At 55.1% G+C, this 69,993-nt stretch overlaps 1 protein-coding gene across 1 annotated transcript; it reads left to right on the top strand.

Annotated features, from left to right (window-relative positions):
• The first annotated feature begins 14,750 nt into the window (after positions 1 to 14,750).
• Positions 14,751 to 69,004, top strand: LOC105470521 (neurotensin receptor 1). Its single transcript, XM_011722604.3, has 4 exons — positions 14,751 to 15,921; positions 62,528 to 62,729; positions 64,760 to 64,850; positions 66,157 to 69,004. Exons 1-4 carry the CDS (start codon positions 15,208 to 15,210, stop codon positions 66,404 to 66,406), a joined length of 1,257 nt encoding a protein of 418 aa, XP_011720906.2. The 5' UTR covers positions 14,751 to 15,207; the 3' UTR covers positions 66,407 to 69,004.
• The last annotated feature ends 989 nt before the right edge of the window (positions 69,005 to 69,993 follow it).

Genomic DNA, 69,993 nt, shown 5'->3' with positions numbered 1-69,993 from the left:
TTCGAAGTCAACTGCAAACTCCAGGGGCTTCTGTCCACATAGCTATAAACCGGGTCCCGTGAGCCCCTCCCCAGGCTGGAGTGATTTGCTGCAGCAGCTCCCAGGACTCAAGAACACAGACTCACGGGTTTATTATGAAGGACGTTGCAGGGGACACAGATGACCAGCAGGCGTATACCTGGGGGAGGTCCGGGGGGTCCCTGGGTGCAGCAGCTTCTGTCCCTGTGCAGTTGGGGCCACCCTCTTGGCAGGCAGATGCATCCTCCAACCCCAAAGCTCATTTGCACTGAGTCCTTCTGGGGTCTCATGAGGCTTCATCACACAGGCATGATTGGCTACATCACTGACCATCGGTGATCAACTCAACCTCCAGCCCCTTTTCCTTTTTCCTGAAGATCAGAGGTTGGGGCAGAAAATTCTAATCTTGTGGTTGGTTCCCGTGGCCACCAGCCCCCATCCTGAAGCCCCAGAGCCACCCTATCAGCTCGAAAGACGCTCCTATCACCCCAGAAATTCCAAGGGCTTGAGAAGCTCTGGGTGGACGCAACTACCCCTCAGGAAATTGCAAAGGCTGTAGGAGTTCATTGTTAGGATCTGGGGCCGAAGACCGAGTATCAGAACAAAAGATTCTCCTAGCACCCTGATGGTCAAGACACTACAAGGGCTATCGTCGCTCTATGTCAGAGACCATTGAAATGCGTATTTATGGCCCGGCGCGGTGGCTCAAGCCTGTAATCCCAGCACTTTGGGAGGCCGAGACGGGCGGATCACGAGGTCAGGAGATCGAGACCGTCCTGGCTAACACGGTGAAACCCCGTCTCTACTAAAAAATACAAAAAACTAGCCGGGCGAAGTGGCGAGCGCCTGTAGTCCCAGCTACTTGGGAGGCTGAGGCAGGAGAATGGCGTGAACCCGGGAGGCGGAGCTTGCAGTGAGCTGAGATCCGGCCACTGCACTCCAGCCTGGGCGACAGAGCATGACTCCGTCTCAAAAAAAAAAAAAGAAATGCGTATTTATTCTCATATCACAACATGGCAGGAGCTGATCCTGGATGATCCGGGTGGGCCAATTCGATCACAAGTCCTCCACAGCAGAGACCCTCCTCCGCCTGGCGTCAGATGCAGCCGGAGCGCCAGGGCTGGGAGGGGCGGGGCGGCTGGGAGGGGCGGGGCATTCCCTCGGAAATCAACAGTAGGGTCCAGTCTTGAGCTTCTCACGTGGGGCGTTACTCCCACGACGGCCCTGATGCGTCCTTCTGCCGTCTGCACCTGCACCCGCTCTACGGCGCGGACGAGCTCCAGGCTGAGGCACCTTGGGTGGGCTTTCTGGCTGTTCTGCAGGCTCACTCTGGATTTGAGCGGGAACCTGCGGGCAATGTGGACAGTGCTCTCTTCCTGCTGTGAAGCTAAGGGCATTCCAGGGCCTCCTTGAGCAACAGCAAAATCAGAGAAATAAGGATGTGGCCTCTCAAGGCGTTTCCTTTGATAGAAAATATCCATTTTCTATGTTGAAGTTCTGGAAGCTTGTTTAAGCTGCAGATTCACTTTCCCAGAGCCACACATATACCTATCACCTTGTAAGTCCATCCCACACACGTTTACCGACCACCCTTGTTGCCTGGTTAATCTTCCCTCGTCCACCTGGCAAGGCAGCTGGCAGTTTTCACCATATCATATTCCGGGCACTGAGACTTGGCGGGGCCACATTCCCTGCCCAAGGGTCTGGTCAGAAAGGCCTTGACTCCCTGGGTCAAACCCCCAACCCTCTGCACCAGCTGTGGTGCAGGGACAGCGTCCTCCAGGGCCCCCAGAAGGCTCCGGACAGGCAGCATTTGCTCCCGTCAAGGCTTATCCAGAGCGGGAAGGCCACCGTCTGTCCTGTGGCTGTACAAGGAAAGGGTGGCTTGGGAGGACCACGTTTGGAAAGCGATTCTGAGGGAGGTGGCCCCTCTCAGTTCTCATTTTATTCTCTAGACACACACACACAGCAACGCACAGACACACAAACGGGCCACTTGCAGAAGCAGCAACGTGTACATGGGGCAACACAAACAGGACAACAGGAATACTCAGGAACACACAAGTACACAAATGAGGCAATGTGCAAACACAGTAACATGCACACTTATAAATACGGTAACCCCAACATTTGGCAACATGTCGTTGCGGCAATGCACACTTCCCTGTGCTTACGGCAGGCATCCACCCGCCCATCCATCCGCCCATCCATCTGCCCATCCATCCCCCTGTCTGTCAAAAGACCAATAGTGGAACATATCATCTAACAACGCCACAACATCTCACCCAGCAATCGTTTGAGGGGAAAGCTCTGGGTTCCAGTGCCTCTTACACAGGTAGTGCAGGTGAGGCTGTGCAGTGGGGCTGTGGAGTGCGCCTGCGCAGCGGGGTGGGCAGTGGGGCTGTGGAGTGCGCCTGCGCGGCAGGGCGTGCAGTGGGGCTGTGGAGTGCGCCTGCGCAGCGGGGGTGGGCGGTGGGGCTGTGGAGTGCGCCTGCGCGGCGGGGCGTGCATTGGGACTGTGGAGTGCGCCTGCGCGGCGGAGCGTGCAGTGGGGCTGTGCAGTGATATGGTTAGGTTTTGTGTCCCCACCCAAATCTCATCTTGAATTACAATCCCCATAATCCGCATGCGCCAAGCGAGAGACCAGGTGGAGGTGACTGGATCCTGGGGGCGGTCACTCCCATGCTGTTCTCATGATTTTCTCATGAGAGCTGCTGGTTTGATAAGGAACTCTTCCCCCTTCACTCAGTACGTCTCCTTCCTGCCGCCTTGTGAGGCGCGTTCTCGCTTCCCGTTCGCCTTCCGCCATGATTGTAAATTACCTGAGGCCCCCCAGCCATGTGGAACCGTGAGTCTGTTAAACCACTTTCCCTTACACATTATCCAACCGCAGGCAGGTTTTTATAGCAGTGCGAAAATAGACTAATACACGCAGTGAGGCTGTGCAGCACAGCCGTGCAGTGAGGACGTGGAGTGAGTGTGGGGTGTGGTGTGGAGTGGGGTGAGGGGTGGAGTGGGGTGTGGGGTGGGGGGTGGAGTGGGGTGGGGGTGGGGTGGGGTGTGGAGTGGGGTGTGGGGTGTGGGTGGGGTTTGGAGTGGGTGTGGGGTGGGGTGTGGAGTGGGGTGGGGTATGGAGTGGGGTGTCAGGTGGGTGTGGAGTGGGGTGTGGGGTGAGGGGTGGGGTGAGGGTGGGGTGGGTGTGGGGTGGGGTGTGGGGTGTGGGTGGGGTTTGGAGTGGGTGTGGGGTGGGGTGTGGAGTGGGGTGGGGTATGGAATGGGGTGTCGGGTGGGTGTGGAGTGGGGTGAGGGGTGGGGTGGGGTGTGGGGTGGAGTGGGGTGGGGGGTGGGGTGGGTGTGGGGTGGGGTGTGGGTGGGGTTTGGAGTGGGTGTGGGGTGGGGTGGGGTATGGAGTGGGGTGTCGGATGGGTGTGGAGTGGGGTGTGGGATGGGGTGTGGAGTGCGTGTGGGGGATGTGGAGTGGGGTGTGGGGTTGTGTGTGGGGTGGGGGTGGGGTTTGGAGTGGGTGTGGGGTAGGGTGTGGAGTGGGGTGGGGGTAGGGTGGGGGTGGGTTGTGGGTGGAGTGGGTGTGGGGTGGGGTGGCAGTGGGGTGGGGGGTGGAGCAAGTGTGGGATGTGGGTGGGGTTTGGACTGGGGCTGTGGACTGCAGCTGTGCATTAAGGCTCTGCAGTGAGGCTTTTGGAATCGGTTGTCATACTCAAGTTTTTAATTGGCCTGGGGGGACTTTAATGTCCAAACATGACCTACCCTTTCTGGAGTTTGCCTTGAGCATCACTGAGGGGAAGAGAAAGTGACTGATTGTGCAGTGAACGGTTCTCCTTTCCCTGAGAAAGTCCTGGCCACTTCTCTCCTCACAGGGAGCTGGCCTCTGAGCCCTGGCCTGTCCTGCCTGCTAAGAGAGTCCTGGTTATCTGTGGACCTTGGGCCAGGCTGGATGGTCTGTGCTATTAATCGGATCTGTGGTGGGCGTTTTGGGCCACATGGTGTCAGCTGTGCCTCTGGAGGGATCGGAGACCGAGCCACCGCACATGGTCGCCTGGCAGAGCCTGTGGGACTGAGCCCCAGCAGAGCCCTGAACCCCAAGGCAGGCCATCAGCTTGGGGAGAAGCAAGTGCTGTCAGGCTGCCCAGTGGGGAAACCAGCAGCCTGTGCCTGGGCCCTCCTGGACTCTGCCAGTTCCCTTCGCCGATTCTAGCCGGCACCCTTTGCTCTAATGAACAGCAAATGTGAGCACAGCAGGTTTGCAATGCTGTGTGAGCCTTCTAGAGAATCGCAGAGCCTTCTGGAGAATCGCGGAGCCTAAGGGTGGTTTGGGGACACCAGAGCTGCAGGGGGTGAGGCAGTGATTGAAGAAAAATAGACCTCGTCTGATTTGTTCCCCTAGGGATTCAGGCTATTTAATGAGCCAAATAGTCATAAACCGTGTTTGGGGACTGTACGGATAATAGTCTTCCAGTGACTGGCAAACCTGCTGCCTGCAGTGCCGGGTGTAAAGCCTTGGTCCCTGGTCCCACCATAGTGGACTCCAAGAGCTTCCTCCCCTGCCCGGCAAAGGGGCTGGGCTGCTGGGGGCTGAATGCCTGGCCAGTGGTAGGGACGGGTCTTACAGGCAGCACAGAACACACCTGAGAGGATCAAACCACGTGCGGTCTCAGCACCTGCCGATGGAGTCGGGGGTGAGAGAGAATAAGAACAACCGAAAAAATCAGGGAGCTGGGGACAGGGACCGGTGCCTACACCAAGGACAAGCAGCCTCTCATTCCCCATCTAGAAAGCACAGAGGAGGCGGGGCTCGGGGCCCAGTATCTGTGTATGTTACTTTTAGAAAAGTTGTACACTCAATTATCCATGTCAAGCTCAACATCATTCATTCTCTGAAAAGAAAACGAGCAACAGTTAGGCACCCCAGCCCATGGTCTGGACTTCCTCTCCCAGAGCAGTCCTCTGAGACCAGCCTAAGCTGGTGGGGGTTGAAAAAGCAGGCCCTGAAGACTTAGAAATGTGGGGGTTGAGGGTGATTGAGTGGGGAGGGAGAGCTGGGCCCCGTCTTCAGGGAGCACGTGGTCCAACCGGCAAGGCACTGGGTACAACACTGGGTACAGCAAAGGGCTCCTTCCTCGTCCCACAGCCTGAGGAGAGGCACCTGGTGACTTTAAATGGGGAAGGGGTGCAGCTGGGGAGGGGCCCCGAGGGGAGACCCCACACTCTGTCCTTCAGGAGCCTGTCCGAGAGGCTGACCTCTCTCCTGGGCTTAGCTGCTCTGCTCTGTCGGGCCCTGGACCGGATGCCCATGCCCTGGTCTTCTGCCCACGACGCAGTTTCCCCTGACAGGAAAGCAGGGTATCAGGGCCTGCCCTCCAGGTATCCTCATCCCCTAGGAGGTGAATAAATGATGGAGGTGTCTCCTAAATTCACAGATGACTGTCCCAAGACATCGGGGCATATGGCAAAAACCCAAGTCAAACAGTTCGAGAGAATAAAGGTTCCATGGGACTGAAAGTCCAGGGGGCAGCTGGGGCTGGCCAGGGCCTCAAATGGTGTCCTCAGGAAGCTTCAGGCTCCATTTGACTCCAGGAATGGTCCCAGGAGGGCAGGAGTCCTGGGAAGGCATGGGGTTCAGACCCAGAGAGGGGCTTTGTAATCAGATGCATGCCTGTGGCTCCTCCAAGTTCCTGGGTTGGAATCCCAGCCCCCGCTCCTCCAAGCTCTTGTCTTGGGATCCCAACCCCCCGGGCAAAGGTGTGAGAAGTGGGGCCTTTGGGAGGGGATTTGGTGGTGAAGGTGGGGCTTCTTGCAAGAAGGCACCCTCCGTGAACCGGGAAACAGGCCCTCGGCAGACCTTGAATCTTCCCTTGATCTTGGCCTTGCGGCTCCCAGACCGTGAGAAGGGATTTCTGTTGTTTAGGAACTCCAGCCAGCCTCTGGTGTTGTGTGTCAGCACCTCGAGTGGATGGAGACAGGCTCCCTCTCTCTTGCTGCTGGGATGTCTCCCCAGGAGCTTCCGTCTCTCACCACCCTCACCTCCCAGCCAGAGGGAGGCCAGGAAGCCAGGGAGATGCTGCCTGAGCGGCAAGGGTGCCCTCTCTCCACACCCCCTGCCAGAACTTACTCTGTGGCGTGTCTAGCTTCAGGGCAAGTGGGAGATGGAGCCCTTGGCTGAGACTTGGGGTGAAAGGGAGGGGAATTCAGAGGCGGCCGATGGACCAGCCCTGGCTGTGTCCGTGGCTCGTGGGAGCCCAGACTTGCTGTGTGGACTGGGCTTGGTATCCTCATGCTGTCCCCCTTGGTGTCCCACATAGGCCCATGCTGGCACCCTGTGAACCCTCTGCTCTCTCTGAGGGTCATAGAGGGAGTGTGCCACCCTCAGTGAGCTGGGCAGCTGCCCTCAGACCCTCTTGCCCCTGGGGTTCCTTTCCCCATGGCATGGCCTCACGTTGTTAACGAAAGCGTCTCGAATGGGCCTTTGCAGCTCCAAGGCGAGAACGACAAAGGAGGAACCATTTCAAGGTTTTGCTTTTGGAAACTCCTAGGAAGCGACTACAAAATGGAAGACATTTCTCCTATTTCAATATTTCTAAGCATGGAGGACTTCTGACTGCGGGTAAAGTCAGACACTTTGGATCTCTGGAGACGCAGAAGTCATGTTTGTGCAAACTCCGTCCTTAGACCGAGGAGGAAGCAAGCCTGAAAGTCAGAGGGAAGAGATGCCCGCGCCACGGCACCCAGTCCTGCCTTCCCCAGAGGGCAGCCTGGCACAGCCACGTGGCAGGAAGGACGGGCATGACAAGACCCTCAGCATCCTGCTCCAAATCCAACCCTGCCTCGCGCATCTCCTCACCTCCTCCTGGCGGGGGGCCGGACTGCTGAGCCTTCAAGAGAATGCAAGAGCTGCCCGTCCTTTCTCTCCTGACAATAAATGGAAGACTCACATTAGCCGAATGCAGCCCTTTTAGCTTTACATCGCCTAGTGTGCTCACAAGGACGCCTGGAAAGTTAACCACAAATCGGTGCATTTATAAGAGCCATAAGCCCGCAGCTTCTGGGTGAGAGCAGACAAAATGCTACTTCTGTTTTGCAGATGGAACAGACGGGCTGGCTTGGCCCTCTGCATCGCCTGTGTTGCCTGTGTGTTGTCTTTTTCCCAAAAGCAAATTGTAAAAAGAAAATGGCTTTCCGCTGGGGGCCCAGCAATTGGGAACCCTCCTTCTAGCAGGAGGCAGAGAGGAGAGTATAGGTAGGCCAGGGAGGGCATGAGGAGAAAAGGGAACGGGCTTAGGGGGCTGGGGCCTGCTATTCATCAGTTTTAAACCTGGTCCAGAGAAATTGGTGGGAACATCACAGGAAATTCTAAGGGACACTCTCTGTGTCCATCGGCCTGAGGTGCGTTCATAGCAAGCCCTTCCCAGGAATAATTTTTAGGAAACTGGGCTGCATTGAAATATGTCTTGGAAATGGATCTTCTTTCCTCAGAAGATAATCTACCTAATTCCCTGTTTCCTCCAAAACATCAGCTTTCTTTGTGTGTCTCTTGGCTGATTTCTTTAAACTTGCTGACAGGTTTCACAATCCAAGGTGACTCCAGGCCGTCTCTGCTTCACCCTTCCACGCGGTTCTGCTCAGCAGGCCTGGAAGGGCGCACGGTGAGATTGCTGGGTGGACAGGAGTCAAGGCTGTGCGTCTGCGAGGAGTCAAGTTAGAGCCGTGGCAACAAGTCCCCCCTCCTTCCTCTCCTCCCACCACCCCACTGCCTGCTGCCTCGGGCGGGATCCCAGAGCCACCAGCCCCAACCTGGGGCCCAGGCTGAATATGCAGTGTCTTCCACCAGCTCCAGGAATAAAACTCCATGTCACAGGCACAGAGGTCCAGGAGCCGCGTCCCTAACCCCTCTGTCTTCTGACCTCGGGCTGCACACTGGCCCAACCCCGTCCTGCCCGCCACCCTTCCTGCTCACACACCACATTCCAGGACTCGGTGAACGTGTTCTCCTTGGACAAGTCTTCCCAAACTGCCCCACCTCAGCCAGTGCCCCCAGACATCCGGTGCTCTCCCCGTGAACGTGCTTGCTGTAGCAGCCCCGCCGGTCAGCCAGCGCGGAGGCACTCAGTGGGCTGGGCAGGCAGGAGTCCCAAGAGCCCACAAGGCCCCAGCAGGGACATCAGGGTGCAGGACGCTACGGTGCAGGATGCTGGGGTGCAGGGCGCCGGGATGCAGGGCGCCAGTCCTTGCTCCTGTTCACAGTCCAGCAAGCTGGGGAGGGATGTGGAACTTCATGGGCAAGGTTCCTCCCTAACTGTGCCTTCCCCGCTCCACACAGAGCCGCTCTCCGGGCCCCATCTCCTGGACACCCACCTCCAGGTGCGGAGCAGCTGCAGCCACCTGGACTGTGGCCTCTGCCTGCTCTGTCCTCATACCGGGTTGGCCTGTCCTGAGAGGCCCCCTCTGTCCTCACTCTCCACAGCACAGCTTGAGACACCAGAGCTGGACAGGAGGGGAGTGGTCTCTGAGCCGTGTGGAGCTGGGCTCTCGTCCTGAGCATCTTCTGCTTGGAGGTGAAGGCCAGGACGGGTGCAGCCAGGGTGGGCAAAGAGAGCCTGGGGGACCCTGGGCCCCTCGTGCTGTCTTGGAGGGGAGAGGTCTGGTGTACAGCAGGGACTGGGCCCCAGCGGCCTCTTCCCACCTCCCCAGCCCACTTTAGCCATCCTTCATCCACTCATCATTCAGCCAGGCTCTCTGGACACGGCCAGTGTGGGATGCTCACGGCCGGCCCGCTGTGCTGTGAGGACAGCGCCGTGGCTCCCTGTGCATCCGACGTGCCAGACCCTCTCAGGCTGCTGTCACTCTGGTTCTCCTGTCTCTCTATTCCACATTTAAGGGCCTTGGTGACTCCTCTGGGCCCAGGACAGCCCAGCACAGCCTCCCCATTTCATGGTTGATGAGCTGCCTTAATCCGCCTGCCCCCTAATCCCCTTTGGCAGGTGCCCCAACATATTCACAGGTTCTAGAGAGTCTGGTATGAACATCCTTGGGATCCTTACTCTGCCCACCATGTGGGCAGCGCCATCTCATCCACACCCATGAACGTGAGGCACAGTTAACATCCCCATATTCCAGAGGAGGAAGCCGAAGCTCAGGGCCACCTAAGGTCGCTCACTCTGGAGGTGGCAGAGCCAAGACTTGAAGCCCCTGGGTCGGACTGCAGATCCCAAGCCCTCTGCCTGGTTGGGTGGAGCAGAGTCTCATTCACACTGAGAAACCACCCGCAAGCAGGAGGAGATGGTCCCTGGAGCTGCAGCCAGCAGAGAGGGTCCCTGGAACTCCAGCCAGGGGAGAGGGTCCCTGGAGCTGCAGTCAGGAGATGGGGCTCTGTGCATCTGAGCAGAGAGAACACAAAGCATGGCAGGGCAGGCAGAGGATGCCCTCCTCCCTCCCTGCTGGGCACAGCCTTCTTTGCCAGGTGGATGCCAGCCCTGGGGAGAGGAGACAGAGCCTCCTGCGGGGTCTCAGAGAAAGGACAGGAGATGAGTGTGGGAAGACCTGCTCCTGCCAGCAGGGACCCTCTGAGCCCCTGTGCCTGGTAGCCCAACACGCATGCAGGCATACACACATGCGCGCACACACAGACCATGTGGACAGCAGGCGATTCACAGGAAGACTTGCAGGTGCTGGCACCCAGGCAAGGGGAGAGGCTGAGCAGGTGAAGTGCTAGCTGTTCCCTCCAGGTGCTCACGATTCGCTCAACACACATCTCTCTGTCCTCTGGGTACCAGGCCTGCACCAGATTCCCGCAGAGCCAGGTGGAGGGCAGATGGCTCTTGGGGGCATGAAAATTAAGGGAACTTGACCGCTTTTGCCCACTAGGTGTGAGCCCTTGAACCAAGGGCTCACCAGGAGGCTCTGGCCTCCAGGCAGACGGCAGAGACACACTTGTTGATATATGTCTGACGACTGTGTGAGTCAGACCATCCGGCTGAATCAGAGCCCAGAGGAAATACATGATTGAAAACTGGGCCCGTTGCAGAGCAGCCAGCTCTCCATGGAGCCATGTCAGGTTTGAATTAGAAGATTCTTGGCTTCTTAGCTGTGGCAGGTGAAGGAACCCTGGGTGATTTGGGATTTGGAGGGAGTGGTGAGACCTGGTCCCAGCGGGGGAGACCTGGGGTGGGGGGTCAACGGAGCAGGAGAGAGCATGGGAAGGGAGGGAGGCTGTAAGAGCAAACTCCCACAGTACACAGCCAGGGTGACCCTCAGCCCCAACTGCTTGAGACTGAGAGGGCTCCAGCTCCCAGGTCTCTGGACTTGGCTGCTTTAAAACCTCGAAAGTCCCAGGAAAACCAGAGTGAATGGTTTGTCCTACCCCGAGCCTCCCAGCCTGCTGGTGCCATCTTCCTCAGGCGACCTGCGGGCACTGTGGAACGGCCATCCCAGCTCACCTGAGGCCCAAAACAGGAATGCTGAGTGTCTATGACGCTGATGGGGACCTCACATAACTCTGGTGGCCAATCACTCTCCATCCTCAGCCAAGCGCACAAGACAGCCACGGCAACGCCCCGAGCATGTCCCCACGCGGGCAAAGACGGAGTGTGTGACCCCACTCTGGGCCATCCTCCTCCCACCCAGCCTCTCCAGCTGCCCTGCAGCCACCGGGGTGGGCCCTGGCCTCTGTGTGGAATGAAGTGTGTGCACATCACAGGATGCTCACAGCAGCCTGGCGACCTAGAGGCCACGTCGTGCATTTCACACACAGGAAACTGGGGGTCCAGGCCCGGTGAAGCTGGGATTTGAAACCACCTCCTCTCCAGCCTGTCACCCCGACTTGCCCTCTGTATCCCTGGCCTTCCTGGGGCCCATCCCACGCAGCAGCCGCTGCACTTGTGGGCAGCCACGCCCGCTTCCTCTTCTGGTTCTTCCCTGAGAACACGGCTCACGTTTCCAGAGAGCTGGCCGAGGTCCAAGGGGCAGCCTGGGAATGTGAGGGACAAGGATGCCGATGACTGAGGATTGATCGGCCTGTAGCACAACCCCCAGAATCTGCCAACAGCCCCAGAGATGCCTGGAGCGCAGCCAGTGTGAGCCTGGAAGGAGGCTCCGCCCTCCTTGCGGGCCTGTGAACACTCGCTGTGCGTGCACATGTGCAGGTGCCGCTCCGTTTTTAAAGATCCTCCTTGGAACACTGTACGTCCTGGAACACGTGCAATTCCCGTGCTGTGGGTGGGAAAATCTATAGCCAAGCTCTACCAATTATGTTTATTACTTATCTTCCGTGCCTCTAACACATTCACGTTTCTCCCCCACCCACCTTCATCCTCATAGGAAACCAACTACTGCTGCCACTGAAACAATAAATGCCTGTTGTTTTAAGCCACTGAGTGTGGGGGCATTTTGTTATGCTGCAATAGATAACTGATGTAGATGTTATTGTAAACTTAATTTTTTCAATTTAGTAAGAGGGCTTCCTGCTAGCAAGAGTCGCCCAACAGTGGTTGGGGGCCTGAGGGAAGAGAAGGATGGAGGCTGGAGAGATGGTGACTCTCCTACATTCAGAAGCCTGAAGCCTGCTGTGAACCAGTGACGGGTTTTGCACATCCTGCTGGCATGGCCTCATCCTGTTCACCATCGCATCTGCTCCACTCGTGCAACACAGACCCACTGAGTGCCAACTACGTGCCGGGCAGCGTTGGAGGGACTCAGGGTAAGCTAGCCAATGAAACAAGTAGGGACCCCCACCCTTGGGAGCGTCTTCCAAAGACCTCTCATGTGGTGACTCTTTGGATGTGATTGTCACCCCAGGCACAGATGACTACCTTGCTTGGTAATAAGGACATGCCCTTGCTCACACCACTCAGGGAACCACAGAAAGCCAGACTGTCCCCAGCACTCGTGCTGCACCCTAGCATCACAGCCGTGCCCGTGGACCTCGGTCCTTGCTGCCCTTGGGACCCGCCGGCTCCTCAACAGGCAGCATTGGGAAAGTTGGGATCAGGGCAGCAGGTCTCCAAGGTTCTCCAGCTTGCAGGAGACACTCGCCCCCGGAGCCCTGCCCCCCACGAGGCTGTGCCCGGCTTCATGTGTCAGTGAAGGCATCTGGTGGCCAAGGGTGTGGCTGCATCACCAATGGGCATGACCGGACCCGGCCCGGCCCTTCCCAAGCTTCACCGGCACTTTCTTAGAGTTTCAGCTGTTTAGGAAGGGCTTCTGTCTGCAGAAATCAGAGAGAAAGGGGCAAACAACGTGGAGTTAAAAGCTTCCGGCTGCAGAGCCATCCGGTTGGTGAGTGCACAGGAGAACTCAGAACAGGCGAGCGCCTTGGAGCAGCTGAGCGGCGTAGCTGCCAGGAGTCCCCACCCGGGGCCCGCCATCCGCCGTGTAGAGCAAGGCCTTCCAAGTGACATTTTCCTACGTGGTTTTAAGCAAATGCTCCATCACAATGTTTGCACTAAGTTGCCTTTTATGATTTTTTAAGCTCCCAGGCTAACTCAAAGATAAACCTTTGAAAATAAGGGCAGCTTAGCCAAAAGGTCAGGGGTTTGAAAACCAAACAATGAGCTTTGGCAGAGAGAGAGCACAATCTGCTGCATCCTCCTACTTTGGCTGGCAGAGGGACAGACTCCAGTGGCCATTGCTGTGGCCTTCCTCTTTGTGGGGGTCTCGACAGAGGCGCCTGACGGCCCAGCCCGTGGTCAGACCCCAGTGTTACCAAGACAGTGGTGAATGCCTGGACCTGACACTGTCCAGCACATGTACTCCCTGCGTGGCGTGGACACTAAGGTCCCCGCCCAAGCCCCTGTACTTATCTGGTGAATCGTGCCTTCCAGAGGACAAATCCGGCCTATTCCAGCCTACTCTAGTGATGGAACACCTCACCTCACACCCGACACTTAGCTGAGGGTATCCAGCCCCTCTTCAGCCTGACATCGACCTCGTTCATTCCCCGTGGAGACCCATCAGTAACAGCCCTGCCCTTCATTCAGCCACTATTCCCGTTTTACAGACGACTCAATTGAGGCACAGAGACGCTAAGGACACTCGTCCAAATGTGAAGTAGAGCAGGGCCAACGTTCAAACCCTATCTGCTGGCTTCTGAGTCCACTATCCTGGCTTCCAGCAAAGGGACCGCTGGCATTTCCTTTGATGCCAGGATTTCTAAGCTGTGATGTTTGTGAGCTGCAGCTCCCTGACAACAGTATCAGGCTTCGGTTGAACAGAGAAGCCCAAAGCAGGGCGAGAACGGATGAATAAGCATGGAGTCCCACTGCCAGCCATCAGCTCAGGAGCCTTGAATTCTCCTAGCTGGGTGGGCCCAGGAGGGGGTTCCTCAGCCTCCCACTTCCCTCAACACCCTGCAACGCCTGCCCCAGCCTGCCCAGGTTTCCTGCTCCCAGCACAACAGCTGCAGCCAGCAACGTCCACAAAGGCCAGGCTGGTTCCCCAGCCCTGCACACACGCAGCAGCAGCTCTACCCAACCTCTCCCAGGGGTTCTGGGGAGGAGGGAGCAGGGGAGGGGACGGGGAGGGCCTAGAGAAGGGACAGTAGTGCCCTGGGGGCTCCTGGGCAACCCAGACATGCAGGGGACAAGCTTGTGCCTGGTCACCTATGCCAGTGCTACCAGGCGCTGCGGGGACAGGGAAAGGACAAGAATCTCGCTCTCACGTGGCTCCCGAGCCAGGGGCAGGGGCACCCTGTGAGGCGCTCCGAGGGAGGGAGTGTGCAAAGCCTGCAGGGCCTGTGAGGAGGCCCTGACGCGTGCTGTGGGGCTGCCCCTCCCAAATCCTGCTGGGGTGTGGGCTCTCAGGGTGACTTCTGATGACAAATCCAGGCAGTAATAAGGGACCCAGGGGATCACATCCCATAGCATCATGAGACCGGCCCAGGGTGCCAGGTGCGGGGCCCTGAGTGGGGAGGGTGCTGTTCTGGGCACCTGCTTTCCGCCCTCCCTCATTAACCCCTCCCTAGACTTTGATGAAACCATCTGTGGCTCCTGGCCTCTGCAGGACCCAGCCCCTCAGCTCCTCAGCCTCTGCAGGACCCAGCCCCTCAGCTCCTCAGCCTCTGCAGGTGTCCCTCGGTACTGCCTCACGCCCCTGCCCCAGGTGATAACTATGCCCTGAGCCCCCACCATTCCCACTGGGCATATCCCAGAAATAGGCATTCACAGACCAGGCACGCCCATGACTGCAGCTAGATTTTAAAAGGAATCACAAGAAATGTAATCTCTAGTGGTCCTGGAGCCCCCCTGGGCACCCAGCTTCTGGCACCCTGTGGACACCCAGGAGTAGGGGGGCGGCCCAACCAGCTGCGCAGCCGCCCAGCCCTGCCAGCGGGGAGCTTCCTCCCTCCCTGCCCTCCGGATACACCCTCACCCCCACTGAGCGAGCCCAGGGTTGGGGGAGGTGCATAGTTCCCTTACTAGCCGGAGCGAGAAATTGCGGAGAACAGGGAAAAGGGTGGCAGGAAGGGCCCGGTGCACGATACCCGCCGCACCCGCCCGGAATCCTGGTTCCCTGGAGCGCTCAACCCAGCCCGCCCTGCCCCGGGGAGCGCGAGGGGGCGACCCGCCAGGCTGCACCCGGGTGGGGCGGGGACGACAGCGGGGGCTGCCTCCCTCCTCCGCCGCCACCCCCAACTGCTGGGCGCGCCGCGCGGCCGCCGGCTTCGTGGAGACGCGCAGAGCCGGGAGGGCGCGGGCGCGGCGGGAAGTGTGCGGGGCTAGGGTGCGCGGAGAGCGCGAGGGAGGAGATTCGGAGCGAGGGAGGGGAGCGCGCCGGGGCAGCCGTGCGTGCATTCCTCCCGGCGCCACAAGCTCGCCCCGCGCAGCCCGAGCCAGGCTGGGCGCTGTCCTCGGGAGCCTGGGGAACCGCGCGATTTGGAGATCAGAGGCACCCGGAACCGGTGGCAAGCGCCGAGCCCGGAGACAGCCCGAGGAACCGCGGAGTCTGGAGCCAGGAGCCCGGAGCTGGGAGTCCGGAGCTGGGAGTCCGGAGGAGCGCGGAGCCCGGAGCTCGGGGCGGCGCGTCTGGGTCTGGCGCTTCCCGGCTGGACGGCGCGCCCGCTGGTCTTCGCCACGCGCCCTCCTCTGGGCTCCCGTTCATCGGTCCCCGACTGAGACGTGCCCAATCCGCCCGGACTTCCAGCCCCGGAGGCGCGGGACAGAGCCGCGGACCCCAGCGCCCACCATGCGCCTCAACAGCTCCACGCCGGGAACCCCGGGCACGCCGGCCGCCGACCCCTTCCAGCGGGCGCAGGCAGGACTGGAGGCGGGGCTGCTAGCCCCGGGCTTCAGCAACGCTTCGGGCAACGCGTCGGAGCGCGTCCTGGCGGCACCCAGCAGCGAGCTGGACGTGAACACCGACATCTACTCCAAGGTGCTGGTGACCGCCGTGTACCTGGCGCTCTTCGTGGTGGGCACCGTGGGCAACACGGTGACGGCGTTCACGCTGGCGCGGAAGAAGTCGCTGCAGAGTCTGCAGAGCACGGTGCATTACCACCTGGGCAGCCTGGCGCTGTCCGACCTGCTCACCCTGCTGCTGGCCATGCCGGTGGAGCTGTACAACTTCATCTGGGTGCACCACCCCTGGGCCTTCGGCGACGCGGGCTGCCGCGGCTACTACTTCCTGCGCGACGCCTGCACCTACGCCACGGCCCTCAACGTGGCCAGCCTGAGTGTGGAGCGCTACCTGGCCATCTGCCACCCCTTCAAGGCCAAGACCCTCATGTCCCGAAGCCGCACCAAGAAGTTCATCAGCGCCATCTGGCTCGCCTCGGCCCTGCTGGCGGTGCCCATGCTGTTCACCATGGGCGAGCAGAACCGCAGCGCCGACGGCCAGCACGCCGGTGGCCTGGTGTGCACCCCCACCATCCACACCGCCACTGTCAAAGTCGTCATACAGGTAAGCCTCAGTAACCAGCCCCGGGGCTCCCCTCTCCTTCACCCCAAAAGCAACGCCAGTGGTGTGCCTTCTGGGTAGGGAGTGGGAGAGATGTCACAGAGACAGTCTACTCCTGTGAGGCTTCGAAGGCGGTTGGGGCAGCTTGGGTGCAGCTCCGGAGTTGCCAGGCTCAGCTCCTATCTTCTCCCCTCCTGTTGAGGGGATGGAGCCCCTGCCTGTGACCTCCCTGGGGTTGGTGGCTGGGCCTCCGACGTCTGTGAATTCCTTAAGTTCTAATGGAAACATGTGCGCTGGCACCTGCGTCTCCAAAGGAAGAGGTCCCTTTCATCAGCTTCTCAAAAGGCTTTGTGCCCCCAACAGGTGACGTTCCTCCCCTCTGCAGAGAAGCCCCCAGACTGACCCTGCCAGTGCCTCCCAACTGCCTGCCCTGACCCAAACTGGGGAGTCAGAGCAGAACCTGATGCCATCTTGGGCTGGTTCCTAGTTTAGCCTCAGCTTTCCCATCTGTATGATGGGGTAGTCTTAGCATTGACCTCAGAAGGTAGAGCATTTGAGAGAGAATGTGTGGGAAGTGTTTGCATGGCCCCCGACACATAGAAGCGCTCACAGGTACTATTACTGCTGGATGGTGGGGACGATGTTTCTGCTGGGAAGGTTGTGAGGCTCTGCGGGTGGTGGTGGTGTTGTGGTGAGGTGTGTAAAACTGGAGCCGAGTGACCAAGGGCCCCCCAAGGGTCTGAGTAAAGCGCCGTAGGAATGCAGGTGGGAAGCCCCCTTGGGAATCAGTTTGGCTGAGGTTCGTGGCTGGAGGGGAGGACTGATCAAACCAAAGTCCCGAGCCGGAGGTTGGTGTCCAGGGAGGAAGTCAGGGCTGGTCGGGCACTTTGGATGGCACCTTGGACACGAGCAGCCTTCGAGGTGTGGGGTTTCTTCCATTTCTGGTGGGCTAAGGAAGCCAGAGGGTGAAGGATCCAGGCAGAGTCGCCCACCTCTGCCCAGCTAGAGGGGCTGGGGTGGCTGGCTGTCCCCCTGGCTCCCGACACACCAGCATCGGCAGCCTCCCAGCTAAGCTTCTGTAGTTGCCTGGGCAGCCCTCATATGCCAGTGTGCCCGGTGGGGGTGGGGGCAGCAGTGCCGGGCAGAGCGTCACCTGGGCCCTAACTGACCCTCCACTGGCCACCACCCAGGTGGACTGGGGGGTGGGGGGTAGAACTGAGCTCCCAGTCTCCCCGGCTGCACGTAGAACTGGTGGCAACAGGTGTCTCCTCTGGGGGAGGCCCCTCCCACAGACACTGGTAGCAGGCAGTGAGTCAGGGCTGCTTTGCCTCTGCCGCAAGAGTCCCTGCCCTCCCCAGAGGCAGAAGTAGGCACGGCCCGTGGGGTAAACGCAGTGATAAGTGACCTCTCGCTCCCTTTGAGGCTTCATCTGCTCTCCCCAAGCTCCTGCCTTTGATCGGCATTGGCCAGGGGCGTGGAGGGGCCCCAGGGGCGACAGCCACCCAATCCTTCGGAAGGTGAGCAGTGGAGGGGTCAGTGCTGTCACTGCCCACCCAGGAGGTGTCCCCGCTCAGACCCCTGATCCTCCCGCTCCCCTGGCAAAAGGCCAGGAGCTCACCAGCCTCCACAATCCTCGAAAACAAACAGCTGAAAAGCACAGGGGTGTGACGACAGCTCGGCTCCACCCCCAAGAAAGTGTCCTCCCTGGCGTGCGTGGGTTCTCTGCCGGGTACTTGGGATTGGGCACCTGTGGGACATCACTTTGCCTCCCAAAGCACCACCTGCCCAGCCTCGTTGCTTCGAGGCTGCGAGGCAGATTTGGCCAAGTCATGCTGCGGCCAGCCACAGGCACTCGTCCACTCACAGAGGCCTGTGACACTTCAACCCTGGGACAGCGGCCCCACGCCCTGCAGATGCCATGCTGGCCGAGCGTTGCTGAATGCCCCTGGCATCTCCACACCCTTGGAGAACATAGTTTCCACTTTTCTTTAAAGGGCTCAGCTGCGTGCCTGGGAGCGGCTGATTACAAGGGTGCTCCTCCATCCGATGCTGGCGGCCTGGGGCTTTCCAGGGCCCTAATGCCGGCTGCTCCCTGTGCTCGAAAAGAACATTCCTTGTAGGAGAGGCCTTGGCTTCCCCCGACCCCTGCTCTGCCATTTGCCATTTTACTAGAGGTTTCCCCAGAATTAGGGGGTTTATGGTCTCCCCGTGGGCTTCTGGGCCACTGGCAGATCTGGGTGAACATTCAGCTTTCAAACGATGATGTCTGACTGAGGAGGGGCTGGATACCCTCAGCTAAGTGTCTGCCTCTCAGTGACCACGTATGGAAGTGTTGGGGCAGTAGCCAATCAAATGGCCCCTCTTTCCAAAACAGGGGTCCTTTCCTGCCCCAGGGGCCCCTACAAAATTTGGGCTTGGGCACTTGCAAACAGAAATTGTGTTTAGAAATGAGGTGGTTTGGTGATAACACTTTGGAGCAACTTACGGGAATCCTCCCTGAAGCCAGCTGGGCATTTTCCTAGTGTGTAGCTGGGGCTGGGAATCGACGGTGGAGTGGGCAGGGCTCTCAGGCCAGCAGACAGGACCTGGTGCCCAGGACCCTCCCAAAGGCCCCAGACCTGGCCCCAGTGCAAGCAGTGTGACTGGGAGGAGGTGCTGGGGGCTCAGGGACCTACGGGTGCTCCTGGGTTCCCCTGGACTGTCCTACCCCTCCTCTAGCCCACCCACACACGTGGCCCCACACAGGCAGATGGCCCTTGCTTCTTGGATGGTCCCCCATGGCACAGGTCCAACCTCCAGGTTTGACCTCGGCTGTGACAAGGTCCCGGTGGCACAGGCTCTGTGTGGCAGGGCTCAGGGCTGATGGCCCAGATGGTGGGTCATCAGAGTCCCGTGCTTATCCATCCGCGGTGTGTATACTGAACGTATGCACACATGTGTGTGCAGGGACCCACGGTGGCAGGGGCCTGGGACCTCAGGTATCCGATTCAAATCAGATGAGGGATGAGGTGGCTGCAGCCTTTGAAAGTTTTAGAGACCCGCCCCGACCATGGCCCCACACAAAAGCAAACCCTCTCGGCCTCACAGGCACGAGTCCATTAGATCCTTCTGAGTGGCCGTGAGGACTCCTTTCATCACTGCCATTGTCTGCACCAAGCGAGTCCCGCTCCTGCAGGCTCAGCCTCCCTGCCTCCTCCTTTGTTTTCTCTGCAAGGCTTTTTCATATTGAGTACAAACAGCAGTGCTCTTTGCTGGGTTAGATCCCAACTCAGAGGGCACCTGCTCCCTCCCAGGGGCCGATGAGGCCTCGATTCATGCAGGAGGAGCTGGTCTCCTACAACCCCTGCTCCAGAGGCCTCCAGGAACAGACAGCGCAGGGCGACTTGGCGAACACCCTGGCCGTTCAGGGCTGGCAGAATTCCAGGAAAGGAGAGGCAGCTGAGACAGGGAAGGAGACAGGTTCCAGTGAAATCCGGCCGTGGATTATTTCAGGGCTCCTGTCCCGTGCCCCAGGCTGTGCCCAGCAACCTCCACAGGCAGCATCCTCATTCTTAGGAAGGATACAGAGGTGTTTAGAGTGTGGAGTCTGCAACTTATTCTCAAATCGTTCAGAAAAAAAGGTGTGGCCAAATGGAAGGAGAGCAAGCAGACAGTGAATCAAGGGAGGAGACCGCTCGCAGGCCACGCGGCACTGGGCTGCAGACCTGCCACGGGCAGCCGAGCGTCCTGGGTATTCTTCCTGCAACTGTTCAGCAGTGGGAACTTTTTCTAGTTAGAAAGTTGCAGAAGGCCGGGCATGGTGGCTCACACCTGTCATCCCAGCACTTTGGGAGGCTGAGGTGGGTGGATCACCTGAGGTTAGGAGTTCAAGACTAGCCTGGCCAACATGGGGGAACCCGATCTCTGCTAAAAATACAAAAATTAGCCGGGCGTGGTGAAGGATGCCTGTAATCCCAGCTCCTTGGGAGGCTGAGTCGTGAGAATCGCTTGAGCTTCAGAGGCAGAGGTTGCAGTGAGCCAAGATCACACCACCACACTCCAGCCTGGGTGACAAGAGGGAAAATCCGTCTCAAAAAAAAAGTTACAGAAGAAGTTGTTCTTCAAGGGGTCCTTAGAACAGCCTGCCCCACTCTGACCTCCCCTGGGGGCGGGAAGGGGACCCACACCATGCAGCTCTGGGCGGCTCTGGCTCCGGCTGTGGCGGCCACAGTGTCCTCACCTGCAGCACAGGGCTTCGAGTGCTGTTGGTGTGAGGCCAAGAGTCACACACTTCCTCCAGTCTGAAAAGCCCATGACCCTTTAGAGGAAAGGAGTGGAGCATTTTTCCTGCCTTTTCTATTCAAACGGTACTTTAGAATAACCCAAGAGTAGGTAAAGGGCAGCGTCTCAGCGCAGAAATGTTCACCAATAAGTGAAGAAGGAGCAGGAGTGTCAGAATCCCACTCATCAGGTGCAGTCCTGATCAAACAATGGATGCAGGCATGGATTCTTGGCAGCTGCCGGTGTCACGAAGGGGAGTTAGGTGTGAGGTGAGCCCTGGTGTGCACACAGCCCCATGGCATCCTTGGAGCAAAGCCATTGAATCTGAATCTGATGGAGCCCCTGATGCCACTGCCAACACACAGGACACACCAGGGACAGAGGAACAGGGACAAATGCACCATTAGGATGCAGCCAGCAAAACCCAGACCACAAGAAACACCTCCAGACAAACAACTCAGTCTGTCCTACAAATAAACAGTGAGGGAATCGGAGACGGTGGCCTGGATTCTTAGCAAAGACTCGGACAAGTCAACCTGTTGCAGAATGCCGGCACCAAAGCCGATCATTCTTCATGCCAAGAAACAGCGAGAAAAGCCTGGGTAGTTGAATAGCTACAAATTCTTGTCCAGAGCTGTTATGGGTATGGTTTTCAAAATGGTCCTGATCTCTTAGAGGTACATATGGAAGTGTTTACAGACAAAATGATACAATGTCTCAGATTTACTGAAGCATGGTCTGGAGGAAGGGGCTGTAGGATGGCAACAGAGGAGACAAGATTGGTCTTAAGTCTATAATCGTGGAAAGGGGGTGTCGATGACATTTTTGGTGTGTGTTTGAAAAATTTAGTAATTACAAGTTTTCAAAAGGTTAAAGTGCTATATGTTGGAAATAAAGAATTTGGAGAGTGAAATCAGACGTTCAGACGGTGACTCTGAGGCCGTGGGGGGTGAGAGGGCAGGACAGGACAGGGAGGCGACCTTGGCCTTGCTCCAGGCACTAGATCTGCCTGTTGGAGCCAGGTGGGAGACGGCAGGGAGAGGACCTGCAGACATGCAAGTCCACGTCTGTACCTTGTAACCCCATTTCCCGGATTAAGCAGAGGGCAGAGCCACCTGTGCATATCACGTGGCTGGAGAGACAGGGCCTGGAGGTGCTCTCAGCAGGGGAAACCTAGTCTGACCCTGTGGTGCTCCCCATGGGACAACGGTCAGGCTTTTGAGTGAGACGGGCAAGGGTGGGAGCATGAGGGGCCCAGAGCTGGCCATGGCTGGCTCTGACTGGGCTTGGAGTCCTCAAGAGTGACTTGGCCCAAGGCGGTTCAGGCTCACCTGTTCACGGCTCTGCACTGGGACCCGTGGTCAGCTCTCCCAGGCTGTCCTACACTTGGACTGACAGTATTCTGAGGACATTCAACTCCAGGGATAAACGGGGTCGTGGGGCTGTGCCTGCAGTTCTGTGGGTGCTGAGGGCAGCAAGGGAGTACGGCCACCCTGTGCTTACCAAGAACCACTGCAAGCCACCCCACAGGCGAGGCAGGGCCTCGGGCAGCAGCCCAGGGATCTCCAGGTCTGTTCTCAGGGGCACCAGGGCTCCCAGCTGGTAGCATCTGATGATGGGCAGAGAGGGCCCTGGGCTGAGCAGGGCCCAAGAGGGCATCCGGCCTGTGCACAAACCAGAGGCTGCCTTTGTTTTTCTCAATCGCAGAAATAAATTCCCAAGTGGTGATCTAGTAGTTTGTATTAAGAGAAGAAAAAAAGCTTTTCTTTATTTTTGAATCATGGTGAAACACACATCACTTAAAACGTGCTGTTGTGCCCTCTGTGAGGGTGCAGTTGAGCAGCATGAAGCACGTTCACATTGCTATGCAACCGTCACCGCCATCCACCTCCAGAACCTTCTCTCTCCCCAGACTGAAACTGTCCCCATTAAACCCTGACCCCCAGCGCCTGGTGACCTCTTTGCTGCTTTCTGGCTCGGTGAGGTGGGTGACTCAGGCTGGCAGAATCTCAGGCCTCCCCTGGGTCTTCTTTAAAATGCAGGTTCAAGGAGGCGCGCTTTATGCTGAAAGACACCGGACTCCGAGGCCCTGGTGATTCCAAGCACTTGAGGTTCTGGAAAAGGCTGAGCCGTTGGGACAGGAGGAAGGTCAGCGGAGGGGTGGGGTCGCCATGGGGGCGCTGGGAACTCTGGGGTGATGGAAATGTTCTGTATCTTGGTTGTGGTTCAAAGCTCATGGTTTCGGCGCATGTCAGTCCTGCCCCTGTGAGTCCGTGTTGGTTGCGGTTCAAAGCTCAAGGAGCTGTAGGCTGAGGGGTGGATTTCAGTGTGTGTCAGTCCTGCCCCTGTGAGTCTGTGTTGGTTGCGGTTCAAAGTTCATGGAGCTGTAGGCTGAGGGGTGGATTTCAGCGTGTGTCAGTCCTGCCCCTGTGAGTCTGTGTTGGTTGCGGTTCAAAGTTCATGGAGCTGTAGGCTGAGGGGTGGATTTCAGCATGTGTTAGTCCTGCCTCCGTGAGTCTGTGAAAAACAACAGCAGCAGAGAGTGGCCGAGCTGCCGTCCGCTCAAGGCTGTTTCGGGTGGCCAGGTCCTCCCTCCTGCCGGCCTGTGTGCACTCAAGATCCTCCTCCTCTGCATGGCCATGAAGGGCTGTGGGGACACGAGCCCCCCACCCCGCAGCCCCTCACGCCCTGACCAGGCTGCTGCCTGCACAATGCTAGCTCTGCAAGGTGGGCATGGAGGGGAATAGAGATCCTGGTTCTTGGCACTTGGGGGGATGGTGTTCCTGAGGTCACAGCCATGGGGTCTGCCTGCCCCAGAGACCCCCCACTGTTCCCCATCCACACCCTGGAGTTTGACCTTGTCACCGCCAGTGAAGGTGCAGTCGCCGAGGGGCTGGCCCCATCCACGTGGCATCCCAAGGGGAATGCACAACTCCAGAGGGGGACCACCGGGCTCCACAGCGTCAGTGAAGAAACTGAGGCCCAGAGAGGGGCAAGGCACCTGCCCCACCCCTGTGCCCACTGCTCTTCCCAACAGCATCATCAGTGGGGCACCACCCACTCCAGGAGGCCAAGGAGAGAGCCCTGGGTCTGGAGTGCCACGTGGACCTGGTACAGGTTGGAGAGGGGAGGTGCCCAGCGTGCTGACCCACCCGAAGCCACCCGCACCTGCTTTGGGACTTTACATCCCTGTGCACCTGTGGGGGCTGCGTCCTGCATACCCAGGGCTGGCTCCTGAAGGCAGGCAGGGGAGCAAGAAGGAGATCAGGGGAATGCTTCCCGAGAATCGGTGGTTTTGGGTTGTGCCCAGTGGCTCGGAATGGCTGGCTTGCTAGAACCCAGGTTCAAATCCCAGCTTTATCGCTGGCCAGCAGCACGACTCTGAGCAAGTGGTGTGACCATCTGTGCCTCTGTTTCCCTATCAGCCCACTGGAGGTAGCGACTGCCCTGCGGTCTCATGAGTTAATGACATAAAACGCTAGAGACTGTGCCTAGGGTGGAAGAAGGACTCAATTACCCACGCGTACTATTTGTGTTCTCCCCTGAACAGCAGCAGAAATGCAGCAGCACTTGGGAGGGCCGGGAGCCTCCCCAGGCAGGAGGAATTCTCTTCTGAGCATCTGGGCTAACATCTTTCATTCCTTCCTTCATTCACTCGTCATTCATTCACTGAACACTTACTACAAGCCAGGATGGGTGTATAGCAGCCCAAAAAAATTGGCAAAAAGTTCTGGCCCCCTGAACTCTTGTCCCACCAGAGAAGATAGAAAATAAGCAAAATAGATAGGCATGATACATGACTGGCAGGGAGTAACAAGAGCTGCAGAGAAAACCACATGGGGGGAGCGCGGGGGTGCAGGCAGGTCAGGAAGGCCTCATGCAGACCCTGCAGGAGCACACTGATGGGCGTTGGGGAAGATGCCAGGTAGGGGAACAGCAGGTGCAAAGACCCTGGGGCAGGCACGTGCTGGGTGTGCCGGAGGAACAGCGCTCGCCTGGCTGGGGTGGCCAGAGCAGAGTGAGCAGAGGGCCGTGTGAGAAGCCACCAGCAGATCCCGCCGGGCCTCATAGACCTCGCTGCAGCTTTTATTCTAGAAGAAGTGAGTGAGCGTGGGAGATTCTGGGCAGAGCCGCCATGCAACTTACATGTTAAAGGGACAGCTCTGAGTGCTTTGTTGAGAATGCATTTAGGGGTCAGGAGAGTGGTTGGGAAGCTGCTGCCGGATGTCTTGGGAGTGACCAAGGTGACCTGGGCCAGGGTGGGGGTGGAGAAGGTGGTGGAGAGGGGTAGGATACCAGATACGTGCTTTTCTTTGTTCCTACTTCATTTTTCGACTGACATGCAATAAGGTTCCCTCTGTGCTTGTTCGCACCTATGAGCTTCAATAAACGCAGCCCCTGTATCCCCACTTCAGAAGACAGACCAGCCCCAGCCCCCAAACCCTGTGGCCCACCCACCCCGACGCCAGCCCCTCCACCCACTGGTCTGCTCTCCTTCCCCACAGCTTTGCCTTTTCTGGGATGTCGCGTGAGTGGAGCCAGCTGGGCCGTGGCCTCTCGAGCAGGCCTTCTTCCTTCACTCCATCCTCTGAGCTGTCGCCTGCATCCACTAGGCGTTCCTTTTCACTGTGGAGTCAGATCCATTGTGTGGATAGACCACGTTTGGTTGATGCATTTGCCCCCGAAAGACTTTTGGGTTGTTTCTAGGCTTGGGCGATTATGAATAAAGTAGCGACAAATATTCACATACGATGAATTTTGTGTGAATATACATTTTCATTTCTCATGAGTAAATACATTGGTTTCAGATTGCTGGGTCATACAGAAAGTGTATGTTTGCCAGCATTTCCAAAGCGATGCGTTGTTTTGAACGTCCCTAACCCTAGCCCTAACCCACAAGAGAGCACCGGTCACTCTGCATCCTGGCCGACTCTTGGTCTTGCCTCACTGCTCTGGCTATGACTTCCAGTATGATGGTGAATAGGAGTGATGAGAGTAGACATCCTTGCCTTGCTTCCAATCTTTTTTCTTTCTTCCGAATCAGGATCTTACTCTGTCACCCAGGCCGGAGTGCGATGGTGCAATCTCACCTCTCTGCAACCTCCACCTCCCAGGCACAAGCGATTCTCCTGCCTCAGCCTCCTGAGTAGTTGGGATTACAGGCACATGCCACCACACCCGGGTAATTTTTTGTATTTTTTATGGCGATGGGGTCTCACCATGTTGCCCAGGCTGGTCTCAAACCCCTGGACTCAAGAGATCTTCCTGCCTCAGTCTCCCAAAGCGTTAGGATTACAGATGTGAGCCACCACACCCACCCTGCTCCCAATCTTAGGGGTAAAGTTTTCAGTCTTTCTAGTTAAGTGTGAAGTTTTTACTTTTTAGTTTTTTGTCAGTTTTTTTTGTTTTGTTTTTTGTTTTCATTTACCCATTCTAATAGGTGTGTATCTGGTTGTGATTTTAATTTGCATTTTTTTAGTGACTGATGATGTTAAGCATCTTTTCTTGTGTTTAAGTGACATTTACATATCTTCTTTGGTAAAATGCCTGTTCTAATTGTTTGCTATTTAAGAAATTGGGTTGTTTTCATATGGTTTAGTTTTGAGAGTTTTAAAAATACATTCTGCATATGAGACCTTTATCAGATATGTGATTTGCAAATATTTTCTCCCGTGTAGCTTTTCTTTGCATTTGCCTAACATTGTATTTCACACGGCAAAGAGGTGCAATTTTTATAAAGTCCAACATATCACAAATTTTGTGGATCACTCTTTTGGTATGGTGTCTAAGAATTCAACGCCTAGCCCAAGGCCACAAGGATTTTCTTCTGTATTGTCTTCTAGAAGTTTTATAGTTTTATATTTATGTTTATCAGCTATTTTGAGCTCATTTTTCTGTAAGGTGTGAGGTATAGGTCCTCTTTTCTATAAGGTGTGAGGTATAGGTCCTCTTTTCTATAAGTTGTGAGGTATAGGTCCTCTTTTCTATAAGGTGTGAGGTATAGGTCCTCTTTTCTATAAGGTGTGAGGTATAGGTCCTCTTTTCTATAAGGTGTGAGGTATAGGTCCTCTTTTCTATAAGGTGTGAGGTATAGGTTCTCTTTTCTATAAGGGGTGAGGTATAGGTCCTCTTTTCAATAAGGGGTGAGGTATATGTCCTCTTTTGCATATGAATATGCAAATGTGCCAGCATCTGATAACACGATGACAGCTTTCTCCATGGAAGCTTCTTTGTGCCTTGGTCAAGATAAGTAAGCTGACCCCATGTGTGGGGTCGACATCTACTTTCTCTCTATTATTATTATTATTTTTTTTTTTTGAGACTGAGTCTCACTTTATTGCCCAGGCTGGAATGCAGTGGTATGATCTCACCTCACTGCAACCTCCGCCTCCTGGGTTCAAGCTATTCTCTTGTCTCAGCCTCATGAGTAGCTGGGATTACAGGCAGGTGCCACCACACCCAGATAATTTTTGTATTTTTAGTAGAGATGGGGTTTTACCATGTTGGCCAGGCTGGTCTCAAACTCCTGACTTCAAGTGATCTGCCCCATTGGCCTCCCAAAGTGCTAGGATGACAGGCATGAGCCACCGTGCCCGGCCTATACCCACTTTTGTCTGTTCTTTTTTTTTTTTTTTTTTTTGAGACGGAGTCTTGCTTTGTCGCCCAGGCTGTGGTGCAGTGGCCGGATCTCGGCTCACTGCAAGCTCCGCCTCCCGGGTTTACGCCATTCTCCTGCCTCAGCCTCCTGAGTAGCTGGGACTACAGGCGCCCACCACCTCATCCGGCTAGTTTTTTGTATTTTTTAGTAGAGACGGGGTTTCACCATGTTAGCCAGAATGGTCTTGATCTCCTGACCTCGTGATCCTCCCGTCTCGGCCTCCCAAAGTGCTGGGATTATAGGCTTGAGCCACTGCGCCCGGCCTTGTCTGTTCTTTTAATCTGTGTATCCCTAGCATCTCGATCCCACACTCTCTTGATTAGCTTTACACTAAGTCTTTCAGGTAGCATGAGTCTTCCAACTTTGTTCTTTTTCAGAATTGTTTTGGTTATTCCAGTTCCTTCACTTTCTATGGAAATTTTAGAATCGGCTTGTTAATAGCTACGAAAAAAGTCTGCTGGGATTTTGTTAGTGTGTAGTGGAGATTTGGCATCCTAACCTTGAGACTTTCAATGCATGAATACAGCACATCTCTCCATTTATTCAGGTCTTCTTTGATTTATTTCGTCAGTAGTAGTTTCCAGCAAGTAGATCCTACTCATTGCTTTTAGATTTGTACTTAAATATTCATGGTTTTGGTGCTATTGCACATGGTACCTTTTTTGAAATTTGCTCTTTTCAATTTTTCATGACTAGTACATATAAATATAATTAGTTTTATATATTGACCTTATATTTGCATCCATGACAAACACACTTATTAATTCTAACAGTTTTTTTTTGTAGGATCCTTGGGATTTTCCATGTAGGCAGTCATGCTGTCTGTGAATAAAGAAAATTTTATTTTATCCTTTCTAATCTGTATATGTTTATTTCCTTTTGTTGCCTTATTACTCTGGCTATGACTTCCAGTATGATGGTGAATAGGAGTGGTGAAAATTGACCTCTTGCCTTGTTCCTGATCTTAGGCAGAAAGTTTGTAGTCTTTTTAATTGAGTATGAAGTTTTTTCGTTTATTTAAGCTTTTGGGAGAGCTCTTTATAAAGTTAGGAAAGTTTCCTTGTATTCCTAGTGTGCTGAGAGATTTTTTCTTAATTGTGAATGAATAAATTTTGTGCAATGATTTTTCTGTCTCATCGTGTGGTAAGATCCTGTGGATTTTCTCCATTAGTCAGTGAATGTGGCGAATTATATTGATTACTTTCCAGTTGTGATAAAATGTACATCACATAAAATTTACCACTTTAGTCAATTTAAGTGCACAGTTCTGTGGCACTAAGTACATTGTCACATGTCCATCCCCACCCTCCCTCTCAGTACATTGTCTTGCGACCTTCTCCACCCTCCCTATCCAGAGCGCTTTTCATCTTTCCAAACTGAAGCTCTGCACCTGTTAAACACTAACTCCCCATTTCCTCCTCCCCCAGCCCCTGGCAACCACCATTCTACTTTTTGTCTCTGTGAATTTGACCACTCCAGGTGCCTAATATAAGTGGAAAACCTTGGTTAATTTTTGAATGATGAACCAGCCTCACATTCCTGGGACAGACCTCATTTGGTCGTGTATTAGCTGGTTTTGACTTGCTAGTATTTTGCTGAGGATTTTTGCTTATGAGAGGATCTATGCTTATGAGAAATATTGGTCTGTAACTTTATTTTCCTGGGTTATCTTCATCTGGTTTTCTGGCCTCATAACATGAGCTGGGAAGTTCTTGTTCCTTTTATGTTTTCTGTCAGAGGCTGTGTAGAATTGGCATGATTTCCTCTTTAAAGCTTTGGTAGATTCTCCAGCAAAACCATCTGGGCCTGGAGTTTTGTAGGAAGGTTTTTATAAATTCAATTCTTTTCAAAGAGACCGGGTGTAGTGGTTCATGCCTGTAATCCCAGCACTGTGGGAGGCCAAGGAGGGTGGATCACCTGAGGTCAGGAGTTTGAGACCAGCCTGACCAACAGGGTGAAATCCCATCTCTACTAAAAATACAAAACTTAGCCAGGTGTGGTGGTGGGCGCCTGTAGTCCTGGCAACTCAGGAGGCTGAGGCAGGAGAATCACTTTAACTCGGAAGGCAGAGGTTGCAGTGAGCCGAGATCATACCAGTGCACACCAGCCTGGGTGACAGAGCAAGACTCTATCTCAAAAAACAAATTATTTTAAAAGATAAAGGAATATTCAGGTTATATATTTCTTGATGAGTAAGTGTTAGTAATTTGTATCTTTTGAGGAATTGGTTCATATAATCTATTTTGTCAAATTTTAGAGCATAGATTTATTTGTGGTATTCTCTCATCATCCTTTTAATGTCTGTGGGGTCTGTAATATTGGTAATCTGTGACTTCTGTCTTTTCTCCTTGGTCAATATGGCTAGGATTTTATTAACATTATTGTTCTTTTTCAATAATGAGCTTTTGGTTTTGTTTATTTTTTTTTCTATTGTCTTTTAGCTTTCAATTTTATTTATTTATATTTCATTTCCTTTTTTCTGCTTGCTTTGGATTTAATTTGCTCTTCTTTTCCTAGATTTCCTAAGGTGGGAGCTTAGATTATTGATTTAAGATTTTTATTCTTTTCTAACACAAACATGAAATGCTATAAATGTCCTCCTAGTTAGTGCTTTCGTGGTATCTCAAAATTTTTGAACATTGTTTTCTAATTTAGATCAAAATATTTTTATATCTCTTGAGACTCCCTCTTTAACCTTTGAGTTACTTAGAAGAGTGTTGTTTAGTTTCCAAATGTTTGGGATTTTCCAGATATTATTTTGTTATCCATTTCTAATCTAACCCTATTATGTTTAGAGAACAAACTTGCATGACTTAAATTCTTAAATTTGTGAATGCTTGTTTCATGGTTTAGGATAGTGGTCTATGCTGGTGAATGTCACATGCACACTTGAGCAGAATGTGTTGTGCTACTATTGCTGGGTATATTATTCCATGAAGGTCAATTTATTTGATAGTGTCATAGTATTTAATTCTAGAATTTTTATTGGTTCTTTTAATATAGTTTCTTTTTCTCTTTTAAGAACTTTCATTTTTCCATTTATTTCAAGAGAGTTACTTTTACATCAAGGAGCATGGTTATAATGCCTGCTTTAAAGTCTTTGTCTGGTAAATCCATCCTCTGGGTCATCTTGAGGGCGGCATTTATTGATTATCTTTTCCTTGAGAGTTAGTCCCATTTCCATGGTTCTTTTTCTGTTAAGTAATTTTGAATTAATTCCCGAACATTTTGAATTTTGTTGTGGTTGTTTGGGTTATGTTAAAATCCCCTGGAGAGGCAGTCATCTTGGTCAGAGCTGCCACTTTTGTCTCACCGTCTGTCCGTAGTGGTTCTGATGTCAGGCCTGTTTTTGGGTCTTTTGCTGTTCAACCATTCCACACGCAAGCGCCATTCAGGGGCAAGCTTAGATCTTGGAGATGGTTTACATCATAGTGGTTTTCAAGCCCTTGACTATAATTGTTTAGCTATGTTCCTTATATATGGTAACTGCAGGACTTGTATTGACTCATACACAGAACTGGGGGATCCCCTTGTTCAGCTCTCGCCTCTCTGAGATTTCCTCTCACACTCTCTAGTTTCCAGGGATCCTTTACTTAGTCCTCTAGCCAGGAAGCCAGAGTATTCCATGTTATGTCCTCTGCTGACTTCTTTAGATCCACCTCTCTGTATTTGCTCTTGGAATGGTTGCTCTGGAATATCAGTGTGTCTCTGAGTGGACTCTGAGTGGTCAGAGTCTGATCAGATTCATATTATGCTGATTTATACCTGACACTTCTTGCTTCTCACTTCCACCTTGAGGTCTGTTTCAATGGACTCATTTTCTTCTTGTCAGTGGGTCACATTTTCCTTTCTTTGCATATCTAGTCATTTTAAATCTGTACTAGACCTTGCAGATGACACATTAAAGAGACTGGATTGTGTTATGTTCCTTTGGAGAGTGTTGATGCTTATTTTAGCAGGCAGTTCAGTGGCAGACTCGTCATCTTGAACTTGTATTGGCTTGGTTTCATGCTTTGTTGAGTAAACAACTATGGAAAGCACAAGGCATTTTCCAATTCCTTCTCACTTGGAAGAACTCAGCGTGTACCTTCAGCCTCCTCTGTGGATTCGGTCTTGGCTGGGGTGGCTTTGGAGGCCTCGCTCTAGGGCTTCTCCATCCTCCTGTGCCATGGGCTTCCTGGCATCTCTGTTGGCTGCTCCATGTGTTAATGAGACTTCTTCCCTCTAGCTCTGCCAGGATACCAGCTGCCCTCCAATAAGCCTTTCATGGCCTTGTTCTGTACACACTGGGCCAGCACAGATCCCATAGGAAAGCCAGCGGAGGCTTCTGAGGCTCGTCACCATGCAGTCCCCCTCTCTAGCACCTGGCTCTGCAGATGCAGCCACGGCCGCAGCCCCTGTCTCTGATCTCTGCCTTCTTGGCTCAGATAATAATGTTCTGCCTGGACCTCAGCTCTTATGTCTCCATCAGGAAACTGTCCCCAAACAGAGGCATGGTGATGACGGGCTCACCTTGCAAGTATCCCTGCCCTCAGGGGCCACAGTTCTGAGGTTTGTCCAGGGTCTAAAAACAATTGCCTGATACATCGTGTACAATTTTATGGCTGTTTATGGCAGGAGAGTTAGTCCAGTACCCCTGGTGAAAGTCATCCGTAGATTTTAAACACTGCCTACTTTCCAAAAGATCTGGGGCAGCTTATGATAAAAGGCTCGGGCTCAAAGGAATTATTAAAACAATGTTGTAAAAGAACACAGAACAAAGAAATACAAGAAACATGAGGCTGAGGACAGCCACTGTGTTTGAGTAAATCTTACACTGAAGCTTATGAAAAAGAGCAACATTATTTGGACGTAAACATTTTTAGCCTGTTGTCTGTGAAAAGGTGAACTTACTGTAAATTTCAGTAACTCTCCTTTGACATATTTAAAGGCTAAGAGAATTCTTTCAAGAGCCTTGTTTTCTTATAACTCAAAAACGGTTCCTCTCCTTAAAACCTCACACTTCCAGGCTCTCGGCGTTCAGCGAGTACAGGAGCCGTTTGGGAATCATTCCTGCTTGGGAATCACTAAACTGTGACTGCCCACAACAGCCGTGGGATGTGCTGTCTGGGGTGTCACTTCCCGTTGTTTGGCAGAATCATGAAGCCCCCGGCTCCTGTGAGTCAGGGAGGGACCGCAAGTGTGTCTGGGCCGTGTCACTCTGGAGCTGTGCGCGGAGCCGTCCGGGATCTGCTGGTCGGGAGCCAGGGCAAGGAACGCTCATTTGTCCACCTGTCGGCTTCAGGCTGCGTGCCCAGCAGGATGTGCACAGTAGGAAGCGGCTGTCGGGGGTCACTATTTATTGCCTGGAGCTGAGGGATAAGCCGTTCCATCTGGGCTGACCCCATGGTAGAGGACCAGATCCAGGATCCCCAGACCAGGGTTCGCCAGCAGTTCCCATCACTGCCACCCTGCCCTGCACCCTTAAAGCACAAAAGCTGGCAGTGGAGACAGAGGTCTTTCCAGCCAGGGACACAGCAGCCTGAAGCTCTCCTCTCTGGACTGTCCTCAGTACAGGGAGCCCCCCAAGCACAGGGCTTTATTTCCCCTGCGCCTGTGATGGGCTGAGGGAGTCAGGGCCGAGCCAGCGGAACACTGGGGTTGCTTTGAAGCTGGCTTCAGGTGAACACGCTTGCCCCCTGGGTGGTCTCCAGGTGGTCTTCCCATGGCAGCAGGTCAGGTGGAGGCAGCAGCCTCTGGGGCAGGAGGCAGAGATGAGAGGGGCCATGGGCAAGGGGTCTGGCAGCTCTGTGTCTGCCCAGTGGCTTCAGCCAACTTGTAGGAGGCAGTGGGGAGTGGCAGCCCAAAAGGCCGCACTGTCCCCACAGGCCTGGCACAGGGTTGAGGGTCCAAGATTCTGCCCCGCTCAGAAGTTTGCTTTGCCGAAGTGGCCCGAACTCTCAGGGGACCCAAGCCACGGCCTCCCAAGTCTTGGGAGGAGCTAAGAGGACCCTTGCTGCACCCAGACCCCAGCTCAGAGGGCAGCAGCTCTCAGTGGAGCCCCAGGACCGTGGGCCCAGAAGGTTAGGGACAAACACTCAGATGCTAGTGCAGTGACCTGGAAACGTGCCTGGAACAGTGAGGGTCCCCGAGGCCCCTACCCTGGTGAACTTGCCACAGACTAGAAGCAGGTAATTGCAGGGCACTCAGACAAGGTTAACACCCATTAAACTTCCTGCAGTGGATTTTCCTGACAGCTTCTTCAAAAGGAGCCCATCTAATGTATTAAAAATACCTGCATTTGTGTCCAATCAGCACAGAGATGCTCAGAAAGCCTCCAGTTAAAACCACTGGAGCGGAGATCTGTGTTTTGACAGCTCCAACCCCAAACACCTTTTGTGCTTCTGCCTGTCATGAGGAACCACAGAAACCTCAAGGGTCTCCTGGGCAGGCACTGGTCTCTTGGGGCTGCAGACTGAGGAGCTCAAAACACAGAAATGTGTCTTCCATGGCTCTGGAGGCCGGAAATCAGGGTCCCAGGCCCACAGTCCCCAGACGCTCTAGGGGAGGACCCCTCCTGCCTCCTCCAGCTCCTGGAGGCTCTTGGCATTCCTTGGCTTGTGGCCGAATCGCTCCTTTCTCTGCCTCTGTTTCCATGTGGCTTCTCCCTGTGTGTCTCTGTGTCATATAAGGATACTGGTCATTAGATTTAGGGCCTGCTCCGATCCAGGATGATCTCATCTCAGTCCTCAGTTACATCTGCACACTCTTTTCCCAAATAAGGTCACACAGGTTCCAATGGACACATCTTTTCAGGGCTGCCAGTTACTCCACAACACCACAATTCAAGGGGAGAGGCAGCAGGCACCAGGCCTCCTCTCCCGGCACGCGAGAGCTCGCCGAGGGCACTGCTTCCCAGGGCACAGGGTGGGACTCCCTGGCTCCTGGTGGAGAGCAAGCACCAGAGCCCCAGATAGGTGCAAGGGGAGAAACAGGAAGGGGCTGGGGAGCTACCCCAGTCCCCAGCCCCAGCTCGGTTGCCTAGAACAGTCCCAAGACCAGCATGATTCTGGCCTCCCAGCGAGGGGGAAGGAAGAGGAGCAGGGGTAGGAGTGACTTTTCACAGCCTCATCCTGCAGGGCCTCCAGCCAGGTCAGGCTGTGGGAGACATGGTGGGAAGTGGGAGGCAGGAGGTGAGTGGGCTCAGGGCGTTTGCCGCCTTCTCCCCACTGCACTGTCTCCACACTGTTGGCCTCGTCTCCCCGTGGCTGCCTCTCGGTCCCGTCACTGCCCTCTCCTCTTGCTCCCTGGGGGATAAGGTGGAAAGCGGTCCCCTGGATTCAAGCCTTAGAATCCTGCAGCCACCCAACCGGCCGCCCCATCTGTCCACACCTCGTCTGCTGTCCCTGAGCTCAGTGTCTTCCAGTTGCTGGTTGGAGGTGCCAGCTGGTTCCTGCTGGGTCCATCTGACAGTGACACAGGGAGGTTCAGGCAGGCATGGGCACTGCCACCTCAACTCTGAGTGTTACTAGTATCACCCCCCACCTTGAATCCCAGCAAACCAAGAGGAGGGAGGAGGAGGGAGGGAGAGGGAAAAGAAGGGAGGTGGAGGAAGGGGGAGGGAGAAAGAGAAAGGAGAGAGGGGGAGGGAGGGGAAGGGAGAAGGAGGGAGGGGGAGGGAGGAGGGAGGCTAGCAGTGCCCAGGATCACCCAGTCCAGGAAGAGCATGGAAAGGAGGCCGGCCCTGGCTTGCGGATGGGGGGACTCTGGGTGGCTCTGCCATGCACCCTGAAAATCTCTGTCCACCAACCTCGTGGGCCAAGAGATCTGCTGCCCTGTCCCTGCCTTAGGGCTTGACTAGAATGTCAGGGACAGCGTTTGGGGTAGAACAAAATGGACATGCTCCCCTGCCCTTGGGGTGAGCAGCCCTTCCGAACCGGTCTCAACCCTCTCTGTGGGGCTGCCATTCTCCTGATTCCCTCCCCAAAATTGTCAGCTGGGATCACCTTGTAGAAACCGCAGTTAAAACCCAAGCACAGGACTCCGAGGAGACGGATCTCCCGAGAGGCTCCAGTCTCCAAGAGCCGGCAGATCAGCCTGCATCTGTCAAGGGAACTGCCGTGACTATCTGTCCATAAATAAAACCTGTTTTCATTTCTCCTGCCCTCAAGAAACTGCTGCTATCGGAGACCAGACCCAGGAGGGTGGGCTGCTTATAAAGGAAACCCAAGAGGCACCAGCAGGGCCTCGCTTGGCACTGCATCCCCACTGCCTGTCTGCCTGTCCCCGGGAGAATCACCCATCCCGGGCACAGCAGGCTTTAGGACGCTGAGATTGCCTGGGCATGCTGGCCGGTGCCTGTAGCCCCTGCCATGGAGGCTGAGGCAGGAGAATCACTTGAGCCTGGGAGGTCGAGGCTGCAGTGAGCCGTGATGGCAACTATTGCACTCCAGCCTGGGCGGCAGAGCAAGACCCTGTCTCAAAAAAAAAAGATGGTGGGAATGGCTTCACAACCGTGGAGTGCTTTTCTCATTTTACTAGGTGAGGAGGAACAGGTTCATGCCCCCCGAGGCACAGGCACCTAACACAAGCCTGTGCTGGCCGCGTTCGTGGAGGAGGCTACAGATGGCCAAGATGCTCACAGGCCAGGTAGTTTCTGCCCAGGCTTCGAATGCGGCCCCATCCACACTGGGATGGTTTTGAGAGCCAGATGCCGGCACGTGCACCTGTCCCTCTGAGCCCCATCTGGAAACTGCTTTGTGGACAGCTGTGGCCTTGGATGAAAGGGGTCCTCACCGGAGCTTGCCGGGGTGCATGGCCGGAGGAAAAGTGTTTCTTTTTTTTTTTTTTTGAGACGGAGTCTCGCTCTGTCGCCCAGGCTGGAGTGCAGTGGCCGGATCTCAGCTCACTGCAAGCTCCGCCTCCCGGGTTCCCGCCATTCTCCTGCCTCAGCCTCCCGAGTAGCTGAGACTACAGGCGCCCGCCACCTCGCCCGGCTAGTTTTTTGTATTTTTTAGTAGAGACAGGGTTTTACTGTGTTAACCAGGATGGTCTCGATCTCCTGACCTCGTGATCCGCCCGTCTCGGCCTCCCAAAGTGCTGGGATTACAGGCTTGAGCCACCGCGCCCGGCCTGGAGAAGGGTTTCTGTGTCACCTGTTTTCATTGGTCCCGAGGCTCAAGGCCTTCCTGGAGTCCCCGAGAGATCGCCTCGTCCACCTGGGAAACAGATCGCCTGCTCAAGCCAGGGCAGGACACATCAGCCCGGCACAGGAGCCCATGAGGGCTCCTCACTGCCCCCCTCCTGAGCTGGGCTCCTGCAGGCTCCCTTGCCCCACAGACCTGTCACAGCAGACAGTGCTGGGGGCCCAGCGAGGCCCGAGGCCCACGGTGCCTACAGGGCCAAGGCAGGGCCAGTCTAGGCCCAGCCCTGTCATCTGACCCTTTACGCACCCTTCTAGGGCTCCTTATGACCACAAGGAAGAGCCACATTGATGGATGAGGGGTGTGCACTGGATAGCAGGGAGGGCTTCCTGGAGGAGGGGCCAAGTCGGCTTTGAAGTTGGGGACAGGGAGTGGTGCACGGGTCCCTCCCGAATCTGCCAGCATCGGAGCCTTGATCAACAGGAAGGAGACAGGTACCTTGGGGTCAGGGCTCTCCCTTTTCCTCCCCGGTTACTCAGCCGGACCCCAGGGTCACCTCCTCCATGAAGCCCCGTTTCCCCATCCCTGTGGTCAGTGTGTGCGGCGGCCCCACCCTGAGAAGGGGCGGAGCTGGGTGGGTGCAGACACTGCTGGTGATGAACAGACAGACGTCGTCGCTGCAGGAGCAGGCGGAGCTTCCGTTCCCAGCACCAGCTTCACTCCCGGGGATTTTACTGTTCAGTTTCTAAAAATGGCAGAGAGTTCATTTCTCAACATCCCCTTGGCAGGGCTGCTTCCATTACGGTGAAAGTGGGGGCCGTTTGTGGTTTTCTCTGCCTGCCGGAGTCTGGGCCACGGTGTCTGCGGAAGACGCCACATGCATAGCTGGGCTTTCTTTGTGTGTGCCAGCATTGCTCAGGAAGGGGAAGGAAAAGGAAAATGAGTCGTGAAGGGCAGGCCAGCACCCGGAGGCCAAACAGGTTTCGCGGCAGCTGCTTCCGCCAAATGCCAGAGGCACGTCCACCGGGTCACCTGGACAGCCCAGCCAGCTGCTGTCACCTGCACCCAGAACCAGCCCCCAGTGGAGTCCTCACTCCAGACAGAGGGGCTTCGGGATGCTGAGGAGGGTCTTGGGGTAGATTCTTTTCTGAAGGAAGCTGGAGATGCTGAGTTGAAAAGGGACCCTAAGCCTGTCCCCTGACCCCACCCAGCTCTTCTGGTGACACTCAGAAGAAGCTGCTGGCAAGACCCAAGAGATGGACGTGCAGTCCTCGGTCTGTGCACACCTGAAGGGCTCGTGCCCTGCAGGGAGCTGAACCTGAGACTGAAGCTGTGTCCAGACACATTTACTCACAGCATGTCCCAAATGCCCGACACCCACGGATCCACCCAAGTCTGCTTCTCTGCTGTGCCTGCAGCCCCCAGGAGTGGCCATCTGCATGGTCAAAGCCACGCCTCCTAACCTGGGAGCTCTGGGGGGAGGTCAGGGTGGGGAGAGAGTAGCTCCCTGGGAGCCCCAGGGTGGCCTGTTCATCACAGGCTCTGTGGCTTCCAGTCCACTGGGGAGAGATGAGACAAAGGGAGAGCGGAAAGATCTGGAATTTCTTTTGTGCATGGAGCAAGGGAAGTCCTCAGAAGCACAGCCTGAGACAGGGATTGGGGTGCAGGTGATGGATGGAGGGTGGGCCCTCAGGGAAGGGAAGGGAAACACTGGTGTAGCTCAGAGCCTTACAGGCTCAGGAATCTCTCCCGGGGTGCTTCCCGAATGCAGATGCCAAGGCTCACCCCAGACCAACTAGATCAGAATCTCCAGGGCAGGGACCTAGAACCTGGGCCTTGGGGTTTGGGTTTCTACATTTTTTTTTTTTTTTGAGACGGAGTCTCGCTCTGTCACCCAGGCTGGAGTGCAGTGGCGCGGTCTCAGCTCTGCACCTCCCAGGTTCAAGTGATTCTCCTGCCTCAGCCTCCTGAGTAGCTGGGATTACAGGAGCCCACCACCTCTCCTGGCTAATTTTTTATATTTTTGGTAGAGACAGGGTTTCACCATGTTGGCCAGGCTGGTCTCAGACTCCTGACCTCAAGTGATCCACCTGCCTCGGCCTCCCAAAGTGCTGGGATGACAGGCCTGAGCCACCATGCCTGGCCATCTAAATTGTTATTAATAGACTTTATTTTTTAGAACAGTTGTAGAGAAGCGTTGAGCCCACAGGACCGTGGCTCCATGGTGGCTCCTGGCCCCCACTTGTTAATAACAGGTGTCTCCCTGTTACTAACATTTTGCATTACTATATTGTTACAATCAATGAGCCAATATTGATACATTATTAAGGAAGGTCCGCAGTTTATATTACGGTTCACTCAGTCTTGTACCTTCTGTGGGTTTGGACAAATGTGTAATGTCCTATATCTACTATCCCAGGATCCTGCAGAAGAGTTTCATTGCCCTAAAAAGTCCTTGGAGGCGGGGCACGGTGGCTCACGCCTGTAATCCCAGCACTTTGGGAGGCCGAGGCGGGCGGATCACGAGGTCAGGAGATCGAGACCATCCTGGCTAACACGGTGAAACCCTGTCTCTACTAAAAATACAAAAAAGTAGCCGGGTGTGGTGGCAGGCACCTATAGTCCCAGCTACTTGGGAGGTTGAGGCAGGAGAATGGCGTGAACCCGGGGGACGGAGCTTGCAGTGAGCCGAGATCGCGCCACTGTACGTGATGACTGGGTGATAGAGCGAGACTCCGTCTCAAAAAAAAAAATTCCTGGGAGCCCCACGTGTTCATTCCTCCCTCCCCACAACCCCGGCACCCACTGATCCTCTTACTGTCTTTCCGGTTTGTCTTATCCAGAACATCATACAGCTGGGTTTATACAGTATGCAGCCTTTTCAGACTGGCTTCTTCCCCTTCACAGCGTGTAGCTACGGTTTCTCCCTGTCTTTTCATGGCTTGAGAGCTTGTTCTTGGTGCGGCTGAATAATATTCCGTTATCTGGATGTCACAGCTTGTTTATTCACTCAGCTGTTGAGGGACATCTCGGTTCCTGGCATTTGTGAAGAAGGCTGCTAGAAACACACATGTGCAGGTTTCTGTGTGACTTTCTCCTCCTTTGGGAGTAGAAATGCCAAGGAGGGCGGTCGTTGGAACACGTGGTACGAATATGTTGAGCTTTGTAGGAAGTTGCCCAAGTGCCCTCCAGTGCGGCTGTGCTGCCTCGAACCCCAGCAGCCGCGGTGAGGGCTGTTCTGTCTCCATAGCCTCGCCAGCGTTTGGTGTTGTCAGGATCCTGGTTCTGGTTTTTGTAGCCGTTCTCATTTGATCTCATTGTTGTTTTCATCGACATTTCTCTAATGGCATGTGATGTCGAGTATTTTTCATGTGCTTATTTTTCCATCGCTATGTCTTCTTTGATGCGGTGTCTATTCCGACATTTTGCCCATTTTTTAATGTTTGTTTCCTTATTGTTGAGTTTTTAAAGTTCTTTATATATTTTGGATAACAGTATGTCTGTTATCAGGTATGTCTTTTGCAAATATTTTCTCCCAGGCTGTATCTTGTCTTCTTATTTGTTTAACAGTGTCATTTTTAGTGTGTTTTGTTTGTTTGTTTGTTTTTTGTTTTTGAGACAGAGTTTCACTCTTGTTGCCCAGACTGAAGTGCAATGGCGCAATCTTGGCTCACCACAACCTCCGCCTCCCGGGTTCAAGTGATTCTCCTGCCTCAGCCTCCCGAGTAGCTGGGATTACAGGCATGTGCCACCATGTCCAGCTAACTTTGTATTTTTAATAGAGACGGGGTTTCTCCATGTTGGTCAGGCTGGTCTCGAACTCCTGACCTCAGGTGATCTGCCAACCTCGGCCTCCCAAAGTGCTGGGACTACAGGCGTGAGCCATCTCGCCTGGCTGTGTAATTTTTTAATTTTAATAAAGTCCAGCTTATTCATTTTTTTCTTTTTGTGGATTATGCTTTTGATGTTGCATCTAGAAACTCAAGATACCTAGATTTTATTACCTAGAAATTTTATCTTGCATTTTATATTAAATAAAATGTGTTATTATCTATAAATTGTATTATCTTGCATTTTATATTAAGGTCTGTGATGCCTTTTGAGTTAATTATCCCAAAAAGTATAAGACCCATTTTTTTCTACATGTGGATGTCCAGTTGTTCCAGCACCATTTGTTGAAAGAAAGTCTTTTCAACATTGATAACCTTTGCTTCTTTCTCAAAGATCATTTGCCCATGCATGTGTCCGTCCACTTCTGGGCTCTCTCTTCTGTTCCATTGGAATATTTGTCTGTTCTTTAGCCATGATTACACTTTACTGGCCAGGTGAGGTGGCTCACGCCTATAATCCCAGCACTTTGGGAGGCTGAGGCGGGTGGATCACTTGAGGTCAGAAGTTCAAGGCCAGCCTGGCCAATATGGTGAAACCCCATCTCTACTAAAAATACGAAAATTAGCCAGTTGTGGTGGCAGGTGCCTGAAATCCCAGCTACTCAAGAGGCTGAGGCAGGAGAATCACTTGAACCCAGGAGGCACAGGCTGCAGTGAGCCAAGATCATGTCACCACACTCCAGCCTGGGCGACAGAGTGAGACTCCATTTAAAAAAAAAAGGTTACACTGTACAGATTACTGGGGCTTTATAGCAAGTGTTGAAATCAGGTAGTGTCCATCCTGTGAACTCACAGTATGACGTTAAATAGGAGTGAGGATAGGGGTCCTCCCTGCCTCCTTCCCTATCTTAGGAAGAAAAGCTTCAGGTTTCTCACCATTAAGTATGGATATGGGCTGCAGGTTTTTACTAGATGTTCTTTACCAAGTTGAGGGAGTTCCCTTGTATTCCTGGCTTGTGAAAGGTTTTTCTCACAGACGAGTGTTGGGTTTTGGGAAATGGTTCCTGTTGCCGTGATGGATTTCAATCATCTGTTTCCGAACCTTGCAGCAGCCTCGCGTACCTGGAATAAATCCTGTGGTGTATAATTCTTAGTATGTCGTGTTGGATTTGCTGCGATTTTGTTGAGGGTTTTGCATCTGTGTTCATGAGACATCTTGGTCTGCGTTTTCCTTTCTTGTAACATCCTTGGTTTTGTTATTGGGCTAATGCCGGCCTTGTAGAGTGAGTTATAAAGTGTTCCCTCTGCTTCTATTTCCTGGAAGAGACTGTAGAGAATATCTATCATCTGTTCCTTAAATTCATGGCAGAATTCTAAGTCAGTGTCCCTGCATGGCTCCGGGCACGCTGGTTCCCGATATGATCTCTCCGCTTCTCTTCCTTGGGATCTCGCTGTCTGGGCCTGGAGGGTCACAGTGGGCACAGGAGGTAGCTCAGGCTGAGAACCAACGTCGCTAACATCACCTAAAGGGGGTTCCCGGCTGGCAGCCTCCAGGTGCTGGAATGTTTCTCGGTGAAAAGCCACCACGGGAGTCTGTGGACTTGTCACATCACCCACAGGCATGACCCCAAGGCCACGTATCCAAGCAGCAGTGCCGTGCATATTCATGTCGGCATTGGACTTGCAAATTCCGAGTGAAGTAAATGTCATCTGCAGCGTGTAGACATTCGTTCTTTCAGGAGAAGATCTGTCGGAGAAAATGCAAGCTGATTACCAGCCTAACAGAGAAATGTGCATCCCGGTCCCTGCAGGGCCACCCTGGAGGCGCCTCTGCACCTCCCATGCACAGCTCTGAGGGAGCTGAAAATTAGCACCAATTAGGGGAAAATGAAGCTCTTGGTTCCCTCCTGAAGCATTTGGTTGAAGCTTTCTGCACTCCTTTCTGGGGGCAAATGAGCATCTCTCGGGACAGTTGTGTTTCTCTTGGGCAGGGAGCCACTGGCAGCTCCCCAGTGGGACTTGTACCTTACAGTCCAGATTTCCACTTCGGAAAGGGAAGGTTCTAGAAAGTTCTAGAAAGCTCGGCTGTGGCTGACTGCTGGCTTAGGGCTCCAGCCTGTCTCACCTAGCAATGCAGGGAGAGCCATGTGGGCTGGCTTCTGGGGATGGGGAGGAGAGAGACAGAGAGACACACAGGGAGAAACAGGGAGATAGAGAAGAGAGAGGGAGAGAGAAAAGGAAAGAGAGGAGAGAGGGAAAGGCAGAAAGAGAGAGACAGAGGGAGAAACAGAGAGAGAGGAGAGACACAGAGAGAAAGGGAGGAACAGAGGAGAGAGAGGGGAGGAGTGGGAGGGAGACGGCATCCTCTCCTCCCTGCCCTTGCCTGGGGTCTCGGCTGAGGGAGGGAAGGCTCTGTGCTGGGGAAGAGGCCTCCAGCGGGGAGTTGTGACTGATGAATATATGATTTGCTACTTTATCTCAATAGAGGATTCGAACAGCCCCCAGACAAGGTCGCATCTTTAATGATGGTTTTGGGTGCTGAGCCAGCCCAGCTTGGAGGAGGCTTCATTTCACAGATGAGGAGCCTGAGGCTGGGGGGAAGCCACGTGCTCAGATGCACACAGCTGGGGCCGGCAGCAGGTTTGCCCGACCTCAATTCTGTGCTTCTCATCCTGGAAGCGACTGCCTTGTCCCCTCTGCAGCCTCCTTCTCTGGCTCAGCCACGTAGGTCACTACTGAGTTCACTCTTCAGCCCTGGTGGGGGACGGGCAAGAGAGGCGGCGTGAGGGGCGGGCGGAGGCAGCGAGGCCTGGGGTGAGAGTTTTCTGGAGCCTTCTCTGGAGTGTGACCCCCTCCCCACCAAAAAAAAACTCTTGGCTCAGCTCTCGGGCTTTGGTGCAGCGGGGGGTCATGGCCAATGCAAAGGAGGCCGAGCTCTGCTCCCAGAAGGATGTGGCCCCGCTCATCTTACCCAGGCTTCATTTTGGGGCCGTCTTTTTAGATGGTTGAAAATGAGTAACTCATCCTTGACCTTGTGCAATGCCCACGCCCTCTGCCCAGGGCTGACCTGGAGGCCCTGGGTTCTCTGCTGAGCAGAGCTAGGACCAAGACCACGCCTGGGGAGAGAGGGGCAGACGCTGGTGTGCCTGGCCCAGGTGGCATCCCACAAAAGCTGCAGGCAGCCCTGTCTAATGTGGCAGGCCTGGGCCACACGTGGCCACTGGGCATTGAGACATGGCTGGTCTGAGTGAAGATGAGCTTCGGCCTGAAATCCACACTGGGTTTTAGAGAGTTAATGCAGAAAGGCAGGTGTACAATAGCTCACTAATACCGTTGCACATTGAAATGGTATTTTGAATACATTAAGTTAAATAAGATATCGTATTAAAATTATCATAACTGTTTTCTTTCCACTTTTGTAATATAGCTACTGGTACATTTAAGCCTCACGTGGCCTGCGTCCTATTTCCACGGGACTGTGCGTCCCGAGTCCCTCCCCGCCAACGAGAAGAAGCCCTCAGGTGGCCTCGGGGCATGTCCAGAGCCCGTGCAGCCTCCCCTCGGGGTGGGGTGCCACGTGCGGGGTGCCAGGCGCTGGCTGAGGCCCCATATGGAGGCTGCCCTGCGCGATGGGCAGTAACCAGCGGGATGCCATCGTGGGCAGTGATGTGCACGCTACAGAAAGATGCCCAGCTCCCTCCTCCCCCCCACCCGGCCACCAGCTCAGTGCCAAAACTGCGGGCAGGGGGTGGGAGGCAGCGGGCGCCCTCGGGGAGCTACCAGGTCTGCGGGGTCCTTGGCAGAGGGGGCAGTTCTCAGCACCGGGAGGAAACTGTGCAGGATGGTCAGCCTGTCCCCACAGCAAGGGATGCTACCTGGGGCTCCCAGGTAGCCCCATTCATAGTTATTGGAATCGCTGCGATGGAGGCAGGCGGAAGAGGTGGCACTGCCAGGGAAGCAGGGGCCCCATGGGGAGAGAGTGGGTGCCTCCTTCACTTTCCTCAAAGCCTGGCAGCCTTGCAGTGAGACTGCCACTCTCTACAACAAAGAGCCAGCACCACTGCGCACGCCAGAGTCTCACAGATAAGCCGATTATGTCTTTGTGACAAACACATTATTAGGAGTGAGATGAATTCCTTCTGTGGGTGGGGATGGTTCAGAAAGAGGCATCCCAGCCCCAGGAACAGCCTCACCGCAAGGTGGCCTCAGCCTCCCCCACGCTCCCCTGGAGGCCACCTCCTGGCTTGGGGGGTGGGTAACACAGGAGCCCCCCACCCCGACACGGCGAGGGGAGCTCACCTCCTGAGGCTGGAGCGCAGGGAAGGAGGAAAGGGCACACACGATGCCCGAGGACCAGGGACGGGGTCTTCCCCACTGTGACCTATGGGGCCGTGCAGGGGGCAGGAGCAGCCCCCATCCCAAAAGGAAATGGGACAGGAGTCGCCGAGAACCGGCCCCCTCACCCTTCAATTCCTCACGGGTTCAGCACTTTCTCTGAGGGGGTCTGGTCTGAATCCCAAATTCACACTCTGTATTCAACTGTTCCCTTCATTACAAAGAACAAATTTCAGAGCCCAGTAATTCCCGTTTAAATTTGTCAGTGTTCATCCCTCGACAGAAACGAGTGTGTGGTGATTACGAAAACCGGGGTATTAGCCCAGTGGACAGTTTGTTCTGAAACCTGTCCCTTCAGGGCAGGGCCTGGATTAGGAGGCCTGAGATCTGCCTGGAGCCTGGGGTGCCTCGGGCAGGGGCGTCATGGCTGTGGGTTCTCTGCACTTGCCCCATGGCGCAGGGTGGGAAGGGTAGCCAGCCTCCTTTCCCAGTCTGGGTCTGGAGCTGCTGCCCTTGGCAGCTGGGGAGACCCTGGGAGCCCAGAGGCAGAGCCCCACTCCCTGTACCTCAGGCGCAATCCCCTGAAAGACAGGTGCCGCTTGGTTTTCAAAAAGGCAGGAACCAAACCCCTCTCACAGTTCCAGAAGCTTCCCTGAGTCCCAGTTTAGGTGCAGAATCTCCTCTGTGGATCACTCCAGCTGGGGAACCAGGAGAGGGGGTTGCGGAGAGGAGGGAAGTGACTTCCACCTGCGGGTGGGGCGAAGCGACGGCTTCCAGCTATGCAGGGCGGGCCCGACCCTCCGGGAGAGCCCTTTTCCCAGAGAGGACTCTGAGGCCCTGGCCTGTGGCTCCCAGGGAACAACCTGGACCCTCAGCATAGGACCCACAAGCCAAGGCCCTCCTCTCTTTTACTGCTTCGTTTTCCGTCTGTGACCAGGACCCAGGCCACATGCACACACCTTGCCTAGGAGTTACTTAGCGATGTGTTTGGCGGTGTCCCCACCCAAATCTCATCTTGAATTGTAATCCCCATAATCCCCCGTGTCAAGGGCGGGACCAGGTGCAGCTGACTGGATCATGGGGGCGGTTCACCCCAGGCTGTTCTTGGGATGGTGAGTGAATCGCACGAGATCTGATGGTTTAGAAGCGTCTGGCGTTTGCCCTGCTCTCACTCGCTCCGTCCTGCTGCCCTGTGAAGAAAGTGCCTGCTTCTCCCTCCACCGTGATTGTAGGGCCTCCTGAGCCTCCCCTGCCCTGCAGAACTGTCAGTTCAGCCTCTTTCCTTTATAAACTGCACAGTCTCGGCGGTTCTTTAGAGCAGCGTGAAAATGGACTCAGACCCTCGGCCTGGGCCCAGTCTTTTCCGGACGGATGGTGCGATGGTCGGCCCTGTGTTCACGAGGACGGGGCCAACCCACCCCCACCTGGAGCTGTAAAGTTCATCAGCCCCACCTGCTCCTCTCCGTACTGCTGTGGCCGCGTCGGCCACCGTGAGTGGTTCTGCTCAAAAGTTGAGATCCTCTGGCCCACGAAGCCACAGCGACTCACTCTCTGGACCTTCACAGAAAGCATCCACTTGCCCCGCCCTAGGATGCGTGTCCAGAGGTGAAATGGCTCCCTCTGTGCTGTTGGAGAGCCCCTGGACTCACGGCTGCGCCCCTGCTCATCGGGCACAATGGCAGGCACAGGACCCCTGTGAGGCCACTTGTCCCACTTGCAGGGAGGGGCCGAGCATAGGACACAGCATCCACACCTGCACTTCAACCCTCGGTGGCCTTGCCCCGCTCAGGGGCTGAGGAGAGCCTGGAGAGAGATGCCATCCCTGCCTGGGCGCTGCGATCCTCCTTCCTTCCCACCTGCCCTCGCCCCCACATCTGCCCATCGCCAGGTCCCACCCCCGATGCAGGCCACACCTGGGTCCCCCCCGGCCCCAGCCCTGAGAACAAAGCCCAAATGCAGTTGTGGCTGCAGCGGCCTCCTCCTTTACCTCCTGCTGCTGCTTCCCACTTCTGAGCAACTCCAAGGCCAGGATTGATGACTTGACCCCTGCCCCCGGTCCTCCCCGTCCCCCACACACCTGCACCACCTCACACACTCTTACCTCCTTCCTCCCGGCCCACAGATGCCCTTCAGCCCTGGAGCCTCTGTGTAAATCTCCCTCCTCTGGAAAATGGCCCCTTGTCTCCCCCAGACCACACTGCATGCCCCCTGGTCCTCTGTCACAGCCGCATCCCTTTCCCTGCAGTGCCCATCTGCCCAGGTCTGCCCGCCCCACCCCCTCCTCTGCCTCTGTGCGAGGCGCCTCGGATGCCTCAGGTGCACCGTCAGGGCTTGTGAAGGCTCCATGAGGCAGGCCTGGGCACTCAGTGCACACAGAGGGTGCTGGAGGGTGCAGATGGCCGGCCTGGGTGAACCCAGGGAAAGGACAGACAAGGCAGGCGCAGCCACTGAGTTCTGGAACATTCCAAGAAGAGTCAGGCAAACTACTCCCTGCTCAGGTCTGCAGCCCAGCTTGGGGAGAAGCCTGAAGCCGCGGGGTCAGCCTCCCAGCTGCCGGCAGTAATAGCTGAGCCACGGGGAGGCCTCATTTCCTGAAATGGCCTCAGCCGCCATGTGTTCCTGCAGGGTGGAAGGACAGGCTGATGACCACGAGCGAAGCATCAGGAAAATCTCCCAGGGAGCCTGTGAGCCGCGCATCTGGCTCTCTAGAGACTTCTCCTGGAGCCAATCAGCCTTCTCTGGCTTTCACGGCTCATACCTTGCAAGGCGGCCACAGGCCTCAGCTGGGCCTGGGTCGGGGCCTTCAGCCACACCTGGGTGGGCAGGGAGCCCTGTGCACAGCCTCTCTTCTGCCTGCAGGGTTAGCATGGCAGGAACCCGGCCTGGAGGCTGGGAACACGCCCAGGCTCGCACTGGTCCTTCAGGTGGCTCCAGCCTTGCTGCTCTTGGCAGCAGAGATGGCGGAGGGTCTAGGTGGACCAGCCCATCCCTTTCCATCATGAAGAGGAGACAGGGCCAGCACGAGAAGGGAAATAAGCTCAGGGTCGTTCAGCGGGGCCAAAATCCTGGGCTGCCTTGTTCTTGAGTCTAGGATCTAGAAACAGGGAAAATCTGGGACTTGCCGCCTCTGTAGTGATCCGTCTTCTACACACGCATGTTTTCATGCACGGAGCCATTCATAGAACAGAAAAGCCTGCTCACTGTTGGAAAGGAAAGCCCTGCTTGGCTGTGAGGGAGATGCCTGTGGAAGCTCACGTCGTGTGGCGACGTTGGGGCCCCGTCGGGCTCTTGAGACTGAACCGGGAAAGGCTGAGAGGCTCTCCAGGACATTTCTGGGCAGCAGGACCCTCTGGCTGTGCTTGGCCCCGGCCCCTGGGCTCTCTCGGTTCACCGAGTCTCCCGTGTCCCATGCTCTTGAATTCCCAGACTCGGCATTTGATGGGGCGGCCCTGGGTCCCACCGCCTTTCCAGAGCACTGGCCCTTCCTCTCGGCCACGCAGGGTGGAGGCTGGCGCCCCTGGAATCACACAGGAGGGGCCTGGCTGAAGCACAAAGGGCAGAGATCCAGAGTTAAGCCAGAGCCTGGGGCCCCTCTGAGCCCAGGGGCTGGGCAGCTGGTGAAGCCAGGAGAGCCAGATACCACTGAGTCAGTCCCTCCCATGCAGGTACTCGGGGGTGTGAGGGGCAGCCCCGGCCCTCCTGTCTCACCCCTGCAGCCTCCTCCGGTGGGTGAGGACCCTTGGCTCTGTGTCCTCCATAATCAGATTCACCACGGCAGGGCACAACTAATTCCATTGACACTGCTGAGATGCTGTGTGCAGCCAGAAGTCCATGGGACACGGTGGCCAGCTTGGCCAGTGCATGGCCACTGGGCGCCAGGAGGGGCAGGATATGCCTGATGCCCATATGGCTGCATGGCAGAAGGGCACACAGAACCATGGGGCTGGAGGTGCAGCGGCCAGTGACGGCCAGAACTGGAGAACAGGCCAGTGGGGTGCAGGGCATGTCCTGCACACACAGCCCGGGCATGGCTGTCCCGCAGGCAGCTGGGAACACTCGCTCTTTTCCAAATGTGTGCTTTGAAATGGAAAGTTCAGTCCTGCTGGGACTGCTGGCCCCCAGCAGCGCCACCTCGTCCCCAGCTGCAGGGCCTCCCCTCTTGGTCATAGCTGGGGCTTTGCACAAACTCCCCGGAAACCCACGGCTTGCATTTGCAGGTCTCTGGGCTTTTCCTGCATGGAGCAGAGAACTTTTCCCGATGGCATGGCTTTTGTCAAGGGACCGGGCTCCAAAACGCTCTGTGCTAAGTGTGTTGGCCCCACTTCTAATCTGTCAGGTTAGTGCCCTGCGTTCTAGAAAAGTGTAAACAAAAGCTTTAGCAAACCTGATCAAATGGGCTCATTCTTAGTCATAGGGTGAGCGGCAGGCAGATCTCACAAGTCGTGCAGGCCAGAAGGAAAAGGGTTGTGCCGACAGTCTGAGGGTAGAGACGAGAGCTGTGGACTCAGGCCCAGGGGAGCCCCCACCTGGCCACGGGTTTCCTCATCTGAGAAACAGGAGTGTGAGGCCCCACCAGGGATCCTTCTGCTCAGATCCCCAGAGAGGTGGGGGTTGTGACTGGGGCCAGAATTCCACCCCTGACTCACTGCTCTGCGCAGCCTCCTGTGCTTGTCAAGAGTTTTTGGCCGGGCGCGGTGGCTCAAGCCTGTAATCCCAGCACTTTGGGAGGCCGAGATGGGCGGATCACAAGGTCAGGAGATCGAGACCATCCTGGCTAACATGGTGAAACCCCGTCTCTACTAAAAAATACAAAAAACTAGCCGGGCGAGGTGGCGGGCGCCTGTAGTCCCAGCTACTTGGGAGGCTGAGACAGGAGAATGGCGTGAACCCGGGAGGCGGAGCTTGCAGTGAGCTGAGATCCGGCCACTGCACTCCAGCCTGGGCGACAGAGCGAGACTCCGTCTCAAAAAAAAAAAAAAAAGTTTTTAAAGCCCCGTCATTTCTTCTCAGCAGGTGCCTCGTGGGTGTGGGCGTCCTCATGGGCTTGAAGCTGGCAGATATTTGAAAATATGGCCGAGACCCGCAGCCCATAGCCTCAGCCGCTAGCTGTCATCTGTCGCTGCCTGTGATTTACTCTTGAGAAATGCTGGAGCAGCTGAAAAGCAACTCGCCACCGCAGCACTGCCCTCAGAGTGACTAATGGGGCATACCTTCCCCAGATGTTGCTGAGGGTCCTGGGCCCCGGCCAGGCTGAGCGAGGGGAGGGCCGTTCCCAGGGCTGAGGGCCAGGAGCCTCCCCTCCTCCTGTCCTGGAGAGCACCTGCCCAGCGCAGGTGGAGGAGGTGAGGATGTCAGGAAGGCCCTTTCCCTAATCCAACTGAGGCCCTCTGGGCTAAGTCAGTGGTCTCCTGGCAGCCAGGCTGTCAGCCGGGCACAGACAGGATGTGGCTTCCAGGGGCTTCTGTTCTGCCAAGTCCCCACTCAGACAGTGGCCTCTATGGCTCCAGCAATCAGGAGGGAAAAGATTCCGACTCCCACTCTCAGGGCTCCCTGCTGCATGGAAGAGGAGAGGAGGGCACGCCTCTTGCAGAGGTGACGGGTGACTCACCTGCCCCGCTCAGAGGAGGGGGTCTGCAGGTAGCCAGAGTTCTCCTGATGGGATCCTTGCCCCCCGCTGGCTTGGGGGTCCCCATACCGGCCCCCTGCCCCACACCATGTTCCTCCCCACCCCAGGTCTGTGCGCCCCTTCCAGCATGCCTGGGCACTGTCCGTGGTACTGAACCCCTGAGGCTCCCTGGGGCTCTGGCATTCTCTTGAGCTTCTCCCAGAAATTCCAAACCAGAAGAAAAGCGCAGGGACCAGAGTGGAGGAGCCATGCACAGAGGCTGTGGGGCAGGCTCTGTCCCTGGGAGGTCAGCAAGGAGCCACAGCCTTGGACTAGAGGCTCTCAAAACCTGGCAGTGGCCCACAGAAGGCACATGCTCAGGTGAGGCACGTGCCGCCAAAGCTTCACCAGTAGGGAGGAGGACCCTGCTTGTAGGCTGGTCCCTGATGGAGGCAGTGAGAGCTCATGCTGTGGGATCAGGCCCCTGGGTTCACAGCTGTGCCTGGGTTTATCTACAAGATGAGGCTGACAGGAGCCTCTGCCTCACAGACAAGACCTGTGTGCCTGGGGTGGTGCACACAGAGCTGTGTAGACCCCAGGACAGTCGATGTCAGCTAGAAAGTGCACGTTAGAGGAATTCAAACCATTATTTTTTAATACGGGGCCAAAACCTGCACATCAGAGCTCTCTGATGAAGGTGTGGATGGGGTCGTGATGGGCCAAGTACTAGCCAGAAGCTGTGCTGTCCATTTCATCCCCTCCCCACGGTGGTCCCACAGACACCATGGTGGCTCACATGGCCCCTCCAGGTCATACGCCCGTCCTCTCCCCAGTCCTGCCCTCAGGGACTCAGAAACCCTGGCGTTCCAGGAGGTGGTGTGTAGGCTCCTCCTCAGGCCAGGTCTGCGGTCACTGCTGACCACACAGCAATGCACGGCTTTCCAGGCTCCCGTCCACCGTGGGTCAGGCATGTCCCCACTGGGCAGAAAGTCCCACGGCTTTGCATTCCAGATCCCAGCAGCATCGTGAGCCAGGCCTGAAACTGCTTAGATGCCTGGGAGGGATGACCGAGGGCAGAGACTGGGGACTGAGGGACAGCACAGTATCCCAAGCTGGCCACTACCAGAACCTTCTAGAACAAGGTCAGACCACCAGTTCTTTATGCCTTCCGTCCTCTGCTTCCCAGACACCTGCTTACACAAAGTCCTAGGTCTCAGGTGTCCTGTGGGTGGCCCACGGTGGCCACTGCTTTTCCCTGGGTCCCCCCATGGTGTCTCCTCTGAGGACAGCCACTGGTCAGAGCCTCCTGGATGACCTCACTCCTGGAAAGCACTGGGCTGTGTCACCTTAAAGATCCCTTTGCTCTCTTGGCCCTGGCACCCCACCTCTGGCATGGGGAGCAGGGACCCTCCAGGGTTCCCATCTCTCTCCCCCAGTGTTTCCCCAGTTTCAAGGCTGTGAGGTGGTCACCGTGGCTTTGGTGTGGCTGTGGGGTTCCTGTTCATCCCAGGGCACCTGTCGCAGGACACATCCACAGCAGAGGCGAGTGGAACGTTCTCTGAGTTTCAGCTTCGTGTTGGTAGTTCACTGTGGGAATCTGGCTTTGGGGGAACACACCTGAGACCCTCCCAACTACCCTGCCCTCTCCCCAGATCAGCTCAGTGGGCTCCAATCCAGAGTCAGGCTGGAGGGGAGCACGGAGCCGCCCCTGCTGGACACGCATCCCGGCCATCTCAGGCCCACCCATTGCCTCATTGCCCCCTGCCCCCAGTCCAGTCAGCCGAGTGCCCCATGGTGTGAGCATCAGGACATGGTGACCAACCTCAAAGGGTGGGCCTTTGAGTTGTTCCGCAGTCGTTGGTGTTTTGAACAAGCCTGTGCTGACAGCCCTGGCACACAGCGTTTCTGAATTAACTCTGCCGTCGTTCCTGGCCTCAGCTGTGGTGGGGAAGGCAGGTCGGGGTCATGAGAACCCTGAGGGTTGCTCCCAAGTCAGTGTTTGCTGGGTCCAGCGGGGGCCTCTCCACCTGGAGTCTGTCTGGGAGGTTAGAAGAGACCGTCCCTGAGCCCGGGCCCTGCTGGGGCTGGTCATCCGCTCAGGGAGGGGGCGATCCCCTGCCAGCCCAGCAAGGCCACCCCAGCGGTCACCACCTTGGGAGGGTGTGGACAGGAGCCTCCCCTCCCACCCGCCGCACAGCTTCTGCAGCCGTCTTTCAAAGCCTCTGGGTTCTGCAAAGCAAAAGTGTTTTGCACCTTCCCACTCAGCACAGGCTGGCCATGGAGCCGGGAAGCAGTGGGCCAGTCTGGGGCTGTCTCTTGATCTAAACATGATGGGATTAATTAGAGAGAAAGGCAGAATACAAAACAAGCAATTGCTCTCGAAGAGTGAGGTGAGAACACCCTGCCTGAGGTTGAGGGGCTGAGGCCGGCTGTCTGGAGCCTGTGTCGGGGGCACCCTCCTGCTGGCTGGCTGTGCCCTCACCCGTGGACAGGCATACCGTGTGTACCCCTCCCACTCCCCACCTGGTCTCCACGGCCAAGCTCAGACCAACCACCCAGAGGCTGCAACCTCACCCAGATCCCCCTAACACACCTGCTGTTTCATTAACCTTTCACTCAACCTCCCTCCTCCTCAACAAAATTACAAACGCAAGGGGGCAGAGGCCAGGCTGTCCCTCCCATAGGCCTGGCCCCACCAGCCGTCGCCCCAGCGTGTCCCATCCCAGCCTCCCGAGTCACAGCCCTGTGCCCCCCAATTTGCTCCCTTTTCTACACCCAAGGGAGCACAGTCAGTGCTCCGGGAACTGAGGCAGCACCTCTGGGCTCACTCTTCTAGAAATGATGCTGAGGGGCCGGGCGCGGTGGCTCACACCTGTAATCCCAGCACTTTGGGAGGCTGAGGTGGGCGGATCATGAGGTCAGGAGATCGAGACCATCCTGGCTAACGTGGTGAAACCCGTCTCTACTGAAAATACAAAAAAATTAGCCAGGTGTGGCAGCTGGGCACCTGTAGTTCCAGCTACTCGGGAGGCTGAGGCAGGAGAATGGCGTGAACCCAGGAGGTGGAGCTTGCAGTGAGCTGAGATCGCACCACTGCACTCCAGCCTGGGTGACAAAGCAAGACTCCGTCTCAAAAAAAACTAAAAATAAATAAAAAATAAAAAATTAGCTGGGCATGGTGGCGCGTGCCTGTAATCCCAGCTACTTAGGAAGGCTGAGGCAGGAGAATTGCTTGAACCTGGGAGGTGGAGGTTGCGATGAGCCGAGATTGCGCCACTGCTCTCCAGCCTGGGCAACAAGAGCAAAGCTCGGTCTCACACACACAAAAAAAAAAGAAAGAAAGAAAGAAAAGAAAAAAGAAATGGAGCCCAGGAGGACCTGCCGAGCTCACAGCTGGCCGGGGAGCAAGCCAGGCACCCTTCCTGGCACCAAACCCCAGGCACTCGGCTGCCTCCCAAAGACTTGAGGCCCTACCAGCCACTCAAACGCCATCCCCCAGACCCAGACAGGGCCAGGAGGCAGGGGATGGCCGCTGAGGGGTGCACACAGCAGAGGATACTGCCCGAAGCACGAATGAGATTCCCATGGAGGCAGCCCCACCTCCAGACCACCACGGCTGTCACAGCAGACACCCCTGTCTCCCACCACGACCTTCTGCTCTGAAACAATCACCCCCAAAACCTCAGACCCAGCCACTGAGGCCCACAGCCCAGAGCCCAGCTACCCAGCCAGCTCCGAGGTGGGTGGCCCAGCCAGTTCCTGCCACCTGAGGGTGCTGGTACACACACCAGACTCAGAGGGAGACCCAGACAGACAGCGACACAGAGACAGAGAGGAAAACAGAGACACAGAGACAGAGAAACAGACACACAGAGGAAAACAGAGATACAGAGAGAGACACAGAGACAGAGACAGAGACACAAGAAAACAGAGAGAGAGAGAGACAGAGACACAGATAAGATACAACCGAGATAAACAGATGCAGGAAAACAGACTCAGAGAGAGACACAGGAGAACAGAGACACAGAGATAGAGACACAGAGAAACAACAGAGACACACGGAGACAGAGACACAGGAAAACAGTGAAAGACACAGAGACACAGAGGAAAACACACAGAGAGATATGCAGAGAGACACCGCAGAGGCAGACACAGGAAGGAAAACATACAAGGAGAGAGACAGAGTCACAGAAAAGCAGACATCACAGGAGAAAGATACAAAGAGAGACAGAGACACATGTTCTGTGTCACCTCCAAATCCAGCTGTGGCACGGACCCCGTGGGACTGGACAGCCTCGCCGTCCCCAGGGCTTCCCTGATGTCGGCCACGACCCTCCCCTGCTGCTTGGAATTGCAAAGCCAGGTGGTCTGGGAGTCACAGCCACCACGCGTCCCCCAGAATATTCATGGGGCTGGGCCAGGTGACTCCCTGCTCTCTTTAGAGACAAACAGAAAGGCTCCAGGGTGCTGTGGCGTCAGTGGCGCTGAGGCGTCTTCTGGCCGGCCCTGCATGACCTTCAAGCTGCTTGAGTCCACTAGACAAAGTCCCTCAAGGCCACCCTATGTGGCCAGGGCTGAGACGCCTAGAGAGGTAGATGCTCAGCCTGGGCAGGGACGGGGGCCAGACCTAGCAGGGGTCAGAGAAGGGGTCAGCCAGGAGGAAGGTCCAGGCTGCCGCCTGGGGGGTCGCCACCAGGCCCCACGCTACCCCAGCCTGGCCGTCTGCTTCCTGTTCAGTTCTCACCCCCTGAGTTCTCAGGTCCTTGAGTTTAAAGGACCGTCTGCCAGGAGTGCTCAGGGTCCCTGCAGGCTCGTGGGTGCCATCAGGTCAGAGATGTGAAGTCGCCTCTGAGCAGAGGCCTTCCCGGAACCCCCAGCACTACCGCAGCCAGGCTGCCACAAGCATCGCTGTGTCTGTAGCTCTTATTGGCCCTGAAGTTACTGCAGGTGGTTCTGTCAGTGGTCTCTCCTCCCCAGGATCCAAGACCCCTGATGGGAGGGGCTCCTATGCCTTCTCCAAAGCAGTGATGTTTGTGGGAGGGGACAGAAGGAGGAAGGGAGAAAGGTGGAGGGAAGCTAGACTAACCAAGAGAAAAGGGAGAAGACGTAGCTAAAATCAGAAGTGAAAGAAGAGACTTTACGAGATGCCACAGAAATCAAAAGGATCATAATAAACTGTGAACAATTTTATACAAACCAGCTGGACAGCCTGGAAGAAATGGATACATTCCTAGAATGTAAAGAAACTCACAAGCTTCCTAGAGTCAAACATGAAGAAATGGAAAATCTGAAAGGACCAATAACAAATAAGGAGACTGAATCAGTTATCAAAAACGTCCCAAAAAAGAAAACCCCAGGGCAGGACCAGGTTGCTTCGCTGATGGATGCTACAAACATTTAAAGAAGAATTAACGCCAGTCCTTATACAATTCTGAAAATGTGAAGAGGAAGGAACACTTTCTAACTCATCTTACAAGGTCAGCATTGTCCTGACACCAAAGCCAGAGAATGACGCTATGAGAAAAGAACCAAGAGGCAAAAATTCTCAACAAAATACTAGCAAACTGCATTCAACACCATGTTGAAAGGATCATCCTTCATGAGCAGGTGGGATTTATCCCTGGGATGCAAACGTGGTTCAGCACACGCGAATCAGTAAACGTGATTCACCATATGAACGGAATGAAGGACAAGAGCCATTCGATCATCTCATTTGATACAGAAAAAGCATTTGACAAAACTCAGCATCCTTTCATGATAAAAACACTCAACAAACTGGGTATTGAAGGCATGCTACACAATAAAGGCCATGTGTGACAGACCCACAGCTAACACCACACTCAGTGTAAATACCACGTATGACAGACCCACAGCTAACGCCACACTCAGTGTAAAGGCCACGTATGACAGACCCATAGCTAACACCACACTCAGTGTAAAGGCCACGTATGACAGACCCACAGCTAACGCCACACTCAGTGTAAAGGCCACGTATGACAGACCCATAGCTAATACCACACTCAGTGTAAAGGCCACGTATGACCCGCAGCTAACACCACACTCAGTGTAAAGACCACATATGACAGACCCACAGCTAACACCACACTCAGTGGTAAGAAGTAGAAAGCTTTTTCTCTAAGGTCAGGCAAAGCAAGGATGCTCTACTCAACATGGTCCTGGAAGGTCTAGCCAGAGTCATTAAGCAAGGCAAAGCAGTAAAAGGCATTCACATCAGAAAGGAAGAAGTAAAATTTTCTCTGCAGATGACATGAACTTATGTATAGAAAACCCTAAAGACTCCACCAAAAAAAAAAAAAAAAAAAAAAAAAAAAAAAAAAAAAAAGCTGTTAGAACTAATAAACACATTGAATAAAGTTGCAGGATAAAAAATTGACATATGAAAATGAGTTGTGTCTCTATATACTAACAATGAATTATCCCAAAAAGAAATCAAGAGAGCTGGGCACAGTGGCTCACACCTATAATCTCAGCAGTTTGGGAGGCCAAGGCAGGTGGATCACCTGAGGTCAGGGGTTCGAAACCAGCCTGGCCAACATGGCAAAACCCAGTCTCTATTAAAAATACAGAACTAGCTGGGCATGGTGGCACATGCCTATAATCCCAGCTACTTGGGAGGCTGAGGCAGCAGAATTGCTTGGACCTGAGAGGCGGAGGTTGCAGTGAGCCAAAATGGTGCCATTGCACTCCAGCCTAGGCAACAAGAATGAGAATCTGTCTCAAAACAACAACAACAACAACAAAAAAAAAAAAGCAAGAAAACAATCCCATTTATAATAACATCAAAAAGAGTAAATTTAACCAAGGAAGTAAAAGACCTGTACACTGAATGTAACATGATGAAAGAAATTGACACAAATAAATGGAAAGATATCTCATGTTCATGGTTTGCAAGAATTAATAGTGTTAAAATTTTTGTACTATCCAAAGTGATCTACAGATTCAGTGTAATCCCTATCAAAATTTCAATGACATTTTATGCAAAATAGAAAAAAAAATCCTAGGATTCATATTTAACCACAAAAGAGCTCAAATAGTCAAAGCAATATTAAGAAAGAACAAAACTGAAGGCATCACACTTCCTAATTTCTTTTTATATTACAAAGCTATAGTAATCAAAACAGCATGGTACTAACCCCACATAGATCCATGGAACAGAACAGAGAGCCCAGAAATAAACCCACTTTTATACAGTCAAATAATCTTTGACAAGGTGCTATGGTTTGAATGTCCCCTCCAAAACTCATATTAAAACTTCATCCCCAGTGTGACAGGATTGAGAGGTAGAGCCTTTCAGAGGTGATGGGATCTGTGAGGATTCAGCCCTCATGAATGGATTAATCCATTCATAAATAAATAAGTTAATGGATTAAGGGGCAATCACACAAGGGGAGCTGGTGGCTTTATGAGACGAGGAAGAGAGACCTGGGCTAGCACGCTCAGCCCCCTCTGCACATGATGCCCCACGCCACGGCGGAACTTTTCCAAGAGTCCCCCCCCAGCGAGAAGGCTCTCATCAGTTGCATCCCTTGGGCCTTGGACTTCCCAGCCTCCATAACCATGATAAATACATGCCTTTTCTTTATAAATTACCCAGTTTCAGGTCTTCTGTTATAAGCAACATAAAATGGACTTAGACACAAGGGCACCAATACACGGTGGGGAAAAAGCAGTTTCCTCAGTGATGGGAAAACTGGATATCCCCATGCAAAAGAATGAAATTGCACCCTTATCTCACACCATGCAAAAAAAAAAAAAAATCAGCTTAAAGTGGATTAAAGATCTAAACATAAAACCTGAAACTGTAACACTGCTAGGAGAAAACATAGAAGAAAAGCTTCTTGACATTGGTCTCGGCAATGATTTTTTTATGACAGCAAAAACACAGGCAACAAAAACAACGTAAATGAGACTACATTAAATTGAAAAGTCTCTGCACAGCAGAAGAAACAACAAAATGAAAAGGCAGTCTACAAAATGGGAGAAAAATAAGCAATTTAAAAATGGAAAAGGGACCTGAGTAGACATTTTTCCAAAGAAGAGCTACATATGGCCAATGGGTTTATGAAAGGTGCTCAACACACCACCACTAGTCATCAGGAAACTGCAAATCAAAACCACGGTGAGCTACCCCCGTACACCTGTTAGGATGGCGACCATCAAAAAGCAGGCAGATAACTAGTGGTGGGGACAATGTGGCAAAAAGGGAATCCTGGTGCACTGTTGGTGGGAATGTATGAAACGGGTACAGCTGTTACGGAAAACAGTATGGGGACTCCCAAAAAAATTAAAGATGGAACCACCATAGGATCCAGCAATCCTACTTCTGGGTGTTTATGCAAAGGAAGTGGAATCTGGATCTTGAAAAGATCCCTGCAAGCCCATGTCCACTGCAGCACTGTTCACAATAGCCAAGATACGGAATCACCCCAAGTGTCCCTTGACAGACCCACGGATCGGATCGAGAAAGCGTGGTGCGGATACACAGCTGAGTGCTGCTCCATCTTGAAAAACAAGCAGATCTTGTCATTTGCAGTAACCTCAATAAACCTGGGGACATTATGCTAAGTGAAATAAGCCAGGCGCAGAAAGACAAATACTGTGTGATCTCGCTTATGTGTGGAATCTGAAAAAGCCAAACTCGTGAAAACAGAGAGCAGAGCACTGAGTGCTGGGGGAGGGGAATGAGGAACGGGGAGAGGACGATCAGGGGCTGCAAAGTTTCAGGTATAAGGCGAGTAAGTTCTGGAGCTTTGAGGTATGGCATGAGGACCAGAGTTAACAATACTGCATCGCACACTCAAAATTTCCTAGAATAAATCTTGTGTTCTCGCTACAATAAAAGGGGGTCACTATGTGAGGTGATGGATGTGTTCATTAGCTTGATGGTGGTGATCACTTCACAATTATCCATAGATCAAAACATCACATCGTACACAGTAAATAGATACAAATTTTTTGAGATGGGCGTCTCGCTCTGTCACCGAGGCTGGAGTGCAGTGACACAGTCATAGCTCACTGTAGCCTCAAACTCCTGGGCTCAAGCACTCCTCCCATCTCAGCCTCCCAAGTAGCTGGCACTATAGGCATATGTCACCATGCCTGGATGACTTTTTAGTCTTTGTAGAGATGGGGTCTCACTATGTTGCCCAGACTGGTCTGAAACTCCTGGCCTCAAGGGATCTTCCTGCCTCAGCCTCCCAAAATACTGAGATTCCAGGAATGAACCACGGTACCTGGCCAATAGATACAATTTTTATTTGTCAATTATCCCTCAATAAAGCTGTGGGAAAAGGTTAAAAATACATACATTTAAATTTAAAACTTCCATGAAGGTTTTTGGTTTTAGGTTTTAATCTTTTCAATCTTCTCACCATCTGGAATTTTTTTGGTGTAAGATCTCTATGAGTTACGGTACAAGCTCCAGGAACTAAGTCAAATTGTCTTATCCCTTAAAAAAAGGAATATTTATTTCGCTCAAGACACACTGAAAGTCCAACAGGCACCGCTTGATCCAAGAGCACAAACGACGTCCTGGAGTGCTCTGTTCCACCGGTGCTGGCTCCATTCTTAGGCAGGTCTTCCCTAAAAGGTAGGAAAACGGCACCGATGGCCACAGATGCATTTCCCACTCAGTGAGCCCAGGCAAAGCTAGTGTCTAACAAAGGCCTGGGGCCGGCCCTCATCAGACAAATGTGATTGGTGCAAATCTTTGGCTGACCTGTCCAATGAGGGTCCACCCAGGCCTGTTGGGATGTGTTGATTGGCCAGGTCTGGGCCACATGCCAGCTGGATGGAGGGTGCACGGCTCCCCAGGGGAAGGAGGCTGTGGTCCAGGCCATCAGCTGTCCAGCACCATGCCTGGGTGGCCAGTCTTCTCCCCGATGATCTGGGTGCTGTCTCCATCACAGACGGAGCTTCTGTCTGATCTGGCACAGTCAATGCCGAATTCCCCTCATTAAGGTCACTCTCAGTGACACTCAGGTACATCCCAGTGGCTGGCAAGGCCGAGGCTCCCTTGTCTCAGCGACCTGCCACGCTGCCTTTCAAGAGCCATCCTGGCCATTCTGAGACTATTTCCCACTTGAATTGTAGAGTCCGTGTGTCTATGCACATAGCTCTCGTGTTTTATGGGGACTGGATATACAGAGGTGATCTCAACGGGTCCTTCTGTCTGTCCAGGAAGGGGCCTGTCCTTGCGCCTGCTCAGTCCTTCCCTCACCCCGGCAGCATCGCAGCCTTTCCTCCGAGCCCCGCGCTGCTCACGGACGTGCTCCCTTTGCTTGTCGTGGAGGTGGGGGCAGCTCTTTACCCAGAGCGGGAGAGATTTCAGGAAAGGACACCATGAGCCAAAGCCCTGCTTCCAGCTGTGCGTCTGGGAAGAGAAGGCTGGCCCCGGGAGTCAGGGTGCATTCTCCTCACCCCCCAATCCTGCTGAGCTTCAGTCTCCAGGGTGGGCAGGTGGGGGAGGCGGGGGAGGGCCACACTCCCTCTGCAAGGCGGGGCTGCCCTGCCTCTGTCCCCACACACGGCCCTGTGGCAGCCTCTGCTCCCTCCCTCTGGAAACTGCAGGATCCTTCCACAGGGGCAGCCAGGGGGTCGGGACCAGACCACCGGCCCCGGGGCAGCTACCACCGGCCCCCAGAGGTAGCTATTTTTGCCGCCCGTGTCGGTGAGGTTGGTATTTTAAATGTTTTGACATTTAAAATCTGTGTTGGATACATTGGTGCTGTTTAAACTATCCCCGGATTGCAGTGACTCACAGGGAATTGGTTTGTCTCCTGAGGCTGGGCCTGGCCATCCCCCGTCCCCGCTCCCAGCAGCCCGAGTGGGAAGAGGGAGTTTTTACCTGCCCCCAGTCCCACCAGCACCTTGTTGTCCTGCAGAAGGTGGACTTCAGCCAGAGCAGCAGAAATGAGGGACGTGGGGCAGCCTCAGATCCAGACACCCATGCAGGGGAGGGCAGAAGAGACCCGTCGTCCAGCCAGGGTCAGCAGCAGTGGCAGTGGCTGTCAGGAGCCCACACAGGTGGCAGGAGCGAGGGACGCGGGGCTGGCAGGTGCAGGACGCTGCCTCCCGGGGGTTTGAGTGCCCCCTCTCTGTGCATGTCTTCTGATCTGTTAGCAGAACTCTGCTGAAATGGAACAGGAGGGTGAACTCAGACTGCCTCCTCCCTGAAGGCCTCTGAGTGCTTCTGAGCGGAGCCGGGAGCTTCAGTGGGAGCAGGAAGGACCTTCAGAGGTGCCTCAGCCAGTGCCCAGAGGGGGCCAGGGAGAAAACCCACCGACATTCCCACGACCCGGCACCTCTCAGTGGCTGCCCTGTCCCATGGCCACCGCCGCCTTCACTAGCAGGACACGGTGAGGCTTGTCTTCACTGGGACCGTCCTGACTTGGACTGTTGAGGCCACACGGCTCTGCCCTCCCTGGTGGGAGGAGGTCGGGAGGGAGGTGGCCCCTGCAGCCCAGCCCAGGGAATCCCACGGCAGATACTCCCGAACTTTCTACCGAAATCACAGCCACGGGCCGCAGAGCCCGTACACGCCACTTCTCCAAGGTACCCAAAAGCTTCTTGGAATCAGAAATTCAGCATGAGGATCCCAGGCAGCTTGGCAGAGAGGGGGCAGCCTCCGTCTCTGGCACAAGATCGAACCCGCAAGTGCGGAAGCCAAAGGCACCAAGATCTGGCTTGCAGAGAAGAGCATCTTACAAAGAATCCAAGGCCAAGGAAGGTTTTAAAGCCATTGATGGCTGTTATTCCACTGCCCCGGGGAGGGGTGCCGGTTTCTCCACTGGAAGCTGGGCCGTGGCCGTCCTGGCGTGTTCTCCTGCTGCGCGTCCACAAACGCATCCCCTTCCTGTTCTGAGCAGCAGCTCTGGTTGAGGAGGAGGCTGGGCCTCTGGGCAGCAGCTCTGGTTGAGGAGGAGGCTGGGCCTCTGGGCAGCAGCTCTGGTTGAGGAGGAGGCTGAGCCACTGCCCCATCTGGGGAAGCCACGGCCACGCTGCCGGTGCCTGCAGAGTCACGTCTCAGCCAGGAGTCGCAGAAGGAGCGGGACTCAGCTCGGGCCAGGCTCAGATCCAGGCGCAGCCCCTCCTGCGCTGGAGTCTTTGGGCAGGACCTCTAGCCTGTCCAGGACTCGGATCAGGTGCCGAGTAGCTGTGATGACCCAGCCTTGTGGGTTGATGTGGAAGCTAGAGTTGGGGAGCGGGGGCTCCAGGTGCTAATAACAGGGGCCCTGTACCTTTCAATGCCCTGAGAGGTAGCTGGGGTGGGCGAGAGGAAGGGGCTTCTATTAGTGTGAGCTGTCAGGACCTAAGAGAACCGTCTGCACACAGCTGCAAGGCCAGAGCTTGGCTGTCCCACAAGACGGGCCTCGGAGGGGGCAGCCACGTGCTTGCGGGCCTCAGCCATAAATACAACGTGTCCAGACCTGGGAACCAAGAGCCCAGGGCCTTTGCCACAGCCGGGACACCCCAGTGTTTGTGTTCCTTGCTGTGTACAAGTGGGACCCTCAGGAGGGGCCCATGAAGGTGGGGGAGTCTGCGAACTTCTTCCCAGTCCGAGGCAGGGTCGGGGGCAGGCTGAGGGCCAGCTTGGAACAGCGGCTGGGGTGGCTGTGTCTTCCGGGCAGCTGGGATAGGGCCGGACCTCCTGAACTTGTGTTGATTGAGGGCCTCGCACCTAGCAGGCCTGACACCCCAGCCAGCACGGCAGGCATCCCAGGTGGGGGTGCATGGGTCCCGCTGCTGGCTCTGACGGCCTCCCCCTTCCTCTCTGCAGGTCAACACCTTTATGTCCTTCATATTCCCCATGGTGGTCATCTCGGTCCTGAACACCATCATCGCCAACAAGCTGACCGTCATGGTACGCCAGGCGGCCGAGCAGGGCCAGGTGTGCACGGTTAGGGGCGAGCACAGCACATTCAGCATGGCCATCGAGCCCGGAAGGGTCCAGGCCCTGCGGCACGGCGTGCGCGTTCTACGTACGTAACCTCTGGGCCCTCCAGGGGTGGGAGGCAGGCCAGGGCCAGCAAAAGAGCACTGAACCACCCCAAGCCTGGGCAAGGTTTAAAGACATAGGGATGGAGCTATCAGGCCAAGACCCAAGGGTGCCAGCTCCCCCCTGCACTCCATCCCTCCATCTATCCATCCATCCTTCCTTCCCTCTATCCATCCATCCTTCCTTCCCTCCATCCATCCATCCTTCCTTCCCTCCATCCATCTACCCCTCCCTCCTCCCTTCATCTCTCCCTCCATCCAACCATCCCTCTCTCCCTCTCTCCATTCACTCCTCTACCTCTCCCTTCCTCCCTTCCTCCCTCCCTCCAGCCATCCATCCCTCTCTGCCTCCCTCCTTTCATCCCTCCCTCCCTCATTCCATCCCTTCCTCCCTCATTCCATCCCTCCCTCCCTCATTCCATCCCTCCCTCCCTCATTCCATCCCTCCATCCCTCCCTCCCTTGTTCACATTCTCCAAGCAGGACTTGGAGAGTGTGATGAGAATAGGAGAGAATGAAGCCCTTCCATGCCTGAGACCCAGGTCTTCAGTTTGGTTTGCCTGAAGCATTTGGCTTGAGCTCCTCCCTGGTGCTGGCCCATTTTCAGGGCTTGTTCGAAGATGTGGCCAGTCACAGGAGAGGCCCACAGCCAAGTATATGACCCTAAGGGAGCCTGGCTCTGGGCTCAGCCTTCCCTGCTCATGGGAACCAGCCAGAGCTTTGGACACAGAGCTCTCAGGGCTGGTGAAGCCCAAGGTGTGGCCCACACAGCAGGGCAATGCCCATTCTGTCAAAACCCTGAGGACCAGCCCCAGCTCAGGACTGCTGGCTTGCCGACCTCCGAGGTGTGTCCTGGGCCTGGCGTGTGCCTGTTGTTTTAATAGCAGCCATCCTAATAGATTTGAGGTGGCATCTCATTGTGGTTTAGATTTGCATTTCTCCAGTGATTTATGATTAATGATTAATAACATCTTTCATGTGCTTGTTGACCATTTGTATCTTCTTTGGAGAAATATCTGAGTCCTTTGCCCATTTTTGAATTGGATTGTTTGTTTTCATGTTGAGTTTTAAGAGTTATACTCTTGAGGTTAACTCATTATCAGATGTGATTTGCAAATATTTTCTCCCTTTCTATGCGCCGACTTCCACTCTCCCGATGGCATCCTTTGATACACAGAAATTTAGTGTTTATGTTGTTCAATTTATCTACTTTTTTCTTTTGTGACCTGTGCTTTTGGTGTCATACCCAAGAAATCATTGCCAAACTCGATGTTGTGAAGTCATTATGTTTTCTCCCAGGAGTTTTGTGGTTTTAGTTCTTATGTTCAGGTCTTTAATCCACTTCAAGTCCATTGTTGTATATGGTGTGAGGGGAGGATCCACCTTCATTTAAGTGGATGTCCCATTTTCCTAACACCCTTTGTTGAATAGACTGTCCTTCCCCCACTGAATGGTCTTGTTGAAGATCACTTGACCATAAAGGTGAGGGTTCGTTTCTGGGATTTCTAGTGTATTCCCTTGGTCTTTTTGTCTGTCCTTAAGCCAGCACAACCCTGTAACTTTGTAGTAAGTTTTGAAATAAGAAGTGTAAGACCTCCAACTTTATTTTCTTACAAGATTGTTTTGGCTGCCCAGGATCCTTTGAGATTTCATATGAATTGTAGGATAGATTTTTCTATTTCTGCAAAAAGCATTCTTGAAATTTGATAGGGATTGAATCTGTAGAGGGCTTTGGGTGGTACTGATACCGTAACAATATCAAGCCTTCCAATCCATGAACATGGGATGTCTCCTTGCACCTCCCTCAGGCCATGTGTCTCTTTATCTGAGGCCGTTATCTCTCTGTCTCTGAGGCCATGTTTCTGTCTCTGAGCCAGTGTCTACCTCCCTGAGCCCATGTCTCTCCCTTTCTGAGCCTGTGTCCTGTCTCTGAGCCTGTGTCTCCCTCCCCAAGCCCACGTCTCTCCCTCTCTGAGCCCGTGTCCTATCTCTGAGCCCACGTCTCTGTGCCTCAGGTGCAGTGGTCATCGCCTTTGTGGTCTGCTGGCTGCCCTACCACGTGCGGCGCCTCATGTTCTGCTACATTTCGGACGAGCAGTGGACTCCGTGAGTACTGGGAGGTTGGGTGCTGGACAAGTCAGTGCTCCCAAAACAGAGGGTGGGTGTGGCAGGCACTGCTGAGAGGACCCGCTCAGGACAGGGGTGTGGTGTGTCCCCCGGTGACTCCCTGGGCAGGGCTGTGCTGTGACTGGGGCCGGGAGAAGGCCATGGAGGGATAGGTTCAGGGCAGGGACTGTGCAGGCCAGTCTGGTGCAGAGAAGGAAAGTCGGTCCTAAGAGAGATGGCCCAGGCAGTTTCCCGAAGGCGTAAAGAGAGACATCCCTGGCTCAGTTGGGAACATGGTGGGGGTGTCACCTCCTCATATGGGAGCTGTCAGAGCCCCAAGGCCACCCAGGTTGGACCCACAGGGCTCAGCCTGGAATTATACTCAGGGCTGTGACTTATCGCAGCAAGAGCTGCAATACTGACAAACTTTGCTTATACAGCAAAGTCAGCAAAGGGAAAAGACACATGGAGTGGGGTCAGGGGGAGACCAGATGCAGTTTCCAGGGCTCCCTCCCAGAGGAGCCTCACGGGACAATGTGGGGGCTGATCCCAGGGGCACCCACTGCCTGGCAAACCCCTACTGTTTGCACCAACAGTTCAGGTGCAGGGAGCCCCTCTCATCCAAAAATGGCAGAGCCTTCCCAAATCCAAAGCCCCAGGCACCAGCCAGAGGCCAGCCTTGCCGGCTGGCCATCCTGAGATGGCAGCTTGGGACCTACTTGTGAGCTGTTTTCTGTGCAGTGGGGCTGCCAGATTCCAGAATAACAGGTTCCTTCCAGTGACAACCACTGGGGAGGGCGCACCTAGGACCAATGAGGGGGAGAAGGCACAGGCAACAGTGCGGCCACCGCAAAAGCTTCTGAAACTCAGGGCTGCCTGGTGGTAATTGAGCTGCCTGGTGAGGGAGGAGGGCACGGTGTGTGGCTGCTGGGGAGGCGTGGAGGGGGTTCCTGCCCTGGCTGTTTGGTTAGGCCAGGACCAGCTGAGCCCTGGACCCTTGGATGCACAGAGCTGCGAAGGGCAATGCAGGTGGCTGCAGGGAGAGGTAGGGATGGACAAGCAGAGTCCACACCCCGCCTAAAGAAGCCCAGGCTAGGCAGGTGCACAACCAGAACTTGCAGCTGCTCAGGAGAGGCCAGACCCTGGAGTTTGTTGTGAAATGTCCCCATGCGCAACCATTCTCAAGTGGTGTTTTAATTAGCGTCTGAGCCACCACATCCCTCGGCCACTGTGGCCCCGGCTGTCACCCCCACCTTGGGGCCCTCAAGAGCTCTGTCTGGGGTCTGAGTGCCTCGTCTCCCCGCAGGTTCCTCTACGACTTCTACCACTACTTCTACATGGTGACCAACGCACTCTTTTACGTCAGCTCCACCATCAACCCCATCCTGTACAACCTCGTCTCCGCCAACTTCCGCCACATCTTCCTGGCCACACTGGCCTGCCTCTGCCCTGTGTGGCGGCGTAGGAGGAAGAGGCCAGCTTTCTCGAGGAAGGCCAACAGCGTGTCCAGCAACCACACCCTGTCCAGCAATGCCACCCGCGAGACGCTGTACTAGGCTCTGCGCCCCAGGCCGTGTCCAGGAGGAGCCTGGCCATGGGTCCTTGCCCCCGACAAACAGAGCAGCCCCCACCCAGGAGCCTTGATGGGGGTCGGGCAGAGGCCAGCCTGTGCTGGAGTCTGAGGCCTGGGACCCCCAATCCACCCCCCAACGCCTGTTTCTCATCCGCGTCTCCCGGGCCTGTCCCCAACTCCTCCCCACCCCTCCCCCATCTCCTCTTTGAAAGCCAGAACAAGAGAGTGCTCCTCTCCCAGATAGGAAAAGGGCCTCTCACAAGGAGAAATTAGTGTGCAGCCAAAGGCCATTTTCTTTGTTCCCGGACTAATGGATGGTTCCAGAGAAGGAAATGAAAGGTGCTGTGTGGGGCTGGGCCTCTGATGTCTGGGCTGCTGTTCCCATGTCCACATCTCTGAGGCCTGCACCCCCTCTGTCTAGCTCGGGGAGTCCAGCCCCAGTCCCACAGGCTCCGTGCCTTTGGGCCTTGCCTGCAGACCCTGCCAGGCAGACCCATGCCCCCCTCCTCAGGCAGTTCCAAGAAAGCTCCCTGACTCTCCCCTTCAGGCCTGGCAAGCTGGGGGCCACTGCTGGGGCCAGGTGTCCCTCCCACCACCCTTGCCGCAGGCAGCCGTAGCCCCCAGAAGGGACCATGAGCCCAAAAAGGACAAAAATGGGTTGACCTGGAATCGCCCAGACCTCGGCCTCCCCTCCTCCCTCCCATCTTCACCCAGGCCAAGGCCCAGGGGCTCTGCTGGGACACCAAGTGGGAGGGGGCTCAGGCCTCAGCCTCACGATCTTTAGCTGTGGCCTCTCAGGCTCGGCAGAAGGGACACCGGATCAGGGGCCTGGTCTCCCGCACCTGCCCACGTGGCCATGGCCAGGATGGGGTGCGCATTCCGTGTGCTCTGCTTGTGGCTGTGCAGGATGACGTCTGGCCGCCAGGCCCCGAGCTGGCTTCAGGGTGGGGCCTTGAAAAGGGGAACGTGGGACAGGGCCGATGGTGCCTGGTCCCTGAGTAAGACGCCAGGTCCCGGGAACTCAGGCTTCAGGTGAGGAGCCGTGCGTCCAGGCATCGCTGGCCGGCAGCTCTGGGCTGAGGCACAGACTCATTTGTCACCCACTGGCGGCGGCAGCCCTAGCCCCAGCCTCCAAGCAGTTGAAAAAGCTGGCGCCTCCTTGGTCTCTAGGATCCAGGCTCCACAGAGGACAGGACTGGCCAGGCCCCTGGCTTAAGAAGGTTGCCTGAGCCCAAGAGAAGACATTCCCAGCAGAAGCTGGCCGGGACCAGCCAGGAGCTGGGAGCCACAGGAAGCAAAAGTCAGCCTTTTCTTCAAAGGATTTCCATGTCTCGGAGCAGCCTTTGCCCAGGGGAAGTGGGCTCTGGGCAGGCTGCCTGCACCGGCCATGTGGACCTGGGACCCGGACACCTGATCTTGGGCTGTGTTCAGCCACTTTGCCTTCTCCAGACTCAGTTTCCCTGTCTGTGAAATGAGAGTTGAATCTATAGTATCTGCAGTCACTTGGATCTGGCTGTTGAGTTGATGGGTTCCTTGAGCCCCACAAAATCCCTCTCCAGCCACAGGGCCCTTCGGCTCACCAAGAACAGGGCCCAGGGGAGTCAGGCCCATTCGCTGCACTTCCTATCATACCTTGCCTCCCGCAAACCTTGTCAGCCAGGCAGCCCTCCCAGCGACCGAGGGCCACCAACCCCAGGGAAACAGGGCGAGCACAGAGGGACCTTCCTCCCCCACAGAGCTCCCATGACATGGTCTGCTCTGGGCAGAGGAGCTTTGCTGCCAGCCAGGGGGGTCCAGAGGCCAGTGCAGCCCCTACCCCTGCTCAGGAGTGTTAGGAGTGGGCTCAGAGTTTAGCAAATGCTAAGGCCCCTCAGGCTGGGCTCTGAACGTGGACCTGGACTCGGAGCCAGACAGGGGAGCCTCAGACCCTTCTCTGGGGCTCCTGGACCTTGGGCCATAATTTCTGAGCCTCGGTTTTCTCATCTAAAAAACAGGTGTGGTCGTTCCACCCTCTCACCTGGAAGGGACTGTCCTGGAGGACACACCCTGGAACAGACAGAACGGTGTCTCTCAGGATGGTGCTCTGAGAAAGGGCAACGTGGATGCCACACTGCCCCAGACCCTCGGTAGACGCAGGATCTCCAGGGCGGAGTCTGTGACTGTGACTGTGACTGAAGTCGGTTTTTCCTATTGATGTTTTTATGCTCCTCTCTGTGCACTTGCTGTAGGTAGGGACACATGTCCATGCACCACAGACACACCCACGACACCTGATCTTATATCATTAGCTTGCGGCCAGGTCACGAGGTGTGCCCAGAAGCTGGCCCTGCCTGCCATGAGTGCGTCCGTCATGGAGTCTGGAGCCCCTGAGCCGCCCCCGGTGATGACGCAGCCCCGTAGCTCAAACGCCCACCCCCACTCCCACCGTCTGCAGTTGATGAAAACAAACCCCTGTATCTCTTAATAAAGGTGTCCGAAGGGCTCTGGATGTGGACTTGAGTGTTGAGGGCCTGCACGTGCCCACCCACTCATTCATTCGCTCATTCATTCATTCAGACACACACCGACGCAGCAGCCAGCCTGCACTGGGCCTCTTACCAAACACCACAGGGCTTTGGCCCCAGAGGCTGGCGGGCGGGGGCGCCAGGATCCCTCTGCTCACAGCCCACCCACCCTCCCTAATTCTTCAAGGAGCAGCAGACCTCCTGCAGGGCCTAGTGACCACTGAGGGGCCTGTGTGGGCAAGTCCTCACTGTCTCCTGAGCTTCAGTCTCATGATCTGTGCGCTGGACACAGAGGAGGCTCAGTGAAGCGGGGAGCCCGGGGTCCCATGACCGCTCAACTCAGATCTCCATGGCCCCCTCTAGCCAACCCAGGGGTCCTGTGGTTGGTGGGGTCATGGCCTTGTCAAGGCCTTAGCAGTGGACAGACAAGCCTGGGTGCAGTACCGAGCCCCTGCCTGGGCCCAACCCCGTGCAGGCCACTGAGGAGACAGAAGATGCAGCTGGACCCTCACCCCAGGACTTCTGCTCTAAAAATGAGGGTTCCCAGGCACCTCCCAGACCCACCGTTTCCGATTCTCCCCCGCCAAGGCCCTGGTCATTCTACATCCCTGGATGGGCGGCTCTGGCTCTCTGCTGTGCTCCCTTTTAGGGCACCAACAGCTTTTCTCCTGCTTGCCTGAGCCTGAGCCACAAGAGGCTGGTGACAGCAGAGTCTGCAGGGAGGGGCCCTGGAGTCTTTCTCACAAGCCTCCCGGACCTCAGGATTAGGCGTGCTGGGCTCACCCTGTGGAGCTCAGCAGAAGCAGCATTTGCTTGGGCTTGAACAGTCCAGGAAGGCTGCCTGGAGGAGGAGGAAGGTGGGCCGGTGGGAGGCAGAGCCTGAGCAAGGGAGAGGGCAAGAGTGAGGGGTCTCCCCAGGGACATGAGGGGCTCAGAGTGGCTGGAGAGGAGAAGGACAGGTGCTAGGGGAGCAGCAGGGGAGGGAGAAGGTGGGTCGGGAGCTTGAGGGATTTGAGCGCCCATGGAGGGGCTGAGTAGGGCCCTGGCGGGAGGCAGAGGGGAGGAG

This window comes from Macaca nemestrina, chromosome 15 (assembly GCF_043159975.1).
Source record: "Macaca nemestrina isolate mMacNem1 chromosome 15, mMacNem.hap1, whole genome shotgun sequence".
In the NCBI taxonomy this organism is placed as follows: Eukaryota; Metazoa; Chordata; class Mammalia; order Primates; family Cercopithecidae; genus Macaca; species Macaca nemestrina.
This window is presented reverse-complemented; position numbering and strand designations above follow the sequence as displayed.

Bases quoted from the DNA above. Each gene is read 5' to 3' on its own strand.
- LOC105470521 (XM_011722604.3), top strand. From the start codon at position 15,208: ATGCGCCTCAACAGCTCCACGCCGGGAACCCCGGGCACGCCGGCCGCC. The intron at 15,922-62,527 runs GTAAGCCTCAGT...TCCTCTCTGCAG, and splicing joins CTGTCAAAGTCGTCATACAG to GTCAACACCTTTATGTCCTT. The intron at 64,851-66,156 runs GTGAGTACTGGG...GTCTCCCCGCAG, and splicing joins TCGGACGAGCAGTGGACTCC to GTTCCTCTACGACTTCTACC.